The following is a 72,089-nucleotide window of genomic DNA, read 5'->3' on the forward strand; positions in this document are numbered from 1 at the left end:
AGATTACTGGGCCCCGCGCCTAGAGATTATGACTCAGCTCATCTTGCATAAGACCCAGGAAACTGCATTTCTGACAAGTTCCCAGGTGATGCTGATGCTGCTGGTCTGAAAACCAAGATTTCAGAGCCACAGATCCCTGTCCCAAGCATTCCCGCCTTTTCAGGGTTCTCTTGTTTTGTGTGCTTCACGTCGTGCCACCTACTGGACATAATAGGAAAAATTTGCTCTAGAAGCTTAAAGCACTATATATATGTATATATAAAGATATATAAGATTAAAAAAAAAATAGAAGAGGGAGATCTAGACACAAATGACAGCGTAGGGAGAGCTATGGGCGGCATAATTATATGAAGCCGGCATTTTTTGTCTGACCAAAACCAGTCAAAATAGTGGGTCTAATTAGAATATTGCCAACAGGAAGTAATAGACATTCTCTTCCATTGGTAATGATGCTGCCTATTATGAGACAAAGGGAGTACAAGTCTGAATATTTATCATTAAGCAGTCTAACAGATCTTCAAGATCTGCTTTTTATCATCATAAATTCAGCAAAGTGCCCAGGTAAGAGCTACGATTTGAAGGTTTTTTTTTTTCTTCAGTGTTTGAAGCAAACTAAGAGGAGATGGGCACTACTTACAAAATAAAGCATCATCCAAAAACATAACATGTTAAAAAAAAAAAAGAAAGAAAGAATATATATATATATATATATATATATATATTCCTGAGGGTCCCGTAAAGATCTTATAAATCCTTGTGCTTTGAATGAATTGGAAATAGACAAAGAATTTTACTGCGACACAAGAATAATATATTGATACTAGTATTTCTTTTTTAAGTAAAGAAAACTTGAAAATGTCCTGTGTACAACTAAAAGCATGAGAGCTGTACTAAAAGCAATTCACTCTTTGGCTGCCAATTGTTGGTTTCTAGTCCTCTCCGTTTCATAGCAGGAGGGAATGCATCCTGGTACAGTAGGTACAAGGAGGACTTTCTCTTTGGACTTCTATTTATTCCTCTATAAAATGAGAGGATAATCTCAAAAAGCATTCTCTAATATTCCTTGATTCTACCTAAACAATAGTTTTCTTAGGTTAGACTCAGCAAAGAGGAAAAAAAAATCACACTTAGAACACAGGTCTCTTGGATGACATCATATAACTCTCCTGTTTTATAAAAACTAACCTAAATGTTTTTGGGACTCTCAAGTAATTTTGCCTTTTCTTTCTAAACCACAATTTCTGCATCAGTAAAACAATAATAATGATGCCAACTTTTCTTCTAGAATTATTTTAAGGGACACTAGAGAAGAGGGAATAGTTGTCTTCGTTTCCTATAGCTACTCTGACCAGGAACCACAGACTGGGTAGCTTAACCACGTGTCTTCAGGGTTGCTTCCTTCTGAGGCCTCTCTCTCTTGACTTGTAGATGCCACCTCTCTGTCTTCATAAGGTCTTTCCTCTGTAGCTGTCTGTGTCCAAATTTCTCCTACTCCAAGGATACCAGTCATTTTGGATTAGAGCCTACCCTAATGGTTTCATTTTTTTTTTCTTTTTAAAGATTTTATTTATTTATTTGAGAGAGAGGAGGTGAGAGAGAGCATGAGTGAGGAGAAGGTCAGAGGGAGAAGTAGACTCCCCGTGGAGCTGGGAGCCTGATGCGGGACTCGATTCCGGAACTCCGGGATCATGACTTGAACCTGAGTTGAAACCAGTCGTCCAACCAACTGAGCCACCCAGACGTCCCTAATGGTCTCATTTTAACTTACTTTTTTCAAGACCCTATCTTCAAATGCAGTCAGATTCTTGGATACTGGGAATTAGGGCTTAAATATATGAATTTTAAGGAGAGACAATTCGGCCCATAACAGTTGTGCTTAAAGCACTGTACAGATATTATTTTATTTTTATTTCTTGTAATTTTACTTATTTATTTTTTAAGATTTATTTATTTATTTAGAGACTGAGCAGGGACCGGCATAGGGAGAGTGGGAGAGGAAATCTCAAGCAGACTCTGCGTTCAGTACTGAGCCCCATATGGGGCTCTATCCTACGACCCTGAGACCATGACAGGAGCTAAAAGCAACAGTCATATGCTCAACTGATTGAGCCACCCAGGCACCCCACAAATACTGTTTTGAAACTGGATCTTATCTACTTGATTTTCACTTTCTACTTCTGTAAAACAAAGATTTCCTGAGGGAGTTCTGGGAAACTCCAACTATTGGGTTCTGTTGTGCTCTCCTTTCCCTACATTTTCACGGTGTCAGTTAAGAAGTTTTACTGACCGTCACTGTGTACTAGGTCTAGAAAGGAGACCATCTGCATTCATATTGGATAGTGGAAATAGCTTAGAGTCAGATGGCTGGATTTGATTCCATGTCAGCAATTTTCATACTGAGAAACCTAGGATAAAATACCCAATTTCTCTGGGCCTCAGTTTTGTCCTCTGTAAAATGGGGCAGTCACATTTGCCTAGAGTTTCTATGAAGGTAAGGGAGAGAACATGCCTAGAACACTCAGAGCAAAGGCCAGTTAATTATGGGGGTGCAGTAAAAAGTAGTTGTATCTTGCATATTCAGCCTTGTCTTGCATCTCCTAAAGGGGCGAATCTTGCAGAAATGCCTTGATGGCATCTTGGCAACTGTGTCACATCCCTCTTTCAGTTGTAGTCAGTTCTTTCTTCTGAGTCCCACAGCAGACTTGGAGAACAAAAGGCAATCCATCTCTCTACCTATTGCAGAACCCTAGCTCTTTCCACAGGGGCCATAGAGAACAAAGTTTATTCCAGTTATTCCAACAGTTGCCCATCACTACAACACCATGTGCTTTCAGTGGAAGCCAATAACTCAAGCACCAGCACCTCGCTTTAGAGGTCCCACCAGGAAAATACGAAATGCTGTGTTAGCTCCAACAACAACTCAAGAGGGAAATGTTGAAAAACTCAGGCTCTGAAGTAGGAGTAGGTAAATTTCCCTAAAGCCAGACCATCCACCAGAACTTCAGGGAATCTTTAACCCTCTTTCACTATTTTAAAATCACCCAAAGCATAACTATCCAGATACTTTCTAGGTAAGTCTATCTTAGGAGGGGAAGCTGTCATATCATTGTTAGGCAATTACGAAATTACTTAAAATGGGAAATACAAGTAAAGGCATTAATAATCCTAGCCCCCCAAAACAATATCTTTATTTTCTTTTGCAAAAATTACCAGTCTAATGTTCATGTGTGTGTGTGTGTATGTGTGTGTGTGTGTGTTTATGGCAAAGGCTGTATTATGGAAATACTTTTGTATACTGTTTGTACTGCATCTTAGCTCAGAAACATTTTCCCACATCTGTCATTTTGATGGTTGAATTATAATCTGTAGATTGGATGGACAGAAAATAATTTCCATCCTCCTCCCTATGAACATCAGGTTGCTTCTCATTTTATAAATCATGCTGCAGTGTCCATCTTTATACATATATATTCTCTTTCCTCCTTTTCTTGAACTATTTCCTTAGGATAAATTTTTAGAATTGGATATGAACTTTTTAATGTAGATTGAACTTTAGAATTAAAGTTCCAACTTTCCTGCAAAGTGCTGTATTCCTTAAAATCTTTGATCCTCGGTAAAAGACAACCTCTCATATCATAAAACCTTTAGATCTGATGCATAGGAAAGAGTGCCATCTGCTGCTTTGAAAACATTACTTCCTGCAATTTCCTGCTTATTTCCAGGGAACATGATCAAGCTAACAAATCAAATAGGATCTGCTCCCAGGTTGAGTATTAAATGACTGAAAAGTGTTCATTAAGTGAAGTCATACTGCCACGTTGCCAGGACCAGTGTAGCTTATATTTACAATGTAGAGTGCAGTCAGGCACTATTTCTGGTCTCCTTTGGGAAACACCACATTCTAATAATTGGTTGATGGGAGCTTGTGATGCAAGCTACCGTAAACTGTGAGCTGTGCTCTGGGCTGTTGGTGGCCCTGCCCAGACTATCTTCCTCTTATGAATGCAGATCTGACCACCTGCATCATTACATTGCTCTTTGGTCCAGCTCTGTGTTTTGGCTATATTGCTCTAGGTGTGGAATGGCTTTTTCTCAGTAGCTTCGGATTCCAGTTAGCTTTGAACTCTCATCTCAGTGTTCTCTTTCTCTTCCCCACGAGGTTCCTAACCCTTTTCCTCTCTTACTTTTTTCTATCCCTACCATGTCCCTTATAGTTGCTACCATGTTACCTCCCAGGACTGGTCTTTAGTTATTATGTGGGTTTTTTTTTTTTTTTTCCCCTAAAGAGCAATTTGAGACTATTTTGTAGGTCACAGAAGATTCTTCATTATTTTGCTCCCAATGATTTATCCAGCCTTAACTCTCATAATTGATTCTTTGTTTTCAACACTCCAGGACAGCGTTGTCCTAAGAAGTATGTAATTTTAAATTTTCTAGTAGCCACATTAAAATAGGAAAAACAACCAACCAACCAAACCAATCCTCCAACAACAAGAGGTAACCCAGAATATTGTCATTTTGACATTTGACAGTATATACACTTCAGAGGCTCAACAGACACATGTATCCCTAGCTTTGAGGGTCCTAAGGTACCTATAAGCTGCTCAAATACATGGGTTTAGTTTCAACTTTCATGCCTTTGCACTTCCTCATCATTATTTTTTGCCTGAAATGAACTTTCTGCAATGGAGCAAAGCTTTACTCATCTTTAAAAATCCAGCACAAATATCACCTTTATAGCAATTCTCTCTTGACTCTGCATATGTGGCTAATCTCTATTCATCTCTCTCCTTTGTTCTACGATTCTACTTTGTACATGCTTCTGCTTCATATTTATCACACTCTATTGTAATACATTGATTTGCATTTACAAATGATTTATTCATAGTCATTTACTTGATTTTTAGCTTCTAAAGGGCAGAGGTGTTTGTTCACTTACCATCTCTGCATCTGGGAGTCAAGAACAGAGCATGTTCCAACCATCATTGTACAATAAATGCATGAATATCTATTAATTGAGTTGTTATCATTTGCCTATGTCGAATACTTAGCCTTTATCCTAATGTCATCTTACAGGGTTTTAGTATGAGCTTGATAGAAACATTAATCCAGACAAGCCATCGTTGTTTTTTGTTGTTGTTGTTCCATTTTTGCTAAGAGTTTGGAGCAAAATGAAATAACTAGAAAGAAAAGAAAAGAAGGTTGATGGCTTGATTTGGATGCCTGCCTCCACACTGATTTCCTGGGTGTCTTATGAGAATTGGCTTTTCAGGTTAAACCGAAAACACTATTTTAAAGTATTCAAACTCGAATGTCTTCATACTTTAAATAAGGTATTTCCTTGAGAAAAGCTCCTCCTTCACAAAGTCTGCTCAGATGTGTAATGAGGTGTGACTCAGCCTAGTTATAGTTAGATCAAATTCCCTTCTCATTAGAGTCTCCTTCTTAGGCTTCTGGAAGAAATCTATCTGGGAAGGCTGGAGGAAAGGTTACTGACATTGTACTTTGTGGAAAATATGAAATGGTTGCCTTTCTTATTTTGTTCCACGTCATTTCATCTTATTTAGTATTTTTTTTTTAAATGAGCACTTTAAACTCTTTAATTCTTGACAGTTTGTATAGGAAAGAAGCAATATGACAATCTCATTATATGTATCATATTATCCCTTTGCAGAGTTATGTAGATGACGAAAGATCAAATCTGTGTTTAAAAATGTGATATAACATAGGGGAAAAAAGCTGCAATAAATGCAAGATCGAGAATTTGTTACTGAGATCGGTTAAAGTATTAAAATGAAATATGATAAATATAATAAATATAAATAGGTAAGGTAATAAATACAAAAAGAAATATACTTGTTTATCAACCCCTGTAACTTAGCTTCATTTAAAAAAATCTATATAGATATATATTTTTGAAGTAGTTCCATTTTATACAGAAGTATGGATATATAGAGATAATGCCAGATATTAATGGCTTTTTCAGATCTACAAAAATGTTTGGTAGTTGAATGATAAAATACACTGGCTCCTAGATAAGAAAATCATGGTAAAATTAAACTTAAAAATATGTACCTGTATCAAAACATAACATTATATAAACTTGGTCCGTAGTTAATCAATATTAATAAATATTTTATTGTATTTGAGTAATTTGTGGGTCAAATGTGCTCATATCACAAGAAATCTTGAGTATGTGCCATGATTGATAGATAATTGGTGATCATAAATTAGAGGGGTTAGCCATGCTCAAGTAATTTAAAAAGCAAAATTATAAAAATATTATGCAGTATTTTTATATTGAAAATATTTTCAAATATATATCAAATGTAATATTTGAAATATAAAAATAATATTTACTGTTGGAAATGGGGACATTTTAATAGAAATTTTATTAAATGTGAGATATAGCCTTGGTGTTTATAGCAACCTTAAAATGGCCCTAATTTTTAAATTTTAATTAATAGACTTCATATCTGAGAGCAGTTTTACAGCGACAGAGAAATGACTGGAAAGTACAGCGTTCCTCTATGTCGCTGCCCATTAATTTCTCATATTTTTAACACCTTGCCTTAGTGTGGTACACTCATTAAAACTGGTATTGTTACATTATTTTAACTAAAGTCTATAGTTTACATTAGGGTTCATTCCTGGTGGTGTACATTCTGTGGGTTTTGACAAATGTATAATGACACATATTGAACATTACTGTATCTTACAGTGAAACGAATAGTTTCACTGCCAAGTGGTTCTAATTTTAAGACCCAAACATTTGTAACAAAAGCTTTCATTGCACCTTGCACATTTGAGTTCCATTTTTCATGGACAATTAGGAGTGTCCTGCTTACCTATGGTCTTTATGAAGCTATAGTTAACACTACTATAAATTTGTCCAAAATCATCTTTCTAATTATTTTGGAAGAGGATGTTCAAAGGTATGATTTTCCTCATTAGTCTTATTCTGTTTTCTCTAATTTTATTCTCATAAAAGCTATTTATCTGGTTTGGCTCTTTTTTTTCTTTTAAATTTTTTACCTTTTAGCGACATCATAATTAGTCTATTTTCATGGTAACTAATTTAATCTTCTGGGGTGTATTCCAATGTTGGAGACTTAAAGTGCTTTTATTGCTCTAGGAGTCATTATTGTTATCCCATTGATTCAGGACAACTAGGTGCGTGGTTTCCTTTCTTTTTCAGTTGGTTGCCTTAGATGCTAGGTTATTATTTCCCACGTGTTCCAGAGTCATTTTCACAGATTATTAGTTATCTTTGGATTTCCTTCTTTATACGTAAGATTCCTTATATATTCTTATTGAGATAAACAGTAAAATATTAGGTTTCTTTTCTAGAAAAAAAGAGATTGAGTGACTTACACAAAGATATTCATGCTTTTATAATTTCTGGTCCAGGAATTATTCCCGGTTCCTCTCTTCTGCCTTTAAATCTTACTCACACCCATAGCATCACATCTCACTGCTTTTAGCTTGCCATTTCTACTTTGAGAAGTTCTCTCCCCTATTTCTTTGACATTCCCACTATCTTTGTATATTGTGCCATCACTCCCATCATGTCTTTTATGAGCCAACTGTGTTTTCCTTTTAATAAAACTGTAATAAAACTCTCTAGGTTTACTTCTCTCAACAGTGCAGTGATCCTCTCACAGAGACCTATTTAACTCTTACCCTTCTGTCAGCATTTTCCCTCACAGCTTATCAACACCAATTTCTTTCCATCATTTCTCATAGTCATTTCCTTTAGGCCTCCACTGCTACCTTTTTCTAGATGGGACTTTTGCAATCGCCTTGTGGTTTTTCAATTCACCCTATACTGAGCTGGATTAGCCTTGTAACATTCATTCTGTGTGTGTCACAAAACTCTCCAGTGGCTCAGTATTGGGTAGAATGAAGACTAAGTTGGCCAACCCTGAAAGATCTCAAGTCTGGTTACTGCTGTCTCTTGATCACAGTAGGCTGGGCAATTATAGACCTAGCTGACCAAGAGAAACCTGGATTCTGAGTCCAGCCAAGAGAAGATCCTGCCCACCTAGACAAACAAGGTCTTCTTAGGACTTCTCCCTAATCATTTAAACTGATCTTTTACTGTCTTCAATGTAAAGCTCTTTCTTCTACACAGCCAGGTTGCATAAAACCTGGACACACAGTGCTTATTTCACCTTGTAACTTTGCTTAAGTTGCTTTCTGATTATTGAAAAATATATTCACCGCACATTTATTGAGCGCTTTCAAGGCAAGAGGGATATAAAAATGCAGAAGCTCCTGGTTTGCCTTTAGCTGCTGAGAGGGGAGTAAGGAAGGAGGACAAATAAACAATTAATTATCAAGCATTGCAACAAGTGCCTCTGCTTGGGAAGCATTTAATGAAACATAAGCCATTGCTATGTTCAAGGCAGGCAGGAAAGCCCAGAAAGTGGAGGTGACATTTGAACTGATCTTCTTCCTCTGGATCTTCCCAGATCCTATTCAGGCATACCTGAGGCCTCCACTGAGGTGTCAACCTACCTTTATCACCTTTCATAACTCCCTTGGAAATTATTGTTTTTATTTTTTATTTTGGTATTTTTAAAAAAGATTTTATTTATTTATTTGGCAGAGAGAGATCACAAGCAGGCAGAGAGGCAGGAAGAGAGAGAGGAAGGGAAGCAGGCTCCCTGCTGAGCAGAGAGCGCCATGCGGGGCTTGATCCCAAGACCCTGGGTTCATGACCTGAGCCAAAGGCAGGGGCTTTAACCCACTGAGCCACCCAGGCGCCCCTTATTTTGGTATTGATCATTGCTTGTCACTTCACTGTTACCTGTGTACTTTCCTCAGTTCCTCCAACTAAGTCTCAGACTCTTAAACAGAACAGATTTTGTTTTATACTCCTTAGTATCCATCTCCAGACACAGAAACAAAATCTGTGTTTGTTAGAAGATTCCTTCTGATCCTTTATGTACATATTAATTTTCATGATTAAGATGCACAGTAGGGACTGCAAGCTCTGATGATAAAAATGAATATTTCAGAGAGAAGAATGCACTCTGCTAAAGAGTAGTTAAAATTTCCAGCAAAACTTATCATCAAATAATTCAAGTTAAACATAGCAAATCCTAAACTGATTATTATGATGGTAATGACTCTGTTATTTAGTGCTCAGGAAGAAATGTACACGTGTTTAAAATAAGCACTGCAGGCAAAAGAAAGTGATGGTGTATGGTCAAAAATGTATGCTATGTTATTACAACAAACATGCTGGGTAGAATGTATATTGATTTTTATAGCACTTAAGTAGGATTTCAGATCTATGAAATAACTCATATTGTTTATCAGTGTCAGCTTTCCTTAAGCAAATACAGGTGTCTGCTCTTTCCTGATGCCTTTTCTTCAGTGGTTACCAGACTGCACCATGGTGTCGCCTCTTGCATTCTTCCCTAAGAACTTGAGGGAAAGTGAGAGCAATGACTTATTTTTGCTTCACTTATTTAAATCAAAAAATACAGATGAAAATAAACAAAACTGGGGGATTTAAGGCAGAGGAAGTGTGCGCCTGAAAATAAACCATTCAAATTTGACCCATTTCATCACCTCATTTCACAAGAAAACTTGCACAAATATTGCCAGCAGTGTACTGGCCATGAATCATCAGGAGCCTGGAGGGAACTCCAGGCTATACATTTTCATTTTCATTATGCATATGCATTTCATCCATACACATTTTCTTTGAGTGTTTCCTCTTCCTCCATGGCCGTTCTGTTTGTTCACCTGCTGCCTTTTATGGTGAGGTTGATAACAGAGGTGTTCTCTATTCCCCTGGACTACTTGAATCAGAGCCTTTTCATATGTTCTGAGCCGTGCTCTTACTTTAAGTTCATATTATCGTGCAACTTGAAAGAAAGTTGTAATTTTGGTTTGGGCTTAATTTATCTCTATTTTTCATTTGTTTCATTAGTTTCTCAATACTGTTTCAAATATTATTCAAGATAAATCAGAGGACAATAATTTTAAATCAAGATTGCTCAAGGAAGTCTATTCTGAAATTTGTCATGTTTTGACATTTTTTGCTATAATAGGTAGCACTTCCTTAAAATCATGGGTTCATTTTGATTCTACCACCCAATTGTTCCTGATATTAATGGAATACCTTCTAAGCAAGACCTTGGACTAAAAAAGCGACTTTTTAAAAAATCAAATATAATCTCCTAACATTTTACTTATAAACAGTAAGTAAAATGTTAAATGGCTAACTTGTAAGTTTGGGATATAAATAATTAACAAATTTGATTACTTTTAAGTTTTCTTATACTTTTAACTTTTCTGCATAAAGAAAGGGGGAAAAAACACTTTACCAAATGCTCACAAACCATTTTTTGTTTGGATACTACGGTTAAGTCCTATTTTCCTTTTGGGAAGTAGGAAAAGTTAGCCTAGTATCCCAGTAGGAATACCTTATAATACAGTAACATTACTTCTTTTAAAAAATAGCTCTAGTAATCATTTAAAAAAAATTACCTACCTGTATCTGTGTGATGTTCAAAGCTAAAGTTCATTGTTTCTGGTAGTTGGGAAGCTTCCGTGTTGAGCATTTTCTGGCTTATTCATAAAACTGCGTTAAGCATAATAGGAAAACAGTCAGTAAAACAAACACAGAAACCCAAGAGAGAAGATGTGCCCTGAAGACCTGTGCTAGTGGCAACAGAGAGAGCAGGGACAGGCCTCCTCCTCTGACATCTTCCCCTAATTTACAACCTGTGTTAGCATAAAGGAGTCAAAGACACACACACTCTCTAGATCTTGAAACGCTTACTTAAGCCCAAGACATACTGAAATCAAGTTTTCCCCCGCTGCCTAAGTAAAGCACATCATATACTGGTGCACCAACAAAGTATGCAGTGTGTGGGGATAATAGCATATCGACATCTCTGAATTGTGTAGAGTGGTAGAGGGATCATGCACATGTCATCTGCTGCTGGTTTTAGCCACTGCTGGATTTCTTTTTCTTTGGTTTTTCAACAAGTTATGAAATAGACAACTGTTTTAAAAGCCCACTTTTATAGCAATTTCTGGCTGTAAGGCCTGGGGAAAAAAAGATCATATAGGCAAAGTGGTTGGTCCTGAGAATAAGTTACCCAGGCAGGGTTTCACTGTTTTGAAATTATTTGTGTCTTTGATATCTCCATCCATATGTAATAAGATGAAAAGGCAGTGTTTTAACTTCTGAAGAGGAAATGATATTTTTGTTGTAGATTTATCCCTGTTAGTAAAAAACAAAATTCAACCTAGTAAATTTGAAGATCTAATGGGCCTTATTAAGCAGTCATGAATTGGGCAGCATTCCATTTAGCAAGTAGGGGGTGCTCCAAGGAGTTTTACAAAGTGGAAAGGTTTTACGAGATGGAGAGTGGGGCAAAAAGTTATTAGCAAAGGAAAAGAAAGGAATATTTCAGGTGAGATCACCTTCTCTTAGCGGGGGAATTATTAGGTGAATACTTCATCTTCCTTTGGGTGTTGGAGAGCCTACGTGACAGATTACTTCATTGGTGCTGTTTGCAAAATTCCTCACAAGTTAAGACCACATTTCTGACAAGGTTGGTTAAAAGTGCGGTTAGGTTAGATGTTAAGCCTTAATTCAGTGACTTGGTCTAAGTGTTCCCTTTTGGGCCTGTTTTTTTTTTTTTTTTTTTTTTTTTTTTTTAAATAACACTGTGCATGTAATTTTTAAACAGAAAGACTGTCAAAATGTTTTGTTACACTGAAAATAAATGAAAAAATTATAGAAATGATGTAGTCATTACATTTTTATATTTATTTTATTTTATTTTTAGATTCTAAATTATCTATCTCCCTCATCTCCCAAAGACCAATCAATTGATGGATTTTATTTATCCGTAAAGAAACTGGTCCATTTGCTTCCTTTATTATGCATGGGAGCCTTTAGCCTTCTTGTTAGTGGAAGACAGAGAAAAGGTTGGGTGTGAATGTGGTACCCAGGTTTAAGATCATGGAAAGTGGACAAGAAGAAGTGGGTCAGGGGCGCCTGGGTGGCTCAGTGGGTTAAGCCGCTGCCTTCGGCTCAGGTCATGATCTCAGGGTCCTGGGATCGAGTCCCGCATTGGGCTCTCTGCTCAGCAGGGAGCCTGCTTCCTCCTCTCTCTCTCTGCCTGCCTCTCTGCCTACTTGTGATCTCTGTCTGTTAAATAAATAAATAAAAATCTTTAATAAAAAAAAATAATAATAAAAAAAAAAAAGAAGAAGAAGAAGTGGGTCAGTTGTCTGGGTTAGTGGGTGCAACTCTATACATCACCACAAAAGATGGTAACCCTTAAAGATTTAAGAATTGCAGAAGTATGTTTATGTTCATAAGGTAAAAGCCACCTCCCCCAGTCATTTCCATGTGGGGATGCTTTGACACATCTCAGTAAAAAGGGAAACAAAATTTGTGGTAATACTTGGAAATTAGGTGAGGCCCATGACAGTGCTGAGAGTGTTTGAACTCCATGGAAGCAAAACAGTGAATGTGTGAGGTTGCTTGGCCTCCTACAAAGTTGGGGATCTCACTCCTAGCCTGGTAACTGTTGAAAATTGGATAGACCCAGCATAAAATGAGAATTTTGCTCCTGGATGATGATATCACAAGGCCAAAGGTAAGTGTTCTGACCTCTGTCTCCACTTTTAGACCATGTTCCAGTTTCCTAGAATGACTAAATTCTTTTTCTAAATGTCTCTGAGCTTGCTTCCAGCACTCATGTGGGTCTCTTCCTAGCACCCCTGAGTGGGCCTAAAGTGGTGGTCAGGAGTGGCTGTTTGTGAGAGGTATGGTAGCTAGTTGGACTGGGCTAGAATGTTAGTGTATACTTGTGGGAGGCCCCCTGACCACCTCCCCTTGCAGTGGAATTCTGGAATGAAAAGAGAAAGGGGGTGAGCCAGGGAGTTGGCGGTCAGAGGCAGAGGCTACTTGATTTTAGGTGCACAACTCCAAAGAGCTAAAGAATTAAAAAATACAAACCTGGCCCTGGAAATAAATGAAGATCCATTTGTTAAGGTTGGAGGGTAGGCAATATTTCATTTAACATTTTGCTAGCTTGATTTGTAATTATCACGTTTTAAACATGATTAGGACCTTCATTTTTATTCTTCCAAACCCTTGTATAGATTAGAGTCAGTTTTAGTCTATTTTCCCCCAACTTTTTATTTTGAAAAATTTCAAATACATGGAGAAAGTGAAAAACATACTACAAAAAATTCCAAATATCCAGTATCTTGGTTCATGATTGTTAACATTTTACAAATTTGATTATTTCTCTCTTTCTTTTGCATAACCATTTTATATTAAGTGGCAGTCATCAAGTGACTTAACCCCTAAGTAGTTCATCAGGAAACTCACCCAAATAATGACAATCTCCTCAATTATAATACAACTATCTAACCTCGGAAAAATAACACTAATTTCATAATTTTAATGTATAGTCCTTATACACATTACTCAAATTATACTAAAAATATCCTCTTAAGCTATTAAAAACCAAACAAACTAGGAGTCACAAAGCTCACATTGCATTTTTTGGGGATCTGTCTCTTTAGATTCTTTTAAGCTAAAACAGTCAACTCACTTCGTCTGCTATCACATGGAGTTTTTGAGTCCAATCAGTTGTTTCTTAGAATGCCCCAAGTTCTGAAATTGTCTGATTATTTCATGATTGTGCCAATTAATTAGCACCTCTGTCTTCTGTATCCTCAGTAAATTGGAAGTTAAATTTGCTCTTGATTAGATTGAAATGAAACACTTGGGCAAAATATTTCATAGGTATGTTGTTCATGTCATATAACATAGAGATATATATACTATGTGAGATAGATGCATTAGTAAGGATGCTAAATTTGAACATTTGAGTGACTTTCCATGATAAAGTCTTATTTTCCTTTTTAAAATAGTATCTATGGGGTAATACTTTGGCACCATGTGACTATCTTGTTCCTCAGTAACCTTTATTGATTATTTTGCAACCATCAATGACCCTTGGGTGAAATACTTACTACAGTGGGGTTGTCAATGGTGATCTTCTCATTCAGTCATACAGTTTATGTGATTTTAATTCAATAAAGTATTATGTTAATTTACCAGTATATTTATGGTCTCTGTTGATCTTCATGCTTCATTCATTCAATCTATATTTTTGAACTTGTATCTGAATTCATTTCCTTCTGCCTGAAAAAAGCCCATGTGATTTTCTTTAGAGTGCTTTCATTGGTAATAGAATCTCTCCATTTTGTTTCTCTGACAATGTCTTTATTTTGCCTTCATTCTTTTTTTCTGGGAGTAGAATTCTAGGTTAGCAATTATTTTTCTTCCAGTACTTTTATGTTCTAGATTCCATTGTTTTTTGGTGAGCAACAAGCTGCCAATGTTAACTGTTGCTCCTCTAGGATCATGTATTATAATCCTCTGTGTATTTTTCAACCTTTGTCTTTTCTCTTTGGTTTTCATCTGTGGTTTGTTTCTTGTTCAGTATTTTGTTTTTAGTCCTGCCTGGAATATGTAAGATCTTTCAGCAGATTTCTTATTTTTCACTGGTTTTGGGAAATTCTTGGTCAGTATTCCTTTCAATACTTTCTGCCTCATTTTCTCTTATTTCTTTTTCTGGAATTCCCATTATAATTATGTAAAATATTTTTCATTGTGATATGTATTCTTAAGCTCTTTTCTTTAATTTTCATTTTTTTCTCCCTGTTTCAGTATGGCTAATTTATTTGACTTACCTGTTCAGTTTGCAAATTCTCTCCATCTGCTTCTAATCTATTTTTAAATCACTACACTGAGTACTTAATTTCCATTATTTTTTTAGTCTTGAATTTCCATATGGATATCCTCTACTATTTTTTGTGACTATTTTTCATTTCTTCTTTAATTTCCTGAACTTATTAATCACAGTTTTTCCCACCTTGTCTGATACCTCCATTGTCCTATGCATCCATTTCAATTTTGCTGGTTCCACGCCCTCCATCCTTCTGTTTTTGCCAAACATTTTACTCTTACATATCCGATTATATTTTTATTGAGGAACAGACATTTTACAAGACAAATTTTAGAGACTACTTGAGGCTATGTGTGATGTTTTTTTCTCTTGAGAGGATTTGTTTTGCTATGGTAGACAGCTTGGCAGGAGCATACCTTATTCCACTCAAGAAATGAGATAATTAGAACCTACCTTTTAGTCCTCAAAGGGACTATTTTCAGTTTGCATGTATTTCTAGAATGCTTTCCTTTGATGTTTCTAGAAAATCCTGGAATGTATACTAGTCTCCTCTCTTGGTGTAAAACCTGAACCCTGTTTCCTCTCGCTAGCTCAGTGATTTTGCTGAAAGTTCTTCTCAGCTTCTCAGACTTTTAGCCTTGGCTTTAGGAATCAGCAGACACACTGAAGAGGAAAGCATTGCCACATCACAGGCTCACTGGTTTTGCTTATTTCATCTTACCTTGACTCTGCAATTTCTTACTGTATTAATAGTTCTCCAATATTTTCAAATTGATTATTGTATTTTGTCCCATTTTTCGAGTTACACTTGCCATGTGGTTTGACTGAAACAACATAATCGCTCCCACTGAAAGCAGAGCATCTTTTGAGCACACCCCTTTTTTTCTCAACAAAATACCCCAGGTTCACCTTATATTTTCGTGAACTCTAGACATGGACTCAGCCATTTTTTTTTCAAAGACCTACTTCCTTTTAGAGAAGATTAGCATCTTGAAATCAAGATCTAAGTGCATGTGTGTTTGTTCCTACTAGGGTGTCACTGCTTCTAGGACACTTCAGTAGATAGAGATAGAAAACACACTGTTAAAAACCATGAATTCATGTTGATATTTCTAACTCAGATTTAATACCCAGAGTTATTTTTATAACTTCTTTTTATCTTTTTATGTTTTTCCTTTTACATGGAAAATCTTGTTTCCTAGTAACAATATACTCATTTAAATGTTTTATACCTCTACATCCATAAATAGTTGCAAATTATATCAGTATATTATCATTGAAAAAATATAACTATGAATTTTAAAAATTTCTCTGCAATTTCTTTTTTGGTCTGGAGGTAATATCCTGTTAAGGATGGATATGTAGAGCACGTACCTGAAAGTCATTTGAAAGTCATCTGATGTCATACTTTTCTGTGTCATTATGTTATCAATTTGACTCATAGATTTGTTTCTCTTTATTATTAATTTTATGGTTTGCTATCCTTTTTTGCTTTTCATATTTTCATAATATATATAACAATATATTTTTTGGTTTTAAAGTAAAACTAAATTAAGTTATACGTAAAGAAATGTTGATTCCATCCCTATTTGCTCTACCCCATTTCCATACTCAGTAGCAAATTTCATTACTTTCTGGTTTATCTTTTCTGCATTTTTTAGAAAAATTAGCCAAATATGCATATAGATAGGTAGATTAATTCTTATTTCAGTTTTATTCTTACACAAAATTTAGTGTCTATATAAAACTCAGAGTATACTAGGGGTAACTGGGTGACTCAGTTAAACATCTGACTTTAGCTCAGGTCATGATCTCAGGGTTGTGAAATTGAGCTCACGTGTCTCGAGCTCTCATGGGGCCTGCTTAAGATTCTCTCTCCTTCTTTCTCTGTCCCCCCCAAAACATAAACAAACAAACAAATAAAACTCAGAGTATACTAACTTTTATGTAAGAATAAACTGATGTGTCTTGCTTTTTATTCACTCAATATTTCCTGTGCATCCATCTCAGTGCATACAAATTTTCCTTGCTCCTTTTCATGATTCTATAGCATAGTTCTACTGTTGCACCACTGTTTATTCAATATATCCCTTGTTAATATCCCTTATTAATTAGAATTAAATAAAATTTTCTTATTATAAATGGGACCTTATGCACATGTTGCTAGTCCCTTATATTTACCGTTGATGTATAAGAAGTCCTGTTTCTCTATAAACTCACTAACAAAGGGGTATTTTCAAACTCTTGGATTTCTGCCAGTCTGATAATTAACTAATGATATCTCTGTGTAATTCTGAGTTTCTGTTATTTTGAGTGATGTTAACCCTTTAAGGACCACTGGCCTTTTTCTTTTATTTTCTGTGAACAGTTTATTAATGTCTTTCAACTTTAGGTACTTAAAATTATTTTCTCTTTTTTAAAACTATAGACATACAGGGGCACCTGGGTGGCTCAGTGGGTTAAGCCTCTGCCTTAGGCTCAGGTCATGATCTCAGGGTTCTGGGATCAAGCCCCAAATTGGGCTCTCTGCTCAGCAGGGAGTCTCCTTCTCCCTCTCTTTCTGCCTGCCTCTCTGCCTATTTGTGATCTCTCTTGCTCTGTCAAATAAATAAATAAAGTCTTAAAAAAAAAAAACTATAGACATACACAAGAGTTGTGAAGGTAGTGCAGAGTGTTTCCATCTACCTTATGCTTAGCTTTCTACAAGTTAGCATTTCACATTACCATGGTACATTTACTGAAACTAAGAATTTAACTTCGGTACAATACTGTTCATTGAATATAGATTTTTTTTCAGATTCTGCCAGTTTTCCTCCTAATATTATTATTTTCCATTTCAAAAGATAATTCAGAATGCCGCATTACATTTAATTGTCATGTCTTCTTAATCTGTTCCAATCTTTAATTGTTTCTGAATTTGTCTTTCTTTTTCATGACCTTGACACTTTTGAAGTATACTGCTTAGGTGCTTTGCTTTGTAAGATGCCTCTTGATCTGAGTTTTTCTGATACTTTCTCATGATTAGACTGGGCTATAAATTTTTGGAAAAATACTTCAGAGCTGAAATGCCTTCTCATTGTATCATAACAACATGACTTATAAGTGGTGATGTTAACCTTAATCACTTGGCTAAGGCAGTTTCTGCCAGGTCCGTCTGCTATAAAATTACTCCCCTCCCCTGCCATATGTTAAAAGTGAGTCACAGAGTTCAGCCCACACCCAAGGGAAGGAGAATAACATTTCACCTGTTGGAGGGAAAGTATAAAAGAGTTAGTGGATATATGTTAAAACCACCACAGTAATTGAAAAGGATTTTTATAGAGATACTTTGCAGATATGAAAATATCTTGTTTCTCCTTATAGTTTTACCCAGTGATTTTAGTATTTGTCTGTAGCATTTACCATACGGTACTCCAATGCTGATTTTCTATTTTCCCCATTTAATTTACATTTATTATTTAGAATTCTTCTATAAAGAAATTTTGTCTCTTAAACCCCAGTTAGCAATTTATTCAATCATTTCTTTACATTAGTATGGACTCATAGATATTTATTTTAATCGATGGCTTTAATCCATCATCATTGTTATTTATTGTGTTGCTCAAATTGTTTCAGGCTGTTGAGAGTTCTTTCAGAATGTCTCCTGTATTTTGTATGTGTGTGTGTGCATGCTTGTGCAAGTGTGTGTGTGTGTGTGTGTGTGTGTGTGTGTGTGTGTGTGTTTTACTACCTTACTTTCTAGCGCTACAAAATACTTTAGGCTCATCTTATATTTTACCTGCCATGTTCTGTAGACACAAAGAAGTTTCAAAAGCTTTTTTATTTTGAGCTCTTTATATGCTTACAAAAGATTTACAAAGATAATGGAGAATTCCTCTTCAGCCTGCACCCAGCTTTTCCTGACGTTAACATCTTATATAACCAATTGTTTAAGCAAAACTAGCTATTTCTTTCATCTTTCCTTATCTTTCATGAACATGACACTTTTGAAAAGTACTAGTCAGGTATTTTGTAGAATTAGCCTCAATCTGGGTTTATCTGATACACTCTGTTTGGACTGAGGTTATGTATTTTGGGGGAAAAATACCACAGGGGTGACAAGACACATTTTTAAAAAACTTCTTTGAGCCCCAGTTTCCTTACTGTAAAATGAAATAATACATAGGTCTGATGTGATAATTAAAGGGGCAATAAAATAATGTGTTCAGCATAAGGCTTGATGAATATAAAGGTTTCTATTGATATTAGGTATATAATCATCATTATCATAATTATTCTGGTATTTTTTTAATCAAAACTTTTTCTTCAACTACTTTTTTAGCTTCTGAAAGAGCAAGTGAGAATCCAAAATCTGAAATACATATACTTTAGAAAAAGTTTTTTTTTAATATCCCAATAATTATCACATTTTAGAATGAAAATATATTCAGTTTATTAAGTTTGTTGTTAGAAAAATCAGTCTTTGTAGTGACTGGATACCTCAGTTGGTTAAGTGTCTGCCTTTGGCTCAGGTCAGGATCTCAGGGTCCTCGGATTGAGCCCAGCATCAGGCTCCCTGCTCAGTGGGAAGTCTGCTTCTCCCTCTCCCTCTTCCTTTCTTTCTGCTCAATCTCTCTCTCTGCCTTTCAAATTAATAAAGAAATTCTTCAGAAAAGAAGAAAATCAATCTTTTCATGCAGGTGAATGATATGAAATCATTCCTTATAGCTTTTGTATTTTTTAATTCTGCATAATTTGTGTTTTAAACTTGATACCTTCTAATATACTTTCACTAAATTGTAATTTTAATATTGTCTAATATCATAATTTATTTAGGAATTTCATTTTTAAATTTAAAAAATTTTGATGAACTTTTTAAAAAAAATTCAGTGTAGTTAACATCAGCATTATATTAGTTTCAGGTCTACAATATAGTGATTTGACAATTCTGTACATTATAGAATGCTCATCACGATATGTGTACTCTCAATCCCCTGCAACTATTTCACCTACCCCTCCACTCACCTCCCCTCTGATAACCACCAGTTTGTTCTCTATATTTAAGAGTCTGTTGTTTTGTTTGTCTGTTTTTTTGTTCCTTTGTTTTGTTTCTTAAATTCTACATATGAGTCAAATCAATGGTATTTGTCTTTCTGACTGATTTATTTCACTTAGCATTATACGCTCTAGATCCATCCATATTATTGCAAATGGCAAGATTTCATCTTTTTTATGGCTGAGTAATAGTCCATGGTATACATTTACCACCTCTTCTTTATCCATTCATCTGTCAATGGCTACTTGGTTTGTTTCCATACTTTGGCTATTGTAAATAATGTTATAATAAACATAGAGATGTTTACACCTTTTTGAATTAGTGTTTTTTATTCTTTGGGTAAATGCCCAGTAGTGGAATTACTGAATCATATGGTATTCTATATTTAATTTTTTGAAGACTCTTCATACTGTTTTCCACAGTGGCTGTAGCAGTTTGCATTTCCACCAACAGTGCTTGAGATTTCCTTTTTTTTCCATATCCTCACCAACTTTTTTCTTGTGTTTTGATTTTAGCCATTCTGACAGGTGTGAGGTGATATCTCACCTCAGTTTTGATTTGAATTTACTTGATGATGAATGAGGTTGAGTATCTTTTCATGTGTCTGTTAGCCATCTGTATGTCTTCTTTGGAGAAATGTCTGTTCACAGGTTCTGCCCATTTTTAATTTGGATTATTATTTGTTGTTGTTGTTGTTTTTTGGATGTTAAGTTGTATAAGTTCTTTATATTATGCTGGTAAGTATTAATATTACTAGTATCCTCTTTTCACCATAATTATTTCAACAGATATATATTGAATATTTTCCTATATTTTTCTCATTCCCTATTGTTTTTTTTTTTTTCTTAAGCCAGTGCACATTTATTGTTGGATCCAGTTTCTGTGGGCCAGAAATCTGGCAGCATCATAGCTGGGTACTTCTTTTTTTTTTTTAATTTTTATTATTTCTATTTTTTTATTTTTTATAAACATATAATATATTTTTATCCCCAGGGGTACAGGTCTGTGAATCACCAGGTTTACACACTTCACAGCACTCACCAAAGCACATACCCTCCCCAATGTCCATAACCCCACCCCCCTTCTCCCAACCCCCTCCCCCCAGCAACCCTCAGTTTGTTTTGTGAGATTAAGAGTCACTTATGGTTTGTCATTTCCTATTCTTGAAGCTATCCTACACATATCTAACAGAGTGATCCATTAAAAAACTAAGTATATATTTGATTTATTTGATCAAATTACTCCATTCCTACCATATTAAGTGACTACCCATCTACTACAGGGTCAAGTTTAAACCTCTTAATGTGACATCAAAATCATTTATAACTTGGATCCTGTCTAGTTCTTCAGGTTTATCTCCAACTAATGCTTTGAAAAATTGCTTGCAGGTTCTTATATTAAAGATGTTCTTTCTTCTCTTCATTTAATTTTTATGGTTCTCTCTGCTTGGCTATTTCTCCACAACATCCCACATTTCCCCAACAAACTTCCATTAATCACTAAAGACTCAACTTTTTTTTTCTTTTTCAAAGATTTTATTTGACAGAGAAAAAGAGAGAGAGAGAGAGAGAGAGGAAGAGAGAATGACCAGGGGAAGAGCAAGGGGAGAGGGAGAAGCAGGTTCCATGATGAGTGGGGAGCCCCATGTGGGACTTAGTCCAAGGACACTTGTATCGTGACCCGAGCTGAAGGAGGATGCCTAACTGACTGAGCCACCACGGCGCACAAGACTCAACTCTTATTTAATCTCTTCCCGAAGATTTTCTTTCCCTTTTACAGTTTGTGTTAAATACCTGTTCTTTATGTTTCTATGACCGTCATTTACTCATTTATAGATTCGGTAGATATTAATTAAACACAATATTCTAAGTTGGGTGTTAACGAGAAGCCCTGATAGGAGCAACTCATAAGAAAAAGGATTGCAAGTATCCAGCAGGAAAGCTATGGCTGAAATTATGGCCAATCATATACATTCTTGTTTGTTCTACAGTCAGATTTCTGGCAGAGTTAGACCAAAAAATAAAACAAAACAAAAACAAACAACCAAAACAAAAACCAACCACACAAAAAGCAACTTTTTTTGATTAGGTTGAAGTTTGTTTTTTTTTTTTTTTTTTAAGATTTTATTTATTTATTTGACAGAGAGATCACAAGTAGGCAGAGAGGCAGGCAGAGAGAGGAGGAAGCAGGCTCCCCACTGAGCAGAGAGCCTGATGCGGACTCGATCCCAGGACCCTGAGATCATGACCTGAGCCGAAGGCAGCGGCTTAACCCATTGAGCCACCCAGGTGCCCCTAGGTTGAAGTTTTTAAAAGAAAACCCATATTAGAAATTTCTGAACTCTGGTACTCATTCTTGATATTTATTTAAGGAGAGTCAGAAGCATAAGCATTAAGTTTTCTTTTGAAAAATTTATCCTCATAGGATTAAAGGAATGGAAGTTCCAAATTTAGGTTTCATAGCATTAATTGCACCCTTTCCTTTAAAGAAAGATAATTTTGGAACTTAAAGATCATATTCAGAAGGAATAAGATGAAAGTTAGGTTGTGAAACTGTTTTCTATTAATTCAAACCTCAATATTTTTCTCATGCTTTTTGTAAGTTAAAATAAGCTATTTATCTGCTAAAGTTTCCCTTTTTGTCCTGTGTGAGCATGATATTCTCATACTTCCTAACAATTACCCAATTATTTTCAAGGGACCAAGTTCACTTAGATGGGAGCCCATGTTTGTTAAAAATGATGACAAGAACTTTAAGTCTCTATGGATAACTGTGGTGCCCTCAAGTGTAATGATAATTTAATAAATTATTAGAGAAATAATGTTTAACATGTGTAGAGTTGAATAGCAATGAGAAATTGACAATAATTTCTGCTGTTTGTTAAAACTCCTATGTGCCAGTGACAATGCTAGGTGCTTTACATACATAATCTACTTTGATTCTTACAATAGTCCTTCAGATTAACTATTAATATATTCCTGTTGAGAAGAGCCTCAAAGATGTTTTCACTTGCCTATGGTTGGCTAGTTAAATATGGATCTTGGATTTAAATCCATATATTCAGTATTTGAAATTCTGTGCTTCTTCCTTACAGAAATCTGTTGTCATAATAGTAATGAGATAAGGACAAAAGTGTGGTTGGAATAAGGTGATAGAGCAGAGTCCCTCAGTCAAGTATCATAATGATTAGAAGCAGCTTTCCCAGGATCTACTGAGATCCCCAATTATATTTTAAGGCCCTAGGGTGATTTAGATACATCCTAAGTATTTGAATGCTATAAAACATTGAACAATTCCTGAAATGAAGTATTAACAAAACATTTGGATTATATTGTATAGAAAGACAAGGACTCTTTTCCTTGGAGAAGGCAAAAATATAGCCATAGGAAGAGAATTACATGGGAATTATATAGAAAGAATAAATGAAATTTAAGGTTGGGAAAATAGGTTATGATTTATTAATCTGATGATTATATTTTTATAATCATATAATATTTATTAATCTGATGATTAATCTGATGATTATGATTTATTAATATTATTTCTTAGAAGTTACTTTGAATGACTTTTGGCTATTTCAAAACATGCACCTCAGAGGATTATAATTTAGTATAGCTGAAGATATTCAACAGAATGTGCTACAGGCTATTGGAGGTAATTTCTAAATAGAAGTTTCAGAAATTGAGTATGGTAACTTAGTGTATTTTCTCAAAGGAAGAGGTAGAGTTAACTTGTATAGATTTGACACATTTCTTTTCTTTTTACAGTATTTTTTAAAATTTCTTTTCAGCAGAACAGTATTCATTGTTTTTGTACCACACCAAGTGCTCCATGCAATACATGACCTCCTTAATACCCACCACCTGGCTCTCCCAACCTCCCACTCCACCCCCTTCAAAACCCTCAGGTTGTTTTTCAGAGTCCATCGTCTCTCATGGTTCACCTCCCCTTCCAGTTTCCCTGAACTCCCTTCTCCTCTCCATCTCCTCATGTTCTCCATGTTATTTGTTATGCTCCACAAATAAGTGAAGCCATATGATAACTGACTCTCTCTGCTTGACTTATTTCACTCAGCATAATCTCTCCCAGTCCCGTCCATGTTGCTACAAAAGTTGAGTATTCATCCTTTCTGATGGAGGCCTAATACTCCATAGTATATATGGACCACATCTTCCTTATCCATTCGTCCGTTGAAGGGCATCTTGGTTCTTTCCACAGTTTGGCGATTGTGGCCATTGCTGCTATAAACATTGGGGTACAGATGGCCCTTCTTTTCACTACATCTGTATTTTGGGGGTAAATACCCAGTAGTGCAATTGTAGGGTCATAGGTGAGCTCTATTTTTAATTTCTTGAGGAATCTCCACACTGTTCTCCAAAGAGGTTGCACCAACTTGCATTCCCACCCACAGTGTAAGAGGGTTCCCCTTTCTCCACATCCTCTCCAACACACGTTGTTTCCTGTCTTGTTAATTTTGGCCATTCTAACTGGTATAAAATGGTATCTTAATGTGGTTTTAATTTGAATCTCCCTGATGGCTAGTGATGATGAACATTTTTTCATGTGTCTGATAGCCATTTATATGTCTTCATTGGAGAAGTGTCTGTTCATATCTTCTGCCCATTTTTTGATAGGATTATCTTTTGTGTGTGTGTTGAGTTTGAGAAGTTCTTTATTGATCCTGGATATCAACCTTTTGTCTGTACTGTCATTTGCAAATATCTTCTCTTATTCCATGGGTTACCTCTTTGTTTTGTTGACTGTTTCCTTTGCTGTGCAGAAGCTTTTGATCTTGAAGTACTGAAAGTTCATTTTTGCTTTCGTTTCCTTTGCCTTTGGAGACATATCTTGAAACAAGTTGCTGTGGCTGATATCAAAGAGGTTACTGCCTATGTTCTTCTCTAGGATTCTTTTTTTTTTTTTTTAACATTTTATTTATTTACTTGACAGAGAGAGAGATCACAAGCAGGCAGAGAGAAAGGAGGAAGCAGGCTCCCTGCTGAGCAGAGAGCCCAACGTGGGGCTTGATTCCAGGACACTGAGACCACGACCTGAGCCGAAGGCAGCGGCTCAATCCACTGAGCCACCAAGGTGCTCCCCTCCTCTAGGATTCTGATGGATTCCTGTTGACACATGTTTTAAGAGACCTTTCCTTTTTTAAAAGATTTCATTGGTTCTTTATTTCAATAAGTTTTAACAAACAATATACATCTTATATATCTCTTCCTCAGAAAGCTTATTAAAAGATTAGAGGCAGGGCACCTGGGTGGTTCAGTGCGTTAAAGCCTCTGCCTTCAGCTCAGGTCATGATCTCAGGGCCCTGCAATTGAGTCCCACATCCGGCTTTCTGCTTGGCAGGGAGTCTGCTTCCCCCTTTTTCTCCGCCTGCCTCTCTGCCTACTTGTGATCTCTGTCTGTCAAATAAATAAATAAAATCTTAAAAAAAAAAAAAAGATCAGAGGCAGAAAAAAAGTCACAGGCAGGCTTTTTCCCCCTTACTGTATTTTAACTGGGGAAGTAATCTCAAAAAAAAAATAAAAATAAAAAAATAAGCACCTGGGTGGCTCACTGGGTTGAAGCCTTTGCCTTCAGCTCAGGTCATGATCCCAGGGTCCTCGGATCGAGCCCCGAATCAAGTCCTGCATTGGGCACTCTGCTCAGCAGGGAGCCTGCTTCTTTTCCTCTCTCTCTGCCTGCCTCTCTGCCTATTTGTGATCTCTGTCTGTCAAATAAATAAATAAACAATCTAAAAAAAAAAAAGGAAATATAAAATTTCTTGCAGCAATTCTGAGAACCTCTGGTTCCATGTTATAATTTCTCAGATGAAAGTTACTAACTTACAGAGTTCATATACTGAAACTTGAAAAATCAAGTTACGCATATCAGGATGTCCTATAGTCACATAGATGCTGGCTCATTGGGTTGAAGTCTGAAAACTGTCTACAAAATACATTCTAGAGACATCCAGGGGAACCTGTCCTGTGTGGGAGTGGCACCCAGAGACATCTGGGGAAATTGGCCTATGAGGAAGCTCATCAAAGCTACATATAGTACAGTGGATACAAGAGAAAGCCAGAGTGCCTTAGTAGACTTTCTGGCAGAAGTCTTGTCCAGGAGACTACCATGCCTAAATCAAAGAGACATAACATTTTGATAATTTATCTTCAGAAAAATTTGGTTTGACATTTTTGTCTTTTATACTATTTATTTTCCAGATGGTTCCAACTCTCCTTTAGTCTTTAGTTCACATTTTTCTTCTTCAGTATCTGACTAGGAATAGGTACTCATAAATCCATGTGGTGTTTACTTTTCTATGACCCCATAATATGCCAACTGCATGACCATCCCAGCCACCATTCCTACATTTCTTATGTTTCTGGGTAGAGAGGCAGTGGTCACTCTTTGAAGAGAAAATGCATGGTATTTGGAAAATTTTTTAAAAACTTGGCAGTCATCTTATTTATAAGAAAGTTAATGACTTCATTTTGCAAAAGAACCTGTTTTGGCTCTTCTAGTTCAGTGTGCTTTTTGGCATGCACTCTCTTCAGATTTTCTACCTGCTGAGTCATTTCTACTGCTTTACTAATCTAGCTTTCCTGATTAATAGCTCCCAATATCTAAGTTCTCCTGGCTATTCATGACATACACTGGCTATAGAACGTTGTATTCTTCTCCAGCTTCTTAATGTTCTCCTAAGCCTGGCTGTCATTGTCACAGGGTGGTGTTAAAGACTCGAACAGCTTTACACAGATATGTCTTTCTTCAAATTTTCTTCTGCCAAGTCACAGGACCTTTTTTCAAACTACATAATTTTTTTCAAGGTAAACCAGTTGCTTTAAACCCCAACAATGATCTAAGAAATTCAGCTTTTACCTTCTTCTCATTAGAAATGTTGTCACTATTTTTCTATTTTTTTAATTAACATATAATGTATTATTTGCTCTAGGGGTGCTGGTCTGTGAATCATTAGGCTTACATATTTTACAGCACTCACCATAGCACATACCCTCCCCAATGTCCATAACCCAATCAACCTACCCGTCCCTCCCCACCACCCAGCAATCCTCGGTTTGTTTCATGAGATTAAGAGTCTCTTATGTTTGTCTCCCTCCCAATCCCATCTTGTTTCATTTTTCCTTCCCTAACCCCATGACCCCCACTCTGCCTCTCAAATTCCTCATATCAGAGAGACCGTATGATAATTGTCTTTCTCTGATTGACTTACTTCTCTCAGCATAATACCCTTTAGTTCCATCCACATTATTGCAAATGGCAAGATTTTGTTTCCTTTGATGGCTGCATAGTATTCCATTGTATATATATATACACCACATTTTCTTTATCCATTCATCTCTTGATGGACATCTAGGTTCTTTCCATAGTTTGGCTATCGTGGACATTGCTGCTATAAACATTCAGGTGCATGTGCCCCTTCAGATCACTACATTTGTATATTTAGGGTAAATACCCACTAGTGGGATTGCTGGGTCATAGGGTAGCTCTATTTTCAACTTTTTTGAGGAACCTCCACTCTGTTTTCCAGAGTGGCTGCACCAGCCTGCATTCCCACCAATAGTGTAGGAGGGTTCCCCTTTCTCTGTATTCTTGCTAACATATGTCATTTCCTGACTTGTTAATTTTAACCATTCTGACTGGTGTGAGGTGGTATCTCATTGTGGTTTTGATTTGTATTTCCCTGATGCTGAGTGATGTGGAGCACTTTTTCATGTGTCTGTTGGCCATTTGGATGTCTTCTTTGCAAAAATGTCTGTTCATGTCCTCTGCCCATTTCTTGATTGGATTATTTGTTCTTTGGGTGTTGTACTGAGAAGTTCTTTATAGATTTTTGATACTAGCTGTTTACTTGATATGTCATTTGTGAATATATTCTCCTATTCTGTCAGTTGTCTTTTGGTTTTGTTGACTGTTACCTTTACTGTGCAAAAGCTTTTTATCTCCATGAAGTCCCAATAGTTCACTTTTGAACTTGCTTCCCTTGCCTTTAGTGATGTTCCTAGGAAGAAAAACTTGCTGCAGCTGAGGTCAAAGAGGCTTCTGTCTGTATTATCATCAAGAATTTTGATGGGTTCCTGTCTCACATTGAGATCTTTCATCCATTTTGAGTCTATTTTTGTGTGTGGTGTAAGGAAATGGTCCAGTTTCCTTCTTCTGCATGTGGCTGTACAATTTTCCCAACACCATTTGTTAAAGATACTGTTTTTTTTTCCTTTTTTTTCTTTTTAAAGATTTTACTTATTTATTTGACAGACAGAGATCACAAGTAGGCAGAGAGGCAGGCAGAGAGAGAGGGGGAGGCAGACTCCCTGCTGAGTAGAGAACCCAATGCAGAGCTTGATCCCAGGACCCTGAGATCATGACCTGAGCTGAAGGCAGAGGCTTTAACCTACTGAGTCAGCCAGGCACCTCAAAACTGTTGTTTTTTTTTTCCCCCCCATTGGACATTCCTTCTTGCTTTCTTGAAGATTAGTTGACCATAGAGTTGAGGGTCCATTTCTGAGCTCTCTATTCTGTTCCATTGATCTATGTGCCTGTTTTTGTGACAGTACTGTACTATCTTGATTACAGCTTTGTAATACAGCTTGAACTCTGGAATAGTGATGCTGCCAACTTTGGTTTTCTTTTTCAACATTCCTCTGGCTATTCATGGTCTTTTTTTGGCTTCATAAAAATTTTAGGATTATTTGTTCCATTTCTTTGAAAAAAGGTGATGGCATTTTGATAGGGATTGCATTAAATGTGTAGATTGCTTTCAGTAGCATAGACATTTTCACAATATTTGTTCTTCCAATCCATGAGCTTTTCCAATTCTTTGTGTCTTCCTCCATTTCTTTCATGAGTACTTTATAGTTTTCTGAGTACGGATTCTTTGCCTCTTTGGTTAGGTTTATTCTTAGGTATCTTATGGTTTTGGGTACAGTTGTAAATGGGATTGACTCCTTAATTTCTCTTTCTTCTTTCTTGCTGTTGGTGTATAGAAATGCAACTGATTTCCATGCCTTGATTTTATATCCTGACACTTTACCGAATTCCTGTATAAGTTCTAGCAGTTTTGGAGTGGAGTCTTTTGGGTTTTCCACATAAAGTGTCATATCATCTGCAAAGAGTGAGAGTTTGACTTCTTTGTCAATTTGGATGCCTTTTATTTCTTACTGTTTTCTGATTGCTGAGGCTAGAACTTCTAGTATTATGTTGAATAGCAGTGGTGATGGTGGACATCCCTGTTGTGTTCCTGACCTTCAGGGAAAAGCTTTCAGTTTTTCCCCATTGAGAATGATATTTGCTCTGAGTTTTTCATAGATGGCTTTTATGATATTGAGGTAGGTACCCTCTATCCCTACACTGTGAAGAGTTTTGATCAAGAAAGGATACTGTACTTTGTCAAATGCTTTCTCAGCATCTACTGAGAGTATCATATGGTTCTTGTTCTTTCTTTTATTAATGTATTGATTTGATTTGCAGATTGATTGATTGCATTGATTGATTTGCAGATGTTGAACCAAACTTGAAGCCCAGGAATAAATCCCACTTGGTCATGGTGAATAATCCTTTTAATGTATTGGATCCTATTGGCTAGTATTTTGGTGAGAATTTTTGCATCCATGTTCATCAAGGATATTGGTCTGTAATTCTCCTTTTTTATGGAGTCTTTGTGTGGTTTTGGGATCAAGGTAATCCTGGCTCATAAAATGAGTTGGGAAGTTTTCTTTCCATTTCATTCATTCTTCTTCTTCTTCTTCTTTTTTTTTTTTGGAAACAGTTGCAGGAGAATAGGTATTAATTCTTCTTTAAATATTTGGTAGAATTCCCTTGAGAAGCCATCTGGCCATGGGTTCTTTTTTGGGAGATTTTTGTTGACTGCTTCAATATCTTTACTGGATGTGGGTCTGTAACGTTTTCTATTTCTTCATGGTTCAGTTTTGGTAGTTTAAATGTCTCTAGAAATGCATCCATTTCTTCCAGTTTGCCTAATTTGCTGGTGTATAGTTGTTCATAATATATTCTTATAATTGTTTGTACTTCTTTGGTTTTGGTTTTGATCTCTTCTCTTTCACTCATGATTTTATTAATTTGGGTCTTTTCTCTTCTCTTTTTGATGTATCTGGCCAGGGGTCTATCAATCTTAGAAATTTTTTCAAAGAACAAGCTCCTAGTCTTGTTGATTTGTTCACCTGTTCTTTGGGTTTCTATTTTATTGATTTCTGCTCTGATCTTTATTATTTCTCTTCTCCTGCTGGGTTTGGACTTTCTTTGCTCTTCTTTCTCCAGCTCTTTCAGGGGTAGGGTTAGGTTGTGTACTTGAGACCGTTCTTGTTTCTTGAGAAAGCCTGTATTGCTATATACTTTCCTCTCAGTACTGCCTTTGCTGTGTCTCAAATATTTTGAATAGTTGTGTTTTCATTTTCATTTGTTTCCATGAATTTTTGAAATTCTTCTTTAATTTCCTGGTTGACCCATTTATTCTTTAGTAAGATGCTCTTTAGCTTCCATGTATATGGGTTCTTTCCAATATTCCTCTTGTGACTGAGTTCTAACTTCAAAGAATTGTGGTCTGAAAATATGCAGGGAATGATCCCAATCTTTTGGTACCAGTTGAGACCTGATTTGTGATCCAGGATGTGATCTATTCTGGGGAATATTCCATGTGCACTGGAGAAGAATGTGTATTCTGTTGCTTTGGGATAGAATATTCTAAATATATCTGTGATGTCCATCTGGTCTAGTATATCATTTAAAGCCTTTATTTCCTTGTTGATCTTTTGCTTTATTTCAGTGAAAGGCTGTTAAAGTCCCCTACTACTATTGTATTATTGTCAATGCATTTCTTTGATTTTGTTATTAATTGGTTTATATAATTGGCTGCTCCCATGTTAGGGGCATAGATATCTAAAATTGTTAGATCTTCTTGTTGGATAGACCCTTTAATTATGATATAGTGTCCTTCTTCATCTCTTATTATAGTTTTTGGCTTAAAATCTAATTTATCTGATATAAGGATTGCCACCCCAGCTTTCTTTTGATGTCTATTAGTGTGGTAAATTGTTTTCCACCACTTCACTTTAAATCTGGAGGTGTCTTTGGGACTAAGATGAGTTTCTTATAGATAGCATATTGATGGTTCTTGTTTTTTTTTTGTTTGTTTGTTTGTTTGTTTTTGTTTTTTCCATTTTGATATTCTGTGTCTTTTGGTTGGGGCATTTAGCCCATTTACATTCAGGGTAACTATTGAAAGATATGAACTTGATGTCATTGTATTGCCTGTAAGGTGACTATTACTGTATGTTGTCTCTGTTCCTTTGAGGTTTGTTACTTTTAGGCTCTTTCTATGCTTAGAGGACCCCTTTCAATATTTCCTGTAGAGATGGTTTGGTGTTTGCAAATTCTTTTAATTTTTGTTTGTCCTGGAAGTTGTTTTGTTTGTTTGTTTGTTTGTTTGTTTGTTTTTTTAAATTTCTCCTTCTATTTTCAGTGACAGCCTAGCTGGAAATAGTATTCTTGGCTGCATATTTTTCTCATTTAATTCTCTGAATACATCATGCCAGTCCTTTCTGGCCTGCTAGGTCTCTGTGGATAGGTCTGTTGCCAATCTAATATTCATACCATTGGATGTTATAGACCTCTTGTCCAGAGCTGCTTTCAGGATTTTCTCTTTGTCACTAAGACTCATAAGTTTTACTATTAGATATTTTGCCATATTAGGGAAATTCTCTACTATGATTTGCTCCAATGTACCTTCTGCCCCTCTCTCTTTCTTCTTCTTCTGGGATCCCAAGTATTCTAATATTGTTACATCTTAGGTGTCACTTATCTCTCGAATTCTCCCCTCATGATTCCATAGTTGTTTGTCTCTCTTTTTCTCAGGTTATTTGTTCTCCATCATTTGGTCTTCTATATCACTAATTATCTCTTCTGCCTCATTTATCCTAGCAATGAGAGCCTCCATTTTTTATTGCACCTCATTAAAAGCTTTTTAAAATTTCAACTTAGTTAGATTTTAGTTCTTTTATTTCTCCAGAAAGGCATTTTGTTTCTCCAAAAAGGGATTCTCTAATATCTTCCATGCTTTTTTCAAACCCAGCTAGCAACTTGATAATCATCATTCTGAACTCTCATTCTGACATATTACTGATGTCCTTATTGATTAGGTCCCTAGCCGTTGGTACTGCCTCTTGTTCTTTTTTTTGTGGTGAGTTTTTCCACCTTGTCATTTTATCCAGATAAGAATAGATGAATGAGAGAACAAAATACTAAAATGGTGGCAAAGACCCCAGAAAAAAATATGCTAACCAAATCAGAAGAGACCCAAAACCATACATATATACATATGTATGTATACACACACACACACACACACACACACACACACACACACACACAATTACACTGGGGAATAGAACAGAGCCACATACTTGATTTTGGTTGTATTCTGGTCTCTTAGAAAAAAATTCCTCCCTAAATTTTAAGGAAAGAAAAACTTATACAGATACAAAAATAAGGGTAAACACAATGAAGTGATGGAATATGACTGTAAAGATGAAAACTAAAAAGATTCTAAAAAAGGAATTGATAAGATAGGAAGTTGGCTAAAAACAGAAAAAAGAAGAAAGAATGTGATCAGGCTGAAGAGTAGAAAAGAGCCACATACTAGATTTAAGTTATGTTTTGCTCTATTAAAAGAAACTGTATCCCCAAATTTTCTTTAAAGACTTTTATTTATTTATTTGACAGACAGAGATCACAAGTAGGCAGGGAGGCAGGCAGAGAGAGATGAAGGGAAGCAGGCTCCCTGCTGAGCAGAGAGCCCAATGCGGGCTCGATCCCAGGACTCTGGGATCATAACCTGAGCCAAAGGCAGAAGCTTTAACCCACTGAGCCACCCAGGTGCCCATGTATCCCAAAATTTTAAAGAAAAAAACCCCTTATATGTATACAAAAAATAAGGTCAAATACAATAAAGGGATGAAATATGACTATAATGGTGAAAATTTTAAAAGTTTTTTTTAAAAAGTATTGGTAAAATAGTTTAAAAATGTTAAAATAGGAAAGAGGAAAATAAAACAAAAATAGAATAAGAAAAAAAAACCCTTAAAAAATTTAACTTTAAAAGACTAAAGAATCATGGGGAAAAAAGCCATGAATTTTATGTGTTGCTTTCCCCTTGCTCTGGAGTTCACAGTTCTCATTGATTAGTGAACTTGGTTCTTGGGTGGATGTTCTTGCTGCTCTTCTGTGGGAGGGTCCTCTTGCAGTGATTCTCAAATGTCTTTGCCCAAGGCAGAAATGCACTGCCCTTGCCAGGGACCAGTAATTGGCTTGGGTTCACTCTTGGTAGCTTTTGTTCCCTGAATGATTTCTGTAGAGCTTTGGAGGATGGGAATGAAAATGGTGACCTCCCAATATCCGGCCCTATAGGAGCCATACACTCAGGGCCCCACTCCTCAGTGTGCCCTCAGAGAAAAGAAGTCAATCCCTCCCATCTCCCTGGTCTCTGGCTACACTCTGAACTCACACAGCCTCTGACTGAGCATTTCTATCTCTGGTGTATGACCCCACATGGAATCTTCAAACCCAGCAGATTCCTGCAGTGTGCTGTCACACTGTTCCTCCCAGAGGAGGAGTGGGGGGGGGGGCTCTCCGTATCCGCCACTTGTAGGGTCCCTGCTTGAAGAATAGTGGCCCAATGTGACTTGGATCATGGTTTAAGGTAATTCCAAATTGGTAAGGTAATCCCAATTAATCCCACTCCTTGGCTCCTTCTCTGTAGCTGACTTCCCTTCTCCAATACCTGGGAGCTCTGCCACAGTCAGACACCCCAGGTCTTTCTGTGTCCCTGTGGGTCCTGAGATCACACTGTCCCCACAATGCCCCCCCCTCCCCGCTTAACCTCTGGAGTGACATCCCTCAGTGGAACAGATTCTAAAAGTTCCGATTTTGTGCTACACTGCTTTCTCACTTGCCAGGAGCCACCCCTCCCCTGACAGGCTACCTTCCTGTTGCTTCAGATTCACTTCTCTGCATGTCCTACCTTCTGGAAAGTGGCTAATGTTTTTTTTTTTTTTTTTTTCTCCTAGAACTGCTGCTCTTCTTCTTTTCTATCTCCTGTTGAGTTTGTAGGTGTTCAGAATGGTTTGATAACTATGTAGCTGAACTCCTGGGACCTAATGATATTTCAGTCTCCTACTCCTCCACCATCTTGCTTCCTCTGAGCCACCATAAGGGACTCTTAATCATCAACTTTTCCTATTTTTAAAATATGTTTAAAATGGTCACATAATTTCACGTTAAAATGAATTATTAGGTCTTAATTTATAATTTATAATTTAAAATGTAAACGCTTACAGTGTAAAATAACAACATAAGACTGAATAGTCAATTAAAAGGAAATAACAGAAATTTGGCATTATAATTAAGGGGTAGTAAACATGTTTCAGAACTCTATATATGTTTAGACATGTTTTAGACTCTATATATCTAATAGTTTAAAGTATGTAAGGTATGATTTGTAAGACCTCAGGTCTGGGAGGTTTTTTACCCTTTAATCCTACTGTGGATTTTTTAGTTGAAAATAATTTGAAATATCCTTGTAAGAGATGAGACAATGTGTGATGAAACAGTCCACTAATGGAAATCTCATCGTTTCATGAGAAACCCACTCAATCTTGATACAATTCAGATATAAAAACATTTCTTCTTTTGAGATGGAATCTGCTCTCTCCTGGTTACTACTCATTGTCCTCTGTTCAATTCTGTAAGACCCTACAAACCAGATCATCTCCCTTTGTCACATTCCAACCATCCGAGGTCTGGTGTCAAAAATGTTCATCCCTCTTTAAACTAATCATCTCCATTCTTTTTATTAGTCCTCATATAGCATTATTTCATGTCACCTTAGCATCCAGGTTGTGCTCTCTTATAAAATTCTAGTTTCTCTATATCCCTCTTAAATGTGTGTATCCACAAGCATTTTGAAATCTGACAGTGTATATACTTCTCCTCATATGATTTCATACTGATGCAGTATAATGTAGTAGAAAGACTCCTCATTAGTGTATATAGGATAATTTTTTATCATTTCTCCATTGATGTCTCTCTTCCCTGGTGGACTCTTAGATCTTTGGGGTAAGGGACTAGATCTGTCTTGGTCATCATTGTATTTTCCATGCTTAGCATAATGCCTGTCTGATGCAGTATTCTGTAAGTATCCATTAATTGAATGAATGGATGGCTGGGCACATGTTAAGGTCTGTGGCATCATTTTTACTTTAATTCAATAATAAATTATTTACCTATAGTTTCAACAGAGCTGGTTTATGATACTGGTTTATGATAGTATCTCATAACTATTTTCTTCAAGACCTATAAAATCTTTCTAGCATGACTTTTTACAAAGGAGAAACATTATACATCAAGAGGACATATCATAGAAGATAAGGTGATTCTGTAATTTCGACCTGTGGAGTATCCAAGTTAATGATGTCTATTTTTTTCCTGTGAATTCTTTTATTGAGATCACATTTTGGAAAGTGGTGAGGTGTTAGGCAATTATTGATCTGAAATAGGCTTGATAATAACATACCTTCAACATTTTAATCAAGATTATGAATCAAGAGATTTATGACAGACTGATTAATATGCAAATAGAATGGATTTGGAGAATACTGTGAACACTCTGGAATCTCGATCCAAGTTGATCTCAGTAGATTGGAATCATGATGCAGTTTCCTTATTTTTCACCAAAGGCACAGAAAAGATATAAGAATAAACCATAAATGACAGCCAGACTTGGAAATAAGAGTTTGTGGCAGACCAGAAGTCATGAGGCAAGTAAAAGAAGGGGAGCAGATAGGTCACTGCAGTAGGCAGCTTGGTCTTCAGCAGTAAGCTCTGTGAGCTACTGCAGAAGGTATTGCAGGACCTCTCTGGGAGAACCTCATTCCATAAAGCAGTACAGGATCAAACAACTGAAAAAGATATATAAAAGCCTACAAAGGTTTTGCTAATGCTGAAAGGAGAAGAAATGCTATGTTAGACTCCATTAATAGAATAGGGAGGTGGTACTTCAGTTTTCTGTTGTTTGGAGTTTTATGTTCCATACCAGGTGCCATTATTTTAAAAGCAAGATCGAAAATCAATATATCCTAAAGAATAGCTGAGATGGAGAGGAAATTTTGGATTTTATCAATCAAAGAACTAGAGCGTATCATGCTTAGTGAAATAAGTCAAGTGGAGAAAGACAACTATCATATGATCTCCCTGATATGAGGAAGTGGTGATGCAACATGGGAGCTTAAGTGGGTAGAAGAAGAATCAATGAAACAAGATGGAATTGGGAGGGAGACAAACCATAAGTGACTTTTAATCTTACAAAACAAACTGAGGGTTGCTGGGGGGAGGGGGGTTGGGAGAAGGGGGTGGGATTATGGACATTGGGGAGGGTATGTGCTTTGGTGAGTGCTGTGAAGTGTGTAAACGTGCTGATTCACAGACCTGTACCCCTGGGGATAAAAATATATGTTTATAAAAAATAAAAAATTAAAAATTAAAAAAAAGAAGTAATAAGGAAATTAGAGTAATGGTTCTTAAGTTGGCATGTGCTTCAGAGTATTTGAGGGTTTTTTTGTTTTATTTTGTTTTTAGTACATATAAAAATATCCCTACTCCTAAGGATTCTTTTTTTTTTAAGATTATATTTATTTATTTAACAGACAGAGATCACAAGTAGGCAGAGAAGCAGACAGAGAGAGACGGGGAAGCAGGCTCCCTGCTGAGCAGAGATCCCAATGTGGGGCTCTATCCCAGGACCCTGGGATCATGACCTAAGCCAAAGTCAGAGGCTTTAACCCACTGAGCCACCCAGGCACCCAACTCCTAAGGATTCCTATTCCTTAGATCTGGAATAAGAAACAATATGCATTTTTTTTTTTTTTTGAAGTTTCACAGGGAGTTCAAAGCTTATCTCTTGTTGAGACTCATCAAGTTAAAAATAGTTTGGAGAAGAAAGTTAAGGGTTGTCTACAATTGTCTACAATTGTAAAGATGGCAGTTTTGAGATTTGTTGAGAATCATCAAATTAGAAATAGTTTGGAGAAGAAAGTTAAGGGTTGTCTACAATTGTCTACAATTGTAAAGATGGCAGTTTTATTTCCTGAATCCCCTGGGAAACCAGATGATGAATTTCCACCTGGGATCTTTTATTATATCCAGGACTGACAACTTGGCAGGTGTGGCCAAGGAGAGTTCTCTTTAGGTAACTGTGTCAGTGGAGTGGCTACCTAAAATGGATATTGCTGACACAGAATCACTGTGCCCCTTTTTCTTATATTCTACAATCAGATTCTGAGAATGGATTTTCTTATCTCCTTTCTCTTCCTCCTTCAATACTCATCTTATACCATTGGAATCCCAGCCTTGGAGGGTGAGATGACTTCTGGACTAGAAGTGAGGTCTGACCTTAGATTGTACTGGTTTATAATTTAGCAAAGATATGAAATTCAGTGACTCTTTAATTAAAGTCTTTAATAATTCTTTTTCTCTCTTTCTCTCTTTCTCCCTCCTCCCACCTCCCACCTCCCCTCTTTTCTCATTATTGCCTCAGTATCAGTTTTCCAAATAGGCTTTAATCATTCCAAAAGAGTTGCCACTCTTCTGTCCTGCCATCTTGGCCATTGTACTTGAAAAGGAAGATAATAATCTGCTTTGAAAAACTCTGCAAGACTTCATTTTTAGGTAGGTAAAGTTAGTCACCCATGGCCATAACTTCTTTACCCTTCTCTCTGATCACTATGCTTTACTCTGCTAATTCGGTAATTCATGTCTGACTAGAAGATTGTTCTAGTTTTGTTTGTGGTTATCTGACTTTGAAAAAGAAGATAGGTGAAGCAGGCTCAGCTGTATTGATAATCTCCTCTCAGATCTTCTCCCCTTGGAAGAAGAAAGGCAGAGGTCCTATCAAGTTTAATTTAGAACCTGAGTATGTTTTGGCTTACAAAACATACCATAGTCCAAACATAATTATACTCTAGTATTTGAGACCTGTCTAGAAAAGGTTTTCTTTGCTTGAACACTGCCAAGGGTTGTCTTTCTAGGTAAGCTGCATCAGTTGAGATAGTAATGCAAAAACCCTGGGAGAAAGGGATTGCTTGTATTTGGTCTGTTTCTCACATAGAGAAAGAGGGTCAGAGGAAGTTTGGAGGTAGAATGGACTCCTCAGATTTTTGTCTTTGGAGGAGACTCGGAGACCCTACTGTAACCTGTCACTCCCCCTAAAAGGATAAGACATATCTGAAAATAAAGACTCAGTGCAGTCAGCTAGTTGCCCAAAGAATATCTCATGTCCCTGCTGTCATCAGACTAATCACTCTAAGGAAGAAGGAATGCCTGGCCACCCACTCTGGGACCAGAGATAAAAGAATAGGGAAGCAGATATCTGGCTACTCTATCTTTTCCTTGTTTTTCTGCAGCAAAGAAGGATATAGTCCTTCCCCACCACTCCCCTTCTTTATTTTAGAGTACAAAGGATTTTTTTTTTATAATCCAGTACTTAATTCCTCAGGCTGCAAACAAGCCTCCTGTACTTTCCTTTAAGAAAGGTGCTAATAGCAGTTTCTCCCATCTCAGGATGAATTTAAGACACAACAGGTACTTCTCTCAGGCATGTTTACATATTAAACCTCTCATTTAAAAATTAAACTTTATACAGCATCCCTTCCTGATCAAAACTCTTCAAAGTGTAGGGATAGAGGGCACATACCTCAATATCATCAAAGCCATCTATGAAAAACCCACCGCAAATATCATTCTCAATGGAGAAAAACCAAAAGCTTTTCCGCTAAGGTCAGGAACACGGCAGGGATGTCCATTATCACCACTGCTATTCAACATAGTACTAGAAGTCCTAGCCTCAGCAATAAGACAACAAAAGGAAATTAAAGGCATCCAAATCAGCAAAGAAGAAGTCAAATTATCACTCTTCGCAGATGATATGATACTATATGTGGAAAACCCAAAAGACTCCACTCCAAAACTGCTCGAACTTGTACAGGAATTCAGTAAAGTGTCAGGATATAAAATCAATGCACAGAAATCAGTTGCATTTCTCTACACCAACAACAAGACAGAAGAAAGAGAAATTAAGGAGTCAATCCCATTTACAATTGCACCCCAAACCATAAGATACCTAGGAATAAACCTAACCAAAGAGGCACAGAATCTATACTCAGAAAACTATAAAGTACTCATGAAAGAAATTGAGGAAGACACAAAGAAATGGAAAAATGTTCCATACTCCTGTATTGGAAGAATAAATATTGTGAAAATGTCTATGCTACCTAAAGCAATCTACACATTTAATGCAATTCCTATCAAAGTACCATCCATCTTTTTCAAAGAAATGGAACAAATAATTCTAAGATTTATATGGAACCAGAAAAGACCTCGAATAGCCAAAGGGATATTGAAAAAGAAAGCCAAAGTTGGTGGCATCACAATTCCGGACTTCAAGCTCTATTACAAAGCTGTCATCATCAAGACAGCATGGTACTGGCACAAAAACAGACACCTAGATCAATGGAACAGAATAGAGAGCCCAGAAATAGACCCTCAACTCTATGGTCAACTAATCTTCGACAAAGCAGGAAAGAATGTCCAATGGAAAAAAGACAGCCTCTTCAATAAATGGCGTTGGGAAAATTGGACAGCCACATGCAGAAAAATGAAATTGGACCATTTCCTTACACCACACACAAAAATAGACTCAAAATAGATGAAGGACCTCAATGTGCGAAAGGAATCTATCAACATCCTTGAGGAGAACACAGGCAGCAACCTGTTCGACCTCAGCCGCAGCAACATCTTCCTAGGAACATCGCCAAAGGCAAGGGAAGCAAGGGCAAAAATGAACTATTGGGATTTTATCAAGATCAAAAGCTTTTGCACAGCAAAGGAAACAGTTAACAAAATCAAAAGACAACAGACAGAATGAGAGAAGATATGTGCAAACGACATATCAGATAAAGGACTAGTGTCCAAAATCTATAAAGAACTTAGCAAACTCAACACCCAAAGAACAAATAATCCAATCAAGAAATGGGCAGAGGACATGAACAGACATTCCTGCAAAGAAGACATCCAGATGGCCAACAGACACATGAAAAAGTGCTCCATATCACTTGGCATCAGGGAAATACAGATCAAAACCACAATGAGATATCACCTCACACCAGTCAGAATGGCTAAAATCAACAAGTCAGGAAATGACAGATGCTGGCGAGGATGTGGAGAAAGGGGAACCCTCCTACACTGTTTGTGGGAATGCAAGCTGGTGCAACCACTCTGGAAAACAGCATGGAGGTTCCTCAAAATGTTGAAAATAGAACTGCCCTATGACCCAGCAATTGCACTACTGGGTATTTACCCTAAAGATACAAACATAGTGATCCAAAGGGGCATGTGCACCCGAATGTTTATAGCAGCAATGTCCACAATAGCCAAACACTATGGAAAGAACCTAGATGTCCATCAACAGATGAATGGATCAAGAAGATGTGGTATATATACACAATGGAATACTATGCAGCCATCAAAAGAAATGAAATCTTGCCATTTGCGACAACATGGATGGAACTAGAGCGTATCATGCTTAGCGAAATAAGTCAAGCGGAGAAAGACAACTATCATATCTCCCTGATATGAGGAAGTGGTGATGCAACATGGGGGCTTAAGTGGGTAGGAGAAGAATCAATGAAACAAGATGGGATTGGGAGGGAGACAAACCATAAGTGACTCTTAATCTCACAAAACAAACTGAGGGTTGCTGGGGGGAGGGGGGTTGGGAGAAGGGGGTGGGATTATGGACATTGGGGAGGGTATGTGCTTTGGTGAGTGCTGTGAAGTGTGTAAACCTGGCGATTCACAGACCTGTACCCCTGGGGATAAAAATGTATGTTTATAAAAAATAAAAAATTAAAAAAAAATTAAACTTTAGAGTTTTATTAAAGAAATTTCAGACATCATGGAGTCAGATGGGGCTAGTGGGAGCATGGGGTATATTATGGAAACTATGGTTGTTTAAGGCTTCTACATTCATCTCAAGAGATGGAAGCAATACCAAGCCTTAAGGATGGCACACAGCAGACTCCTACCTTAAAAATCTCTATCACTCCTGAGCTTTTTCCATTTACGTTTCCTGATATATGTAACAGTTTCCCTTAAAAGCATGTAGGGATCACCTACCACTTGCTACCACATCTACCATTTGATCATCTACCACTAGCTCCATTTCTCTTTTGGAAATCTCACCCTGAAAAATCGATCTCATTACTTCTATATGATTGACAGAGGCCTTTCAGATCAGTGAGGTCAGAGTAAATAGTGATTTAGGGTTTAAGTCTTAAAGTCAGAGAAACCTAGGCTTGAATCCTAACCCCTACACTGATTAAGACAACCTAGGACAAGTTACTTAACCTCCCTGATTCCCAGATTCTTTACCTATAAAAAGGAGATAATGATGCTCAGCCTACAAGGGATGAGACATTAATTGCCTGTGTTAGAGTAGGCAGCAAATAAATGATGGCTAATATTTTGATGGTTGCCTAACTTACTAAACTGATGCTCTGTTTGCTCCCTCTCTTCCATTACTAAAGCCAAGGCATTAAAAGTCATAGTAATAATGACTCTAACAGTTTCTTATCCTTATTTTCATAGCAAATCTGAAAATTAAAATTTGGATATTCTAAATATAATTCACATTTACCCCCAGAAAGATATACCTTACCGTTTTCCCATTTTAATCCTTCTATTCTCTTTTCTTATTTAAACTTTTTTTTCCCCACAATGAATACCATAAAAAAAATCTAACTCTGATATAGAGGTGGAAAAGGTAATTTTAGGGGATGATTTAAGTTGGAAACACATTTGTTTATAGCACTCACATTATCCCAGGGCATCCTGGACAGAATGAGTGCTGCCTCAGGCTACTAGCTTCTCAGGTACTCATTAATCCTGAAGAAAGCTTCAGGTTGAGGCCATTACCACTTAATTACAGTTTGTGATTACTGGCACATTCTTTAGTGACCTTATTCTATGTGCTGGCCTGTCTGTTCACTAGAGAATCCATGCAGCTGGAAATTTTGGCTGACTAGAAAGTATAAATGGGGATTTTGGGGGGGGAGGCTTGAATTGAAACCATTCTTGCTGAAATGTCAACATGTTTTTCTCCCATCTGGATATGGTTAATCACGGTGCTTGCTTTGATACACTTTTTTCATAAACTGTGTTTTTGATGTGTGCCTGAACTTAGCAAAATGTTATTTTAAAGCAGCGGTTTTAGCAGAAGTGCTTGTCTATCATTATTTACTCTTTGTGGGCATAACAGGGGAGGTTTCTTATGAACACTTCAGCATATTGGAGCTTGCAATGTAGGGACCATGTCAGGGACATTTCTTCCTATGTAGAAACTGGAAGGAATTTTAATTCCATGATTCCTCTAAGAATAATGTGCTCTAAAATCATAAGGAAAGAGGCCTAATCTAGTAGCAAAGAGTACTTGGCTAGGAACAGAAAATCTGGCTGGCTTCTATGCTTAATGCTTAATTATAACTGATTTTTGGACAAAACAGTTGAACTTATTTACACATTATTCATGTCATAAATAAGTAGTATTTTCTTTGTGCCATACACTGGGGAAGGTATTGTGGATACTGAAGTCTGTAGAGACATGGGATGGTATTTTCTCTATCATACCTTCCCCAGCGTGCAATAATATATAAACAATGAGTGTGGCTGCGTTCCAATAAAATTGTATTTATAAACCATAAAATTTGATTTTCATATAATTTTTTGGTATTTCATGAAATATCACTTTTCTTTTGAGTTAAGACTATTTAAAAATGTAAAAACTATTCTTAAGTCATGGGCCATTCAAACAGAAGTATGGATTTGACCTATGGGTTATAGTTTACTAAATACTGATTTACAAGACAAAATAATAGCATTATTATTGGTGGCAGTAGATTTTCTGGATTTTATGGGAGCACCTGGAACTCTTGGGTGTCTGTCTTTCCCAAGGATGAGTTATGTGATAGGACCAAAAGGATGAGGAAGAATGAGTCAGATGAGACCAAAGAGAAGAGTATATGCAAAGTCCCAGAGGCAAGAGAATAAATAAAGTAAATGAATAACTGAAATACAGAATATAAGAAATAAATACAAAATATAAGAAATAGTGAAAAATGTACAATCTGCTTAAGTGAGCAGGGGCCATATTTTGAATAGTTTATATTACCATATAAAGGATTTTGGAGCAACAGAAAGGTTTTGGGAAGTTTTTAGTAAGCAAGTATAAATTAAATTTGAGGCTTAAAATATCTCTGTCGATATACTTGCAGGATAGAGTAGACATGGCTGTGCCTCAATATGACTTTACAAACCTAAGTGGGAGATCAGATTTAGTCTGTGGGCTATCTTTTGCTAAACCCTTCTATAGAGTCAGACAACCTGATTGAAACCTTGTCCCATAACTAACTATTTTTTGGCAAATTACTAAGGGGTTTTTAAATTGTTATTTTTTACTATTATATTCTGTTCAGCCCTTCCTTTCCTTCAAGAAGTCCTTTAGAAATCCATAAATTTAAATGAAGAATAGAAAAACTTTCATTTGCTATGTTGAAAGAAAGCAGTAACTGGGAAAATGTTTGTTGTTTATTTATTTATTTATTTATTTTTAAGATTTTATTTATTTATTTGACAGACAGAGATCACAACTAGGCAAAGAGGCAAGCAGAGAGAGGGGGGAAGCAGGCTCTTTCCTGAGCAGAGAGCCCCATGTGGGGCTTGATTCCAGGACCCTGAGATCATGACCTGAGCCACCCAGGTGCCCCGACGTGTCTGACATTCTGAAAAATTTGTGTGAGTATGTGATTATATTTCTTTAAAAAAAGAGAAAGAACTCAAGGGAGCTTTTCTTTCTTTCTTTTTTTTTAAAGATTTTATTTATTTGTTTGACACACAGAGAGAGAAATCACAAGTAAGCAGAGAGGCAGACAGAGAGAGAGGGGGAAGCAGGCTCTCCGCTGAGCAGAGAGCCCGATGTAGGACTCGATCACAGTACCCTGGGATCATGACCTGAGCCGAAGGCAGAGGCTTAACCCACTGAGCCACCCAGGCGCCCCTCAAGGGATCTTTGCAAAGCACATCAGTATATGTAATGTGTAGTGGAAAGACCCCAACTGAAGGTCAATATGACCAGTGTTCTAGTCCTATATCTGCAATTAACCAGAGCTATTTGACTTTGAACAGGCGTTATGATGTCATATGAAAAGAGAAAAAAGAGAATATCACTTTTTTTCCAGCCCCATAATTGATCCCTACTTTTGCCACTTTATCACCCCTGAGGAAACCTAGATTTAATTAAGGCAGTTTTCTCCAACATTAGTCAATGTGTGTACTTATAATACTATATTAATATAAAACAATAATAAAACATAAAAACAATAATTATTCTTAATCACTCAAAAAGTTTATAATAGCGGCATGTGGGTGGCTCAGTGGGTTAAAGCCTCTGCCTTCAGCTCAGGTCATGATCCCAGGGTCCTGGGATGAAGCACTGCATTGGGCTCTCTGCTCAGCAGGGAGCCTTCTTCCTCCTCTCTCTCTGCCTGCCTCTCTGACTACTTGTGATCTCTGTCTGTCAAATAAATAAATAAAATCTTTAAAAAACAAGTTTATAATAAATAATATATGGACTTAAAGACTCAGATGAAAACTCCTCCAAAATTGATCTGTAGATTGTAATCCCAATCAAAATTCTATCAATTAAGTTCTGCTTCTGAAAGCTACAAAATAATGTTGCTCCCATCCTAACAATAACAGAAAGCCAGATACTTACAAAATTACCATTTACCTTAAAGCCATCAGAGTGGTAAGGTCACAAGACAACCAAGAAAACTGAATTCTCTAAAGATACAGATTCCTTGACAGGAAGAGGGCAGACACAAACCTTTGCCAAAGTGCAGGAAAAATATGTGGCTGCCATAGGAGCATATAAGAAAAAAAATATCAGTTAATATTGTAATTACTTCTTAAAAGCCAAAAGTAGATAAAGATTTCAGTTTAGAAAAACAGAAAGCCCCAGGCACAGGGGAGTTCAGCCTCACTCAGACTCTTCTCCATGAGTGTCATCAAGTGTTCACGGAGAGTGGGTGCAGAGCAAGATGGTCCTTCCCCACTCCAGACCTATGATGGGATGGATGTACAGAAGTTACTGGATGCCAGTGGCTGACAGGCAAAAAACAAAACAAAACAAAAAACCTGAAACAAAAAAAACTATACTTACTTCACTAGATCCTTCTATCTGAAACAAAAGTCTTAAGCCTCAAGGGCCGTCAATTCAAGAAGATACAACAATCTTAAGTGTTTATATATGGAGTTACATTTTAAAAATTGATAGAAGTCTCAAAATAATAACAGAAAAATCTACAAAAATAGCCAAAGATGTCAACATTCCTCTGTCAATAATGAATGGAAAAACAGAAAATCAGAAAAACCTATAACAATTATCCAAAATCTATAGTAAGACTAGAGAACACATGAGAAGTACCATCAACTGCCTAATGTAATTGACACTTAGAGAATAACCCATTTAATAACATCACAACACACATTCCTTGCAAATCCATGCACAACACTTACTGATGTAGAACATATTCTCAATAATTAGCCTATGCTAGAAATAAGTAATAAAAATATATAAAAATTCTTGTATGTTTGAAAATTAAACCATATATTTTGAAATAACTTGTATCAAAGGGGAAATTGTGAGAATCATTTGAAAATAGTTTTAATTTAATGAAAAAGCACAGCATATTAAACTTTATAGTATACAGTTAATGCATCACTTATAGAGAAATCTATAGTGATCTATATACTATATATGTATCAATTTATATATTGATAGAAATATGAGAAAAGAAAAGAAATATGAGAAATATGAGAAGAGAGAAATATCTGAACTGAAAAAAATCTAATTTATCAACTTATCTAATTTATCTAGATATCAATTTATCTAATTAATCTATCAATTTAAGATAGCAGCAAAACAAAAGCAAACTAAATCCAAAGCAAATATAAGGATAGATATAATAAACTTACAAGTTTAATTCAAAACAAGAAAATAGAGAAAATAAGTGAAACCAAATGCTGGTTCTTTGAAAATAACAAATTGATAAACTTCTAGATACAGATGACAAATATCAGGAAAGAAAGGAAATCCGTATATATTATACAGACCTTGAGGATATTAAAAAGTAAATATTATTAACACATTTATTTCAGTCAATTTGATGACAGATTAAATGAACAAATTTCTAGAAGGTCACAATCTACCAAAGTTAATTCAAGACTCAAATAACTTAAATGGTCTACTTAAGATAACCTGAACACAAAGTAAATTCTAAATGAGATGGCATCACTGATAAATTAACCAAATGTTTATATGCTACAAAAATTTCTCCAGGTAATTGAAAAAGGAGGAATCCTTCCACATTTATGAGACCAGTATTACCCAGAGACATTACAAAAAAAACTACAATCTTCAATATTCTTCATGAGCACAAATGCAAAAATCCTTGAAAATAAATATCATATTTTTGTGAGCAGAAAATATCCTCATAGGGTATTTTGGTGGCTGGAACAATTTTCCAATGTCTATCAACTCAAAACTCCCTAAGTGTCAAGAAAGGAGCTCAGACTTCAACTTCAAATTCTATTGGCTAATCTTGTCTCTAATCTTATTTCCCCAAACAGATTGTAAATACTTTGTAAACACTATGAAATTGGAGATCATATCTTCTACTTAAGTTTTTTCCACTAGTATAGCAATTAGGTATTTAATTAATATTTGTTCAGTAGTTTGATGGACACGAATGTAGAACTCAATTGTATCTGTCTAACAGATAAATTGATAGCACACTGAGATTTTGATAATGATCTCAGTCTGACAGTTATCTTGGGAAGCTTCTCTCTCTCGATACATAAGCAAACTTTTAATTTAATACATACACAAAATTGTATAAATAAAATGTAGCAGAATGAATTTCACAAAGTAAACCTTTGTGACCAGCACCCATTTTACAAACAGAACACCACCCAGATCCCAAAAGTCCTCTTTTGTCCCTTTATGATTGTTAGACCTCTAAGAGTAAGAACTCTCCTGACTTTTAACACCTTAGCCTAATTTTGTCTGTTTAGGAACTTTCATCAATAAAACTGTAACATATGCAGTCTTCTGAGTCTAACTTCTTTTGCTCTCCATCAGATTTATGTGCATTGTTATATATACAATATATATTGTATACAATATTGTATATTGTATATATTGTTTGTTCTCACTGCTGAATAGTATTTATTACATAAATACCCCTATTTATTTATATATAGTCTGCTGTTGTTAGATGATTGAGTTGCTTCCAGTTTGGAGATGTTATGAACAGCATCATTATAAACATTCCTTCGCATGTCTTTTGGGGCATATATTTCTATATTTCTACAGAGTTTACAAGGATATGCATATGCTCTGCCGAACATTTTTCCAGTTTATAGTTCTACCAGCAGTGAATGAGAATTCCAGTTGTTCTACATTTTCCTCAACACTTGAGATTGTTATATTTTTAAATTTTAACGTTTTGGTATGTGTCGTGGTAATTGCTTTGTGTTTTAAATTCTCACTATCCTGATGATTAATGAAGGGGGCACCTTTCTTCATTATTATTGACCAAATGGTATGTTCTTTTGTGAAGCACCTGTTCATATCATTTGCTCATTTGTTTTCAATTGGATCATATTACGCATTCTTATTGATTTGTAGAAGTTCTTTGTATATTCTAGTTATACATCTTTGTTGAGTATATTGCAAATATTTTCTCTCACTTTGTGGGTTGCCTTTTCTTAATGGTGTCTATTTACAAGACTGCTAAAGCATTTCTCAGTCTTTTAAACTTTCTGTTTAGGTTTTGGTTTCCTGCTTGCTACTATTTCAGAACTTGGTAACTGTTGTGAGACAAAACCAGTAATATGTCTGAGGCTCCCCATATACCTATTAAAAGCTTAGTTTTTTTCCTTTCTGCATCTTCTAGTAGCATCCCTTTCTGGCTTCAAAACTTAGATTCTCATCCTTATGCCCATTCACAAAATTAACAATTGCCCTAGGGTTTTTGTTAAGTAACTGCAGAAGTCTGTTTATTTCTGCTACATTCTTTCTCTCTGGAGTATGGCCCTTCCAATTCTCTTTGCCACTGCCACAGTCTACTGACTTCAAACTGATGATTAACATATTTTATCTTGGTTTTCCTTTCTGTTCTCAGTGGAAGCATTGGTCTGCCAAAATCTCCTTCCCATTTATTTTTAAGCAGAAATCTACCACAATATATTTTGGATCGATAGATACTGATATCAAGATACTTAGCTGATCAAGAAACATCAGTTAAGGGACGCCTGGGTGGCTCAGTTGGTTGGACGACTGCCTTCGGCTCAGGTCATGATCCTGGAGTCCTGGGATCGAGTCCCGCATCGGGCTCTCAGCTCCATGGGGAGTCTGCTTCTCTCTCTGACCTTCTCCTCGTTCATGCTCTGTCTCACTTTCTCTCTCTCAAATAAATAAATAAATATTAAAAAAAAAAAGAAACATCAGTTAAGAAATAAAGTGGGCTTGCAAGCATTACTATGCTTGGTGCTGATACATTTTTGGGTAAGTAGCATCAGGAGACCCAAGTGGAAGATCTCTTGATAATTGAAGGAGACCTGACTTTCATTTGCTTTTGGGAATTGAACCCTTCTTAGAAGCACTGGAAAACTAGAGTGGAGCTGATTGTCCTCATAATATGGGAGAAGTGAAATAGAAACAGTTTTAAGGGTGTTTAAACACATTAGTAATGATTTTTCTCTTGCATGACTAGTTTTGTTGCCAATTCAAGTAATGTAACTAAATCATGGCTTTAGGACTTTTCTCAGAAAACCATGAAAAAGAAACTGAAAAATTACTTGGCAAATCACACGCAGAAAATTGTGATTTGTCTGAAATGAATTCCTGACCTAGATTACCAGCCTGATTCTCGTTTTTCTGCCAAGCGAGGAACTTGAACCTACGATGTCGTAGTTCTCTCTGGCTAAGGCAAACTTTTATTAACAAATCCCATGGCTGATGCCTATAAATAACAACATGAACAATCTCAGTGCCTTTTACTATATCATTACTCTTATTGGTACTTTAACTTTTAATTAGGCTTCAGCACTGTTTGTGTACACAGTTGCTTTTTTATGTAACTACCTGCCTTAACACAAAGTTGATGCATTAATAATATTTTAATAATAGTTAAGCCCTCCTAGGGAATACTTTTGGCTTTATTTTAGAGTTGAGAAATTTCCTGAAGATGATCTGAAATAGTGTTTGTTTGTTTGTTTGTATGTATTTTTTAAGGAAAATTCACATCCAAGCATCACTCAGTAAGATCTGGTACAAATAATGTGACACAAATAATAATAGCTAAAGATATAAGCAGAGATGTCTTCTCTGCTCCTAATTTTAAAAATAATATTGGCTTTTTCTAATTATTAAGATAATATTTTTCTGTGCAATACTTTAAAGAAACCATTCTTTATCATTTCACCCAGAGAAGTATCAGTTTGTTTAAAACCTTATATTTTTATAGGATATACTCCCCCATGTATACATGTTTATGTATATATATGTTTAAACTGGATTTATATTATATGTTTTATAAACAGACTTTCTTTCATTTAACTATATATTTTGGAAAATTTCCCTTTTCATTATAATTTGTATAAAATGTGATTTTAACAGGTGTGTAATATAGCAAGTGTATATGGTAACACAATATTGATGAATATATAAGTTGTTTGAAACTCGTCACCATGTTCTAAGAACATTCTTGTATATGAATCTTTTTATACACATCTCACCATTCTATTAGAATAATTTCTTATAAAAGGAAATAAGAGATTAAAAATTCACAACTTTAAGGTTCTTGAATCATGATATCAAACTACTTTTCAGAATGGTACTAAGTGTATGAAATCATCCATTTCACTGAGCATTTACCAGTACTGAAAATTGTGCATTTATTTTACAGTTATTATAAAATTACATATGTATACTGTGACATTAGGGATGATTTTTATTGTTTCAACAAGTACCTAGGCAAACTTCATCTGAATTTTACTTATTTATTTATATTAAAGATTTATCTATCTATGAGAGAGAGGGAGCATAAGAGAAGGAAGGGGCAGAAGGAGAAGGGAGAGAAAGAGAGAATCTCAACCAGACTCCCTTCTGAGTGTGGGGCCTGATGTAGGACTCCATCCTAGGACCCGAGATCATCACCTGAGCTGAAATCAAGAGTCAGATACTTAACCGACTAAGCCACCCAGGCATCTCTCAAGTCTGAATTTTAAAGCGACAGCTACATGACACCCACAGAATTGGAATAAGACAGAAGCAGAACTCAGTTCCTCAATCTCATTGGTAAAAAAATCTCCATTGGTCCTTAGCAAAGAGTTACACAATCTTAGAACCAACTTAATATTCTTTGTCTAGTTCTATGTGTTATAAACTATGGCTCGTTCTCATATTGCAAGTTTTAGTTCTTTGTAGTGAACTCTACTATTTGTACAAGGTATTACGTCAAAGAATCCTTTTAGTATGGTTCTGTGTAGATATCTAGATTAGGAGAACATTATTCTGTAGTCTGAGTAGAAAAATGAAAGCAGAATTCTCTCCTAATAGAGCTGCACATTTCCCCAGCAGTTAGAAAATTCTGTGTGATGAGCTTAAGAAAATGTACCTCTTTCAAAAGAAATGTACCCCTTTCAAAAGAAATGATGACCTTTCTCTGACCTTTATTATTTATTTAACATTTATAGAGCAAGTCTTTCACATTGCTCAGAGAAGAATAAGGTGAAAAAGCATATGGAGTTTATTCTGATTTTATGAGAGCTTTCTTTTATTTGATCCCATAAGGGTTTTTGAGGTGAAACTGATGAAGTAGTGAGGTATGAGGCACAGATCTTCATCACTGAATATCACAAATCACTTAAAACTATATTGGGAATCCACTGAGTTCTCCTCTTAAATGAGAATATGGTGTTTTTGAAGACAGTAGAGAATGGAAATTTTTTCTAGATTTAGAATTACAACATCACCATCAAAAAGTCCAAGCATACCTAAGATAATATTAGAGATAATGGAAAAGCAGGGATGATATTTTGGAAGTTCAGAATACGATGCCACAAATACAAATAATTATTTTCTTTTTTAGCAAAAAGCTTTTGGCTGTTCATTTCCATTTAAGAGGCTCAGACATATGGCATTACCCATTGCTTGGCAGGCATTTTCTTAATTGGAAAACACATGTGCCTCTCTTTTAGATTCATCAGGATACTCTGGAGAAAGCATTTTACCATCTATAGATCTTCACGTCTGTTCCTCTTTACCTGTATCAGAAGTTCTATGTTAACAAACCCAGCTGCATTTGGGCGACAGCAATCACTATTTCTAGGTTGGTTAAGTATTTGAGTTGAGGATGAGGAAGGGAAAATCCCTAGAAAAGGAGATAAAACTTTTAAAGCCTTCATTGTATTCATTTAGAAGGAAAGATGCATGGCAGGGTAAAAGGTAGAATGCTTGTGTTTATAAAGGAAGCACTGGAAATAAGCAGAGCTTTTCAAAGTTCTCCTTTTTTTCTAGCTAGAAGTGGATTCCAAAGGACATTGTTCTCTCATAGTTGTGGCTTTGGGGTTTGGGGAAGGCTCCTCTGAGAAAGGCTTACTGCTGTCCAACAACCTCTTTCCCTCATCTCCTAGTAACCTCTGGGAAGGATGCAGGGAGGACAGTCTAGTGCTGGACTAAGGGACATCTGTGGGGGTTGGTAACCCAGTCCATGCAGCATGTTTCTTAGCCTTGTTTCATTGCCCTCCAGGAGAACTGCATGTCAGGGAGAAGACATTATAAATTTTCTCTCCCAGTGTGACCATAGGAAAGTCAATCCAAGAAGTTTGTTTTGAAGAAGCTTCATGAAGTACAGGGTACAAAGGTAAAATATTAAAGGTAAACATTAAACAAAATAGAGAAGATCTGTCATATCTCTTATTCCAAAGAACTGACATTATCAACTCAAGTTTAATGTTTTTGTTTTTGTTTTAGTCTTTTGTACTCCCAACGGCTACCAGCCCAGTGCTATAGAACTTGAAGGTCCTGATAACTCAGACTTGCATCAAAGCTCCCATTTAAAGGCTTCAAAGCATATTGCCTTATTTTTTACAGCTGTCTCCTTTTCCAATTAGGTAATGCATATTTATCTGTTGTGATACTGGTCCGGATAACTGAGGCATGGACAACAATTAGTCTGAAGAGATTGCTTAGGGAAATTGGTCATGCTGAGAGCAGTATGTAAGGGTCTATCATCCAGTCTGTCTGTCTCTGCCACGTTTCTTCTCTGAGAGGCACCAGACAGTTGTAACAGAGCACAGTCTTTCTGGTCAACTTATCTGGGTTTTACTCTTAGTTCAACCTGCTAGTATTGTGACTCTGGGCAAATATTTTCATCTCTCTGTGTTTCAGTTTCATTTTTCTGTGAAATGGGTTAATAAGAATGTCTACATATACAAATTGTGATAATTAAATGAGTTAATACATGAAGAGCAGGGGGCGCCTGGACGGCTCAGTGGGTTGAGCCGCTGCCTTCGGCTCAGGTCATGATCTCAGGGTCCTGGGATCGAGTCGCGCATCGGGCTCTCTGCTCAGCAGGGAGCCTGCTTCCTCCTCTCTCTCTCTCTCTGCCTGCCTCTCTGCCTACTTGTGATTTCTCTCTGTCAAATAAATAAATAAAATCTTAAAAAAAAAATACATGAAGAGCAGGTGGAACGGTGTCTGACACATAGTAAAAGTGCTGTAAGAGTTTTCTATCATTATCAGTAGGCAGGAGTTCTTCATCAGCCCAAGGCTCACTGGTTGGAACCCCCTTGAAATTGTACACAGAATCTAATGCAGCTGCCCCTGTATAGGATTTCTTGGCAGCATGCTCATACTGTTCATCAAAGTCATCTCTGAAATTAAAATGTTTAAGGACGACTGTGCCAGACATATAGGGCTCCAAACATGAAGAGTTAGTGTCTATCATTACTAAAACTCTGTGAACCATTACTCATTTTGTTTCCTACAAATAATAATTGAATCTTCAACCAAAAATAATCATTAAAAATTTATTTACAGGGTATGTGAAAGCTATTGGTTAGGTATGCTAAGTCTGTTTTCTACAACTTCCTTTGAATTATGATTTCTTATCCACAATTACAAGCAGAGGCTAAACAAATCAGCGGGCCAAATTAATCACAAAGAACACACCATATTGCATATCCCCCAAATCTGAGCATTTTTCTCAGCCTTTGCACTGTCCTGCATTAATGCAGTGACCCACTAGATGTCAATGTTTCCATGAGAATGAGTAAAGGCATTCTGTTGTCATCCTTAAAGCAAAGGATTAATTGATTGCTATAAAAAGTTAGATGAAATAAAATGTTCTCCTTGCTCTTCACACGAAGATAAGCTAATAACTTTGGACACAATTTCACTCCTCTGCATTCACCAAATGTCCAATTACATATCCTCTCTGCCTGGACCTTCAAAATAATATAAAATTGGATGAAGGCAATGAAAGAAGTCGCAGGAGGATTTCCACAGAGCACCATCCAGTTTAGAAACAAAGCAATTCAATACGTGTCTCCAAGATTTCCAAAGGCAATGACTTAGTAATATTCTTCCTGTATCTCCCCTATGTTCTTTTTCTTTTAGCTTTGAGACCTTTAAAAAAAAGTCTCTTTATGAGAACAATGCTTCAGCCATCTTTCTTCAAGTAAGCTTGCTTAATTGGGACAAAGATGACCCTTTTGAATCATAAATCTGTGTGGAATAGTTCTGTGTTGTTTCAATGTTCCGTTTTCACCATTTGAGTACATTTTAGATGCTGTGCCTCAACCATCAGACAATCAGCAGAACCACAAAGAGCTATCTAAAGAGGCAAGAAATAAATAAAATCTTAAAAAAAAATAAAGAGGCAAGAAAACATAATGGATGGTATATAGGAAAATTCTATAACCAGAATTATCTAAATGAGTAAGGAGGATGCTGAAAGCATTAATTTAAGGAAAATACCAGCACAAAGTCTTCCTAATATCCCTGCCCTTGTGGTTTTATTCCATACATGTCCTTTTCCCCATGAATAGGGAGCAAAGCGTATGCGACTTTATAGCATTCTATCGCACGTGCACTGGGACTTCCCCAACGTCAAGTATCACCTGGGAATTCAAAATCTACCATGTATATCGAGGAATCAAACCCAGGAAGTTTGTCAAATGCATGCTTGAGTTAAAACAGAAAGATTGATTAGGGTGGAAGTGCTTTTCTAATCAAAGCAGTAGGAAGAATTTGTCCCAGGGATTCAGCATCTCAGGTTTTCAGGGCTGACAACCACAGAAAGCAGATGGCCTCAGAGGCTGTGCTGGACACTGGTTCAGAAACAACGCAAGGTTAACAGTGACATATGCTGTCATCCGTGAGGTACCAGAGTTCCAAGAAATATGCTAATTTCATGGCCTTCTCTGTACATTTTCTAAAAGTTAATGTAATCAGGCTTAAAATGGCTCAGAGAAGGGAGTCATTTTATTTCTCTTGGGAGATCCCCTGGGAACTTCCATAGAATGCAATCCCTTTTCTTTTTCTTTTTCAGTTTTCTCTTTCAACAAGTTGAAAGTAAAAGTAATTAGTTGTGGATAATGGTTTAGTATTTTCAATACAATGATATTTCAGTATAACAGTCTAAACATCCTAGAAATGTAATTCTTTATCTTAAAACAATATAGATGAATGATTTATGTAGACCCAGGGCTGTAGACTTGAAAATATCCAGATTAATATTTATGGTGAGGTTTAGTGCTAGGAGTGGCTAGCAAGACTCTTTCCAAATAATTCCCCTTTCCCCCGTCATAGCTTGTCACTGATGTCTGAAGTGACCCTATTAGAGATTCACGAAAGAATTGTCTTTGCCATCGGAGAAGAAATCCCTTCATCAAATTATTACCATTAATGCCTTATTGTGAACTCATTTATTTGCCTCTTTCTAATGTCATGGGAAAGATGGCAAAAAGCAGGTATGTAGGGTTCTTCCCAGAGAGGATAGGTCAGGTGGATTGCCCTGCATAGTGAGAGAATAAGAAAACCCTGGAAGTGTGGGGGGGGTATGAGGTTAACAGAATTATCTAAAAAATAAAAAAGGATACTTAAAGTATTAATAATAAAATCTCAGGAAAGCATATTTTAATTTCCTTTTAAATTTTCAAATTTAGATTTCAAATTATCAGAAGACGCTAAGAGCAGGGCATTGGTTCCTGAGCATTATGTAACTGGTCTTAACTGAGAAGTGCCATTTTCTAGTGAGAAAACGTAGAATAACAAGGCAGAGATAATTAATGGATTTCTTGGCATGATGGTATGTTGAATTTAGTAAATCATTTGACCTCCAGACCATCCTCTGGGGGGGCACTTGGAAAGACTCCGACCTCTCTCCCTTTTTCCCAGCTGCATATCTCTTAAAAAGGTACAGGGTTATTACAGTTTTAGAGGCAGACCCATGGTTATCAAGAATTGCTTTACCACTTATGTGATGTTAACCTTGAGAATTTCCCTTAACCTTTCTAAACTTCAATTTTCTCCCCTAAAATGGGGAAAAAAAAATCCTCCATAAGCTGTCCAAACAAGTCATAGGGTAGTTTTTAAGTTTAAAATGACAACTAAGTGTAAATGGGTTTTGTGAACTGTGAGACGCTTTACATGATCTCTTGAGCATAATTATTTATATAAATAGTGTGATTATGTCCTTTTAAAGTCTTTCAGGTCATGAAAACTAGAGTAATTACAGGTAAAAAATATGTCTAATATGAACTACATTAGAAAGTGTGGGAATGTGTGTAAGAAGATTAGAAAAAAAATTTGTAACTCTGAGAAAGGAAAACAAGAAAGAAATGCTATGGGATTTTATTGGACTCCTGACAATGGCACAAACCTTACAATGTGATTTTAATAGATTTGGGGGGAAGGTGTGAGATTGTCAGAGTTGTGACAATATCCTTCTGGTGTTTTCTTTGGAGATAAAAGAGATAAGGTAATTTTTAAAAAGCATATCCTAAATGCTGACTTAGCTTATGACCCTTTCCAAACATTTGTGATCACTCACTTTGATGGCCTTTCTGATGTGACTAAAGCTTATGAGTTATTTTTATTAAGAACTTGCAAGGTTGCCAGATAACTAATTGCAGTGGAAAATAGCCAAGGAGCAGGGCCCAGAGTTGTGCACAGTGTGGATTCTCTCTCTAGCCTGCTAGTTACCAGCTTCCCTGGTCATTCTAACAACTTCCTTTTAAGACTGAACACTCCTATTTCTGTATGTTCTTCTTTTATTTATTTTGTCTGTGTCATATATGTGTCTGTATACTGCTTGTGTCTTAGCATCTACTCCTCAACACAGACTGTATTTTTTTATTATCTTTGAGACTACCTGAAGGGTCTAATGTACTTAGACAACACGTGGGTGACGTTCTGATACATAGTCTTTCACTGTTTAGGGAAAGAAAAATGGGTTCTAGATTCAGCTGAGCTCCTTACTAGATGTATACGTTTTATAATTATACAGAATTGGATCTTTATCTTCTCATGAGGACCCAAGAGAATAGAGGAAGCTTATCCCTTCACATTAATTCATCCACCAATTGTTACCAAGTACATATTGCATGCCAAGGCTCTGCATAGGGACTTACCTGACAAATGTGACTAGAATTCTCACTGAAGAGTAGAATAAGGACTTCAGAGAAGGAGAAACTCAGAGGAGAATTTCAACTGGATGAGGTCACAGGAAGGAAGACCCCAGCTGCTGAGCTTTAGGATTAAGATATATGTATAACTCACTTGTATACTTTATCATGACCCTTTGTTAAAGAAGACATCCCAGAGACTTTCCATTTTGTCCTCACACTTGGTTTTCTGATGGTGAAACTCATTACCAATGGTAGGATGCCTGAGATTATCATCTATCTTAGGTATCTCCTTACCCTTAAACTTGGCTTACCCTAAAATTCTTCATAATGGTAAGATATAGATTTTGGGGGCCAGCTAGGAAGGCAGCTCTAAGAGACAGGACTCCATAATCAAAGAATACACAAGGTGATTAATTAAGGGATTTGGTAGAGTTGATAAAAGAGAAGATTAATGAGAAGAGGGGAAGGCACTGAATGTATAGAAGTTATCAATACCTGTGTACAGCTAGACTTAGGTTAGTAAAGCAGAGGTTAGAGGTGAAGAAAGGGGGGAGTCATTAAACTAAATCCTAGGTACCAAGATATTTTATGGATAGTGTGGGAAGGTAAATAAACTTTTTTTTGGTCACCATTCTCCTCTTTTTAAACCTTCCTCAAATCTTCCAAGTCCCTCCATCAGTGACAGATGAAAATAATTATTGGTTAAGAGTTATATCTGAAGATAAAGCATTAAGGGACTGATGTTTTAAAATCTTAAGGTGTCTTCATATAAGAAATTGCAGAAGCCACCTAGAAATCACTAATCGTTGATTATTTAGATGGGGGGATGGAGCTATGTTCTTAACATGTCCTTTAAATGGTCCAAAGTGATGGCAGACCTGATGGTTGAGGTGTTACACAGGTGCTTGAAATGGTTAGTTGGTCCAGATGCTAATACCATTCTGCTGGCTCTTCATCTGATGGTTGAAGCTCAGGGTAGGCACTGGTTAGTATACTAATCGAACTATTAATTCCAGATCCCTAGATAGATAGATAGGTAGATAGATAGGTAGTTAGAATTCCTCAGTGACAGATCAAAGTGAAGAACATCTGGAATTTGTATAAGGCAAATGAGACATCTATATAGAGAAAAGGTCAGGGCATGAGATGACTAATCTTACCTAATGAAGAAACTCACTCTTTGTAAATAAATATACGTGTGTGTGTGTGTGTGTGTGTGTGTGTATGCCAAAATATACCAGTTTATATAGAGACAAATTTATTAAGGTATCTTTTAAAATAGGAAATTGTTGGAGAGCACATAAATGTCTTTCATAAAAATCATGTACACTTACATTTGTAATCCTTAATGGATGCTATTTCATTTTATGTTTTTATGTATGTCTAATTTTTTTCCTTAGGATAAACTTGAAAGACAGTTACTGTGTCAAAGGGTATAGATGTATTAATTGATTGAATATATTTTTTATTCTGTGTACCAGAAAGGTTTTGAAACATTTAATTGTTTGAGTGATATTTTAATAATTTATACTCCTACCAGCAGAGCATGAAAATTCTTATTTCTTCATCTGTTGGACATTAGGTATCTTTTTTTTTCTACAACCTAGATCAATATTAAATTTTCTTAGCTTTATAATTTTTATTTCTTTGATTATTAACAGTTCTAAGCATTAAAAATGCTCACTGGCCATTTTTACTTCTTCTTTACTGGTTCTTCTTCATGTCCCAAGACCATTTTAAGGGATGCTTTTGTGTCTTTTTAATAATCTTTTAGGAACTATTTACGTTTTCACATCATATGTATTGGAAATATTTTAAGCAGTTTTTGCTTGCATTTCACTGATTATTTCCTTTGTTATAGGGGGTGCTCTTTTAGGTTATTTGCATTAATCAGTATTTAACTTTTGGTTTCTGCTTTCTGTGTCATGCCTGGAAAGATTTTCTTCACCATGATGTCATATAAAGTAAACACATATTTTTTCCTACTCTTAGTATGCTTTATGCTCTTTATATAATTATCTTAACCTGGTGGAATTTATAATGGTAAAAAGTAGGAATCTGAATTTTTCTTCCCAAATAACCAGTTTTCTCAATACCGTTCATTGGGATATTTTCTGGATTACATTCTAAGTTCTTCAGCATGCTTCTGTTTCAGAACTGTCTGTTTGCATGCTCAGTACCACACTGTAAACATATTATAGTTATAAACTATACTAATATAGGATAGATACTATCTACACTGCATCACTCATTTTTTGTGTGTGTTTTAGTACTTTTTATCCAATTATGGAAAGAAACTAAAATATCAGAAAATAACAATCAAAAGGTCTTAGTGTTAAAGAACTAGCTCTTGTCAGAAGGAGAAGCTGAAGTACCAGAGATTTTTGTGGATGATTTCAAAAAAGGATAAAGAATATCTAGCAGAGGAATCCAATTCTGATTCAACTTCAGATTCTCTAGACTCTGTTGATCCAGTTAATCCTATAACAACTGCCACTTCAACAGATTTGGAAAGCAATTTGATAGCCTACATAAAGCTGTCTTGTAATACCCAGGACCAAAATAACTACTGGCTGGCAAGACATTCAATTAAAATAGGTAACATTCATACAAACGATATAGTCGGACATAAGGTACTCCAACCTTATATTTTGTGACCAGTGGTAATGAGCTATTTCTGTCTGAAAAAAGGAATGTACCACCAGTAACCATATGGTACCTAATGTGTAAGGAGGCCCAGACCTGTACTTGGGGATTCACCATCATTGCCTTTGCTGTTTGTTCAGAATGAAATTTTTAGCACAGGTAGGAGAAATGGACTTTCAAAAAATACCTGGGACGAAGACTTTATTAGGATTTTAAGGAACTAAAGAGACCTATTCTACCCTAAACCCAAAGGTGGTCATATTTATTGTGTGTTATGGATTTGCATTCTCATAACCTCACCATTAAAAACAATTCCCAGTATAGATAACATAATTTTAAAACTGTAAAATGCTAACTTCATGACTTTCCAATATAAAAACAAGATTAATTTCTCTGAAAACACTCAGATTAATAGATTTAATCTAATTTGATATAAGAGCTGAAGACCCCATTGGGAGAACTCTAACCAGTTCTAAGTTCAGGCTCTATTTGACTATTACCAGAGTGAAGAAGCTCATACTTTTCTTAGGGAGTCCATTCTGCTTGTTTTTATTAGGTCAAAGTATCTCTGACTATAACTTCAGTGGTTCTATCTCCTGGAGTCTTCATAGCACACATCTACACTCTCTTTGACAAGAGAGCTCTTTAAATGTTTGAAAAGAGCAAGCGCCTGAAGGATTTCCGAGCTGCAACTGCTCCACCCACGGTGCTATTCTCAGAACTTTTCCTGTTTCCTTTCTGGTTTATCAGAATCTGGAGCTCTGAACCAAATGCAAATTCTGAATCAGATTCAATCCACATAGAGTATAGTGAGAGGAATCACTTTAAAAATCGAATATATTTCTCTTTGTATTCCCAGTGCATAGCACAGAGTTCACTAAGTATGTAATAGGTGCTTATTAAATGTTTGAAGGCAAAAGTGAATTAATGAGGCATTTTAGATCTTTTTATGATCATTTTAACAAAAGAAAAGTAGGTCATGTTTTCGTAAAAGAAATTGTTTTTGTCCATATGCCCGTATTCCTTGAAATGTGTGGGAAAAATCATTCTAGAACAAGTTAAATGAATTTAACCTGCTTAAATCTTGTCTAGGTAGCTTCAAGTATTATATAGACTTTATTTTTATTCTGTTTATAGTTCGAGGACCCAGAGCAGAGGTTTGGTTTGTGGCAGCTCCATGTATCTCACGAAGGAACATTTCCTGTGGAAAGTTCCGGCAACATCCCAGTGCACAGACATTGGTCTTGTTTAGTGTGCTGGTGCTGGAGGATGTGCGCTACTTTGTTTAATGACAGGGCAGTTTGTTTCTCAGCTGTGGGCTGCTTGTGTTAGTGTTCCTGCCATTGCCAGAGGCGGTTCTGTTGAACCTGGCATCTGTTCGTGCACTTTCTCCAAAACTGAAGGCTAATTTAGGCTTTGAAGTGTGTGAAGACCTGCTAGCTCTTTCCATTTCTGATTTTTTTTTTTTTTGGCCCCAAATTGTCACTGTAATGAGGCCATTTTAAAAATTTTCCCCCCACAATGATTTATTTTTCCTAGTGAAGTTTTTCCTTCTGGAATTTGACCTTGTATATCTGTTTTCAGTTTTATTGGGAGTACTTTCTATTAATACTCCATGACTTGTCCAACTCTCGTCTGCCCTTTTCCCATCTCAACTTCTTGCTCTCATTTCTGTATAAGGTTTCCTTTGTCCATTACTGAGAATCGGGTCTCTACCTTACAGTAACTCATAACTACTCAAGTGGCATATTGTTGACTGTTCTAGGATGAAAGGAGACCCTTCCCCAGGAAGTGAAGATGAATTAGCTGCAATGAAAAGTAACAGTGACAGTCTCAAAATTTCTATATGGAGAAGTTTAAGGGTGATAATCTGGTTGAAAGAATTGAAAGAAGAATATGTCTGGGGGGTTGTGTTGAAGCTGTGCTTTCATTAAAGCAAACTTTCTACTTAGAACCGATTGTATCTTCTTTGTTTTTGTTTTTGTTTTTATTCTTTTGAGAGAGAGAGAGGATGGAGAGCATTGGAGGGGAGGGGCAGAAGAAGAGGGAGAAACAGAACCCTAAGTAGACCCCCAGGTGAACAGGGAGCCCAACATGAGGCTCTATCTCATGACTCTGAGATCATGACCTGAGCCCAAATCAAGAGTTGGACGCTTAACCGACTGAACCACACAGGAGCCCCAGAACTGACTGTATCTTTATTGAGGGAATGACATGATATGAGTTACTGTAACAGTTAAATTAAGGCCACCTTAGCTAGACTTCTGCTCTACTCATGCCTTCATTCCAGATATTAAATGATCTGAGAGAGCCTTCTTGAAAGCTGCTGCTTCTTCTCCATTTATTCCTTCTCCAGGATCTGCTTTTCTCCAGTTTTATGACAAGGGTGGGAGAGACAAAGACAGCTCAACAAAGGAAATGAGAATCCAGGAGTCAACTTTCTGCCCTGGCTCTGGATTTTCAAGATCCAAGCTTGCGTTCCCCCATCCCTTTTGCCCACCTTCCTAGCCTGGTGCCCCTTAAAGGGATCCTCTGGGTATGTGATGTGGTAGGAAGGAAGTCACGTTGGCTCAAGTGGATGCCTGTTTGGGGATTCTGATTGTGGCACCTATGCTTGTGAGGACCCTGAACCTGTTATTTAGCATCCTTGAGCTTTGGGAACCTTCATTTGAGAAATGGGTATTAAAACAACAAGAACAAGAACAAGAACAAGAACAAGGACAACAACAACAACAACAACAACAACAACAACAACAAACCACCTTTTAATTTTATTGGTGAGTAGGGAGATTGAACCAGATACTTTGGGTTGTTTGTATTAGAAAGTGTTGAACAAACTCTCTCTTCTTTCCCTGTGGAAACAATGAAAACGTTGTAGCAATCTGAGAAATATAAAAAGTCTTCTTCCCCTTCCGATTGCATTTAATTCAGTTTCATTCAACACACTCTTTAACTGGGTTGCTGTACCTAGTGGAAAGGTGGTGTATGAAGAGGCATCCACACACACTGATGGTGCTTCCTTAGCATTAACTTGGCATGAAGGATTATATTTGTTCAAAATTCAGTAAAAACATTGCATAATAATACAAATAATAATTTGCAAGTAAGCTTCTGCTTAGGAAGTAAATTCTGGATGGAGTTTTGTGTGATATGTGTCTGCATATGTACATTGTATCCATTCAGGGGCATCATTTCTTCTACCCAAATAGCGTGTGGTTCTATATTGCTCTCTGTATAAAGATCTGATGACCTACTAATTCACAGGCATGCATGTAGGTAGTGATTGAGTATAATGATATATAGGCTGTATTCAGGTATATGCTACTCTAAAGGACCAGGCCTTTAGCAAAATGAACTTTCCTCTAGTCTGAATGGTTTTGAATTCCATCTCTAACACTAATGTGCTATCTGACCTGATAAATCATCTTTCTAAAGTTAACTTTCTTGACCGTAAAGTAAGAGATTTTGGTTTTTCAAGTATTCACTTTGTGGGGTTTGAGAGAGTTTTCAAATAACGAGGTGAAAAATATTTCTAAATAAGAGTGCTATACATGTGCTAGTTTTATTAATTAAGGTTAGGGGTGCTCCTTGGGTGATGATTCGGCATTGCCTTCCCATAGGCAAAGGCCATGATGACACTATTAGGGAATCAAAAGTTGATACTTGGGGCACCTAGATGGCTCAGTGGGTTAAAGCCTCTGCCTTCAGCTCAGGTCATGGTCTCTGGGTCCTGGGACTGAGCCCCGCATCGGGTTTTCTCTGCTCAACAGGGAGCCTGATTCCCTTCCTCTCTCTCTGCCTGCCTCTCTACTTGTGATCTCTCTCTGTCAAATAAATAAATAAAATCTTAAAAAAAAAAAAAAAGTTGATGCCTTGTATGGACTTGTCCTGGAAGCCAGAGGGAGAATGGCATCTCCCTACTGAGGATTTCCACTTCCATTTACTTCCACACTTACATAGTGAATGCAGTAGTAATAGCAGAGAGGCTATCAGAAATGGGAAGGTTTCTTTACAAGCCCACAAGGTCACTCATTAGGATCTTATCACATGGAGTGAAATAAAGAAAAAAAAGTGTTAATTTTAACACATCTTAATTGAACCTTGCTATACTTCTTTTGTGTGTGAATCATGTGAAATCTTGCATTGACCCTAAAAAGGAGACAGTCACATACAAGTATATGAAAAGTCATGCTTCTAGTAGAGGGAAAAATGTCATTCTGATGTTTTCTTTTTCCTTATCTAAATATGATTATTCTATAAAAGAAGTACTCCAACCTTGTCAGAATGAGCCTCTGTGAGTTTTAATGTAAAAGAGTAGATCAGTCAACTTGAACTCAAAATGACATTGATAAATATTAACCATAGATGGCATTTATTAGACTATGTATGGGGAAAGAGTAGCTTTACATATTCATTAAGTGATTTTTAAGATAAACTTCCATTTGGATGAATTTACTTCTCTCAAATATAGGTATGTTAGGTTGAGAAAGATTTGCATTTATTAGATATAAGGAAGATTTGCATTATTTTTACTATGTACAGTTGAGTGTTCTACTTTTGTTCAAAATGTGCAAAGGGAGAGTTCCCATCATGATCCTGTGCAGGTGGCTGTGGAACTTGGATGTAATCAGGGATGCAAGATAGGTTCACTCGTCGATAAGGTCCAGGTCAGGGAAGCACCGAATGAACAGATGGTCATGAGGAACCGTCTCGCGTGAGGCGACGGAAAAAACTGAAGTCGCATTCAAGAAGGGATGTCACATCCAGAGAGATCCATCTATGAGTGCAGAGGCAAAATACTAAACATGTTGCTGAGAGCACCTTTAAGAATTCTGCCAAATGGTCCCTAGTCAGTTGTTTTCACAGAATTATGTGCACATCGTTGATGTTTACTCTGGGGCATCTTATATTTCAGCTAAATAGGGATGAGGTCTAGAAGGGGAGCTATAATGCTGCCAGGTGAAGTTCTCTGTGGAAAATATACAAAATGAGAAAGAATGGCACAAAATAAAGGGAGGAATGTTAGATAATTTTTTCCCCTGAGCCAGCAGCAGTTACCCCTTCCTTCTTTCTAGAGGACCACATTGTAATAATGAATCTCCTAACTAAAGCTGCTCTGGGGCTGTTGACTGTAAACACTATGGAAAAATAAGTCCTCACTCCCCATAATGGGCAGATTTAAGATTTGTATAACCTCACATTGTCATACTCATTCTCATAGAGTAAATGGGTAGATCTACACATTAGGATTTTATAAAACATGAATATTCTCTGAGAGAAAGTCATAGTCTCTTAAATGAGACAGCTTTGGGATGGGTGCTATTTGTGGCACACTATGAACCCAGCTTTCCAAAAGTGGCAATATTTAGAATATGTGAAATGGTGGTAGGTAAAAAGGAGCTTTTTTAATCAATGGAATTTTTTAGGATCAAATTAGCTAGCACGTACAAAAAATCTCCATACACAGTAAATACATAAATATTATTATTTATGTGATTTTGAATTGCCATGCTACCACACCCCACTAAATTAGAATTTGAAAGTGTTAATGCATCTCCCTTAAGCATCTAATTAATTTCCATAATGTAGGTTACTTGTAACACACTCTAAAAACAGCTAGGTAGAGGATCTGTCTCATCCAATTTTCTCAAAGCCTTAAATACTCTATGGAAAAATATAAAATAATGTTCTAGGTTCCTCTGAACTTGCCTCTCAATCTTCTTATAGTTTACATATTCAGATACTTGGATTAAGTCACATACGGGACTGACCCAAGATGTAGTTAAATCTAATTTCTCTCTATTCCACACAAACTGGTAGATGTTGCGGCACCCAGCCAAGTGTGTATGAGTTTCAAGTGGTGTTCCTTTCCTTAAGTACTCATGGCTCACTAACATGCTTCTTTGTGTATGGTGGGATTAGAAACACACTGATGTCTTTATCTAAATGAGATCAGCATGCCTGGTAGAATGCTCTACAATGTTATGGACTGCAACCATGAATTTCCAGGATATGATCTTCTAGTAGAGAATGTGGAACCAGTGGACATGAAGAAATCATACAGAATAATAATTTAGTCAACTCTGGTTGAATACTATGTATAAGGCACTGTCGTTTCCATAGCAGATATTCTCACCACCCACAAGAATCTCAAGAAGTAGGTATTATTATTATTTCTATTTTATAAGTGAAAAATAAGAGGCTAGTCTGTTTAAGTGCTTTTCCAGTGGCCAAGTTGTGAGGTGGGTATAGAACATCAATCATCTGTCTGCAGACTCATGTCCTTAACCATCACCTGCTTCAACTTTTTGCCCCTGGCCTTTAGACATTTAATGTTTGATCCATTTGTCTAATAGCATATCTTTTTCATATGCCTGTGTCACCTAATCTCTTACACACACACACACACAAAAAAAATTTAGACATTAAGAAACCAGTTATCTACCATTTCCTGGTGTGAATAGCCCACTAGAACACTAACCAAAATCAAAGTAAAACAAAGCTAAACAAAAAAATTCAGGCTGGAAATTGTAGTCTTGTATAAAGCATATACATTCTGTGTTTTAATGTTTATCCTGACGGTTCCTCATCCAAAAGAATCTTCATGAAGAGAGGTAAAGATAAATAATTTTAAAACAAATGGAGCAGTAAGACATAACGATTCTAGGCAGAAAGCATATTTTTTAGGAAAAGCTTCCTGTTTAATACATAAAATTCAGTTTGGATCCTGATGTATTATATGTAACATAATTTGCATTTAAGATGCTTGAAAGTAATTAACTACAATAACCGTTGAATATGAAGCAGTATAACATAATATTTAAAATCACAAACTTGAGTCAGGCAACTTGGATTCAAATCCTAGATTTGCCACTGTTTGTGTGGCCTTGGATAATTCACTTAACCTGTCTAAGCCTTTGTTTCTTCCTCTGTATAATGAAAATAATTATGTACTTCAAGATTTTGGAGGAGCAAGTTAAACATTTGTAAAGTTCTAAACTCCGTTCCTGTATTGTAATAAGCAGGCAATAAGTAATCATAATTATATAAGTCTGTGATGCTTGGGGTATATTTAGGATAATGATCAGACATGAGTATCATAGTCATATATATATGTATATATATATGTTATTGACATGAATTTAGGTTTATTTCTTCATGGATTATGCATAAAATAAAAAGAACAGAGGATGAACCATTTAGGGTAGAAGAATGAGGAAGAAATAGTCCATGAAAAAGATCAAGGGATGGCTGGAGAAATAGAAAACCAGAAGCATAGGGAAGAGGGAATATATTAGGGTATTGAAAGAACTAAATACACGCGAGGGCATTTATTATAGGAATTGGCTTATGTGATTCTAGAGGCCAGCAATTCCCATTGTCTGCCCTCTGCAGGCTGCAGAAGTACGAAAGCTGACAGTGTCATTTAGTTTGAGCTCAAAGACCTGAGAACCAGAGGAGCCAATATTGTAAGTCTGATTCCCAAGGCCTGATAATCTGTGAGCTGATGGCATGAATACTGGTTTGAGTTGGAAGGCTTAATAATTAAGGATGGTTACATCTGGGATGTTTGGGTGGCTCAGTTGGTTCAGCAGCTGCCTTTGGCTCAGGTCATGATCCAAGGGTCCTGGAATTGAGTCCCACGTTGGGCTCCTTGCTTGGCAGGGAGCCTGCTTCTCCTTCTGCCTCTGCCTGCCACTCTTCCTGCTTGTGCTCTCTCTCTCTGACCAGAAAAAAAAAAAAAAAAAAAAAAAAAAAAAAAGGTGATGTGTAAGAACAGGATGAGAGAGATGTCCCAGCTCAAGCGAAAAGAACGTATTAGCTCTTCCACCACCTTTTTGTTCTATTCAGGTCCTCAGTGGATTGAATGATGTCTGCCTATGTGAACAAAGATGATCTTTACTCAGTCTCCTTATTCAAAAGCTAATCTCTTCTGGAAACACCCTCATAGACCCAGAAATAATGTTTTACCAGCTATTCCTTAGCCCAATCAAGTTGACAAATAAAATTAGCCTTCACAGTCCACCGCTTGTCAACTGGCACCTGTATTTGTCAAATTAAACAATACTTAATATCTAAATAATGATAATTAACAAGGTCATAATTCTAACATGAGAAAACTCTTCTGCATACAGCTGAAAATGCACTAATCCTTTCCTTACATCGGAGGTAAAATCCTTTCAGGTGTTTATTCTTCTCCTGATATCCCATAACTTAAAAACTTAAATGTAAAATTAACAATACTTAAATACTGATAAAATGCCAATACATCTCATGTTACATCATAAAGAAACAAAGACAGATTTAATATATGTATATATACACACAGATATATTCAGAACAAAATAAAAAATACTCATGGCAATCACAGTTCTTAATTCTGTATCTGGTCATGTGGTCTTAGCTGGTATTTATAACTACCTTCTTCTACTACCCATTCTGTGTTCTCTTTGCCTTTGGCAAGCACCTTAACTGGTCATTTCTTTATCTAACAGGGTGATTCAAATTTTCATTCTTAAAGGGTCTGGACTGTTAGTAGTCCTGCCAGGATTTGGTTGTTTCAGTTTCCATTGACCTTAGTCACAGGGATGGTAATACTAGGAGAAGGCTTATATTCCAGACATACTCCTCTCTATTTCCATTGTGGAGTAGCAGTCCAATTTCTCCTTGGTAGTCAGGACCAGTTTCCCAAGCCAACACCACAGTTGCCGTTGCCTATTGATTCAGATGCTTTGGAAGCCCTAAGAAGCTGGGTGGCAATCTTAACTTTCAATTCAGTAGAATCATTGTGTCTCTTGGTAGAACTATTACTTTCTATGGAACCAAGTCCTCTAGACAAGCAGAACATTAGGTGACAAAAACAGAAAATAAAAATTTTGCTAGTAGGTAATCATAGGTAACAGTGAATGGTGCCACTTCCATTTCCACCTTGATTCCTGGACCCCTGAATCCTGGCTATTGGAGAGTCCACACCATATATTAGATGCTGATTCCAAAGCATTAAGAACTCTCGAGAGAACCTTTCTCCAGCCTTGCAAGGAACTGTCATCTAGCTAGTGCTATAATTGAGTCTAATAAAGGTCATTTTGTCATTCTATCAAGCTGATTGCTTCAGAATGGTAGAGACCATAGTAAGACCCGTGAATCCCATGAGCATCATTCCATTCGCCACATTTCTTTTACTGTGAGGTAAGGTGTTTTTTTTTTTTTTTTTTTTTTTTAAATCAGAAGCAGTGCTATATGGAATACTTAGAGGAAAATGAGATTCATGGCCCCAAAGGAAGTCCAATAGTCTAGTAAGATGAGGATAAAATATGTCTATTGACTGACAATTATATATGTTATGAGTGATTTACAAATTTTAGTTTATAGTAGGTAGAAGTGACATTTGAAGTATGAATAACAAGTGTGTCAAAGGGGAAAAAGGTTGGCAGCGGAAGAATCAAAGGAAGGGTTTTCTGTTGTTGCTATTAGTTGTTTTTGTTCTTTAGGTAGGAAAAAGCATGTGCTGAATGCCAAAGGGCCAGTACTAGTAAGAAAATGGTTTAAAATATGAAGGAGACAGTGAGTTATAATCCCTTGAAGGAAATGAAGGGCTAGGATAGAGAGCCCAGGTTCATTAATGCATTCCTTTATTAATATTCTACCAATATAGCATTGGTCAGGAAGCCAAACAAGTACTAGAGACACAGGGCAAGCCAGACGTATGTGACTCTTCTTCATGAAGATTTCACTTGAGAGTTTGGATTTTATTCCATGTCTAATCAGAAGTCACTGAAGGAATTTAAGCAGATAAATTGCGTGATTTGTTACACAGCATTCTAGGATCAATGACTCAACATAAGGAATAGACAACAAGTTAAAATCATCCACACGGAAGTAATCAGAAACACAAAAATTGTTCTGGGTGGCTCTAGTAAGGAGAAAACCCGAGTTCTTCACATTAGCTCTTCCATCTGCCTGGGACCGCCTTTCCAGTATTTGCAAGGCTGGGTTCCTTTTTGTGATTTGTATAGCAGCTTAAACTTCCATCTGTTAGAGAAGCATTTCTTAATTCCTCAATCTAAAATAGCTACCAGTTTGCTACTTAATAGCCCATCTTAGCTCTTTGTATACATTTATCTAGCTTTATATTTTTATATAGATATTTATTTTATTGATTCTCTTTCTCTATTGGGATCTAAATTCCATGAGGGAAGGGTTATTGTGTGAATTTTATAACTGTGTCCCTTCATCTGGAATAGGGTCTTGCATATCAAGCAGTTGACTAATGAAGGGATATTATGAATAAATATATAAAAGCATAATAAAAGTAGCAGCTGAAACAGAGATGTACACCAAACACTGTTTAATACAGAAAAAGAAAATCTGGAGATCATCATTTGAGTATCAAAAGACAAAGATCCCAGGATCTATCTTAAACTAGTGTTGTAAACAATTAATAACTCACCACACTTCTAGTAAATGATAGAGCTGGGATTTGAACTCAAGTTGGAGTGGGTCCAGAGTTGACACTCTTTATACCCTTCCCTATTGCCTTTCTTTTCTCCCATGGATGAAAACAGGGTGGTTTTTATTACCTTCTTATAGACAAAAGGTACATATTTCTCTGGTTATTAACATAGAAGACAATTTAATGTGGTCAGCTCTGAACTGAGACAGACCTGTGTTTGAAGCCTGACTCAGCTGCCTACCAGCTTTGTGCCCTAACCAACTCATTTAATCTTTCTGTGCCTTTCATTTCTTCACAGTCATTGTAAGGATTAACTGAGATGATACTTATCAAGTAGCTAATGCAGGCCCTGGCCCATAGTAAACAGTTCATAAATGTTGGACATTTTTAATTATAATAATTTTAATTATAATAATTTTTAATTATAATAATTAACATGGGTACTATTGTTATGACTCACAAAGGAAAAGCTGCAAGTCTAACAAAAGAAACGAGGCTAACTGTATCTAAATTCTTCCGTCATTGTTGCAGAAAGCTTGGGACTTGGAGGCAACAGCATCTGAAAATTGCTTCGTTGAGTCTTAAAGAGCTAGGTTTGCATTGTATTACAGCACTTGTCACTTGTGCCAAGGATGCCAGTGATTAAGTATGAGTGAGGTTCTTAAACTAGGTATGACAAGAATTAGGAGGAGGGAAGGAATTCCATGAACCAGAGTAGGCTCTTTCTAGGCTGGGCACGGCAGAAGCAGAGTAATAGAAAAGTAAACACGTAAGTTGGGTTCACAGAATGGTGAGTAAGGAGTTTGGCTAGAGTGGAGGGACTGTGCTAGGGAGCTGATGTTATTGAAATCAAGATCTGACAAGACCTAGGTCAGATCTAGGTAGGTATGAGGACATTATCTTGTCAGAAACTAAATATGTCTATAATTATGTTCCCTCCTTTGAATAGTTTTCTTTCAAAGAGAGTACTCATTCTACAATCAGGAATTATATGTGATTTTTCTTAGCTCTACTTAAATATATTTTGGAAAAATCCCATTTAAAACATATTAGCCTCCTCTTCAACAAAGTGTTTTGTCAACACCCAAAATTGATCCCGTTTGTTCCTCTCCCATACTTGTTTTAATGAAATCTTATTTTTTAAGCCCTATTATAGACCTTCCCTAGCACCACCTTTAATTTGTTGCATTTTTACTCAAGAATCTTGTCTTTTATATCCTTGTGTCAGGAATCATACGTAACTATGTTCAGTCCACTATTGTTGGTAATCACAAAAAAAGTACATAACTTTAATGTCCACTAGTAAGGACGTCAAGTCAAATGTGGTTTGGTTACATAAAAGAAAACTATTCAATAGTAAAATAAGACTAAATGAATCTAAAGGATTTTAAAAAAAAACAGTGTTAAGGTTAAGAAAGCAAGGTACCAAGTTATGTCTGAGTATGACAGCATTTGTATAAATTTGAAAATTCACACAAAACAATAATCAAGCCATTTATGGAAACAAAAGAATTAAAGCATGGATTAGGAAAATATAAAATTCATGGTACTAGTTGTGTCTGGAGGAGGTATGGGAACTTGGATTGGGGAAGAGCTCAAGGAGGGTTCAATATTAACCAAAACACTTTGTTTCTTTTATAAAATAAACTATGCAAAAAGTGACAAAATATAAGATTTATTCATCCAGGGAAGGTTTATGTATAGGTTGTTATATTTTTCCCTCTGTTCTTTTCTCTGTTTTTCCCATCCTATCAAGAACAAAATTAAAGATGAAAATGATCCTTAAGAAATAGGTTAGAATGCAAAATCTCATACTGTTCACCTTCGAAGACCCCTTGTGTTGTTCTCCATCCCTCATCAACAACAGACTTTATATTTTGAAAAATTTTGTTTGACAAGTTATATTTATTTAGCCTAATTCCTCATTTTCTTTTAAAAAATGTATTTACCAATAAAAGCTTATCCTCAGTCTGGGAAAAACATTTGTGGAGGTATATGATGTGGTGACAGTCATTTTGCCCAGATTTGTACTTGGAGGAATGTTGTGAGGTTACTGATGAAGGGGCTGGTAGGGGAGCCTAGGTGACTGTCCAGGCAGCACTGCTGCTCCTTGCTGTTTATCAGTTGATGAGTCTTGTAAAGGAATTACACACTTTGTCTTATCACAAAATCATCTATATTCAAGGTTAATGTTATAATCCTAACTATGCTATGCAGTGAAGTTTAGAGTTTATTGGGGGATGTGAGGGAATTTATGCTAATAGCTATAAAGAAGTATTCATAAATTAATTAAGGATATGTAAGGCTATATCTTGAGTTA

The 72,089-nt window shown here is 36.4% G+C and overlaps 1 pseudogene; it reads right to left on the minus strand.

Annotated features, from left to right (window-relative positions):
- Window positions 1-25,614: 25,614 nt before the first annotated feature.
- Window positions 25,615-53,006, minus strand: LOC116590551 (annotated as a pseudogene).
- Between the last annotated feature and the right edge of the window lie 19,083 nt (window positions 53,007-72,089).

This window comes from Mustela erminea, chromosome 1, assembly GCF_009829155.1.
Source record: "Mustela erminea isolate mMusErm1 chromosome 1, mMusErm1.Pri, whole genome shotgun sequence".
Lineage (NCBI taxonomy): Eukaryota > Metazoa > Chordata > Mammalia > Carnivora > Mustelidae > Mustela > Mustela erminea.